We start from the raw sequence: 69,896 nt of genomic DNA on the forward strand, positions 1-69,896 counted from the left end.
ACTGCATACTCTTCTATAGTACAAACAATTATGTCTAATACAGCTGAAGATCTCTTGTTTTTTTTTGAATAAATCTTGTGATATCTATTTATTTGATATTTAAAATCTATATCTTAAAACAATTACAGGAGTACATAAATCATAAATGAGAGTGAAAACAACAAAGAGTAATTTCCACAATTGCCAACTAAGAAAGTAATCACTTACAACTGTTGAGCAGAAAATAAATTACAAGGTATATATTAATGAGCTAAGAGATTTTTTTTAATTAAAATTTTGCATTTAATTTATACTAATAAAAAACTATAATATATTAAAATTTCTTGACAAAATCATAATCTAATTTATTTCCATTTTTTTTCTTTCTGCTTCAATGCTTCAATGTTCATTTATTTCAATCTATGTCAAAAGATTAGTTAGTTAACAACTATGAGCAATGAAGAAGATATTGAGATTTTTCTTTCGTATTTTAAATTTTTACTTTTGGTGTTCACAAGAGGTATTGCAAAGATTTTGATGTAGTTAACACTAATGATTTTGTGAATTAAATAACGAATTCATGACGAAGAGGTAACAAAAAGACAAAAAAATAGTAATAAATGCAAACTTGGGTGGAGAAAATGAAAATTAATGTTATCCAATGAGAAATTAAGTAATCTTTCTATTTAATTCATTGGTTATTTATTTATTTTTCCTTACAAATTTGGATTTTAGAAAATTAATGTACTTAGTCGTCATTTTACACTTTAGTAATATAGTCTTTCAATAATTCAAATGTTTGTAGGGTGAACTAAGAAAATGGTAGGGTGGCAATAGACGCACCCTATTATGAGTGTACTCTTTTCTAGTTATGAGTTTTGTCCCACTAAGTTTTCTCTATTTAAAGTTATAATGAGGATATAATCTCTTATAACCCTTTTTATCCAAAAAAAAAAAAAGCAACAGACCAGCAAACATTGTTTTATTGAACCAAGTTGTCCATGTCATTCCTCTAATTAGAAGCTAGTTGTGAGTTACCATTAATTTAGGATTCTAGGGTTTAACAGCTAATTTCTTTTTTTAGGGGAATGATTAAATTTCTTCATTCAAGTTAGGTCAATGTCCGATAATAATACAGACGCTTACGTAATTATATCAGCTAAGCCACATATGACCTGGCTTGGAGAATCTCTAATAATTAGTAATATGTAAAAGTAAAATGAGAATTGGAATTGGTCTACTCATTTCATTTCATAGTCTCTTTATATAGAGAGAGAATTACAACGGAAATATCAATTACAATGATGACATTAAATACTGATTGATCCGTAATCCTTGCTGATTGATGGTAATCGCTAATTCCTTGATTTCCTCTCCGTCAGTCACTTTGACGAAGGCATATAATGTGTTTTTCCTTTAACACTCCCCCTTGTGCCAAGTCAAAGACTAAATGGTGCATGAGTTGTTGCCTCACTAAAAACCTTGCCAAGTAACAATAAAAACCATGTGGGACAAAAAAATACACCTTGGTCGAAGGAAAAGAGCACAACACACCTTTTACATTTGAGGATGACATGTGTGTGTTAGACTCCCCCTGACGTCTACACCTCCCCCTGATCCTTACATTAATCAAGGGAGCTTGGAAAGTCTTCGCATTCCTATGTTTTTCACATGTTTCTCAAATATGGCCTTAGGCAATGATTTGGTGAACAAATTTGCCACATTCTCCTCAAACCTTACTTGATTCACTTGAATCTTGAGGAGGGCCTGTTGTTGTTGATTGTAGAAAAATTTTGGCGATATGTGTTTTGTATTATCACGCTTGATATATCCTAGCTTCATCTGTTCGATGCAACCTGCATTATCTTCATAAATGCAAGTAGGCTCTTCAGTGGTAGAACTCAAACCACTAGTCCCTCGAATATGTGTAATGATAGCTCTTAACCATACACACTCATGAACCGCCTCATGTAGAGCAATGATCTCTGAGTGGTTCGAGGAGGTAGCCACAAGGGTTTTCTTGGTTGATCTCCAAGATATCGCCTTGTTCCTAATAGTAAATACATAACCAGTTTGGGAACGACCTTTATGTAGGTCAGAGAGGTACCCAACATCAGCAAAACCAACCAAAACGTCATTTGGCGTTTCGGTGTAGTGAGTGGCACTTTCGCCATCAACATTTCCTTTAGGGATTGCAGTTCCATTTGCGGTCCCTCTTGTTTCTCTGTAGGGAATGAACAATCTCAAGTCAATGGTTCTTTTTAGGTATTGAAAAATGTTCTTAATACCATTCCAGTGACGCTGCGTTGGCGCTGAGATAAATCTAGCTAAAAAGTTCACTGAAAATGCAATGTCTGGTCGAGTACATTGGGCAAAGTATAATAATGCGCCTATTATACTTAGAAAGGGAATTTCAGCTCCTAACACCTCTTCGTCATCTTCTTTTGGACGAAATAGATCTTTCCTTGCATCCAAACTTCGACCGATCATGGGAATGCTAGCAGGATGCGCTTTGTCCATGTTAAATCGCCTAAGCATCTTTTGGACATACACAGACTGGTGGATTAGTATTCTACAAACTCAGTGTTCTAGTTCAAGGTCTAGACAGAATCGAGTTTTCCCAAGATCCTTCATCTCAAATTCGGATTTCAAGTAGCTCACGGTTTCTCTTATTTCATCAAGAGTACCTATTATGTTCATATCATCGACATATACTGCTACAATTGCAAATCCTGAACTTGTTTTCTTTATGAATACGCAGGGGCATAATTCATCGTTCTTATATCCCTTCCCAATCAAGTAGTCACTTAGACGGGTATATCACATCCACCCAGATTGTTTCAATCAGTAAAGTGAGCGTTTCAACCTAATTGCAAACGCACTCCGTGGTTTAGAGTCACTTGACTTGGGTAATGTAAGGTCATCAGGCACTTTCATATATATCTCTGAATCAAGATCCCCATAGAGATATGCAGTAACCACATACATCAGCTACATTTCCAGTCATTCGGAAACTACCAAGCTAACTAAGTAGCGGAACGCTATAACGTTCATTACGGGAGAGTATGTCTCCTCGTAGTCAATTCCAGGGCGTTGTGAGAAATCTTGCGCAACAAGGCGAGTCTTGTACCTCAGGTCTTCATTCTTCTCATCATGCTTTCTGACAAAGACTCATTTATGTCCTACAGGCTTTACACTTGGTGGGGTTAGCACTACCGGACCAAATACCTGTCTCTTTTCCAGAGAATCTAGTTCTGCCTGGATTGCTTCTTTCCATTTAGGCAAATCTACTCTTTGTTGACATTCTGCAACAGAGCGTGGTTCGATATCATCGTGCTCTATGATTTCTTGAGCAACAGTGTATGCAAATACATCATCAATGTGTATGGAAGATCTTTCTATCAACTCATACGCACTCTCATAATCCATTGAGATTTCTTTGTTCTCTGAAATCATTTCAAACATCGAAGCGTCCTCCAGTATTGATTCATGGACATAACTATAATCAGAGACAATCTCATGAGAGGGATTCTCTACATTGATGATTAATGGATTGTTTTGTGCCTTACTCGCCCTCTTCTTCCTTGGGTGAGTGTCAATCGAACCAAGTGGTATCCCCCTCTTCCTTTGGGGATCCACGGCCTCAACCACACCTCCACTAAGTGAATTTACAGTGCCTCTATCTGCGACACCTTGCCCCTTGTTGCGGACTTCTAACATTGCAGGCACATTTGCAACTGGTATATATGATCTCGTCACTTTTGCGATATTAGTAAACGCATCAGGCATCGAATCTGCTACGTTATGAAGATCGATTATTCTTTTCACTTCACTTTCACATTGTGAAGTGCGGGGATCAAAATGAGACAGAGTAGGGACAAACCACGACAATTCCTGTCGTTTTCTTGGAAAATATTTTTTCCTATCTCCCCCTAATGACGGGAAGACTGTCTCATCAAAGTGACAATCCGCAAATCTAACGGTAAAGAGATCGCCTGTCAAGGGTTCCAAATAGAGGATAATTATTGGGGATTCGTATCCAACATAAATACTTAATCGTCTCTGAGGACTCATTTTGGTGCGCTGTGGGGGCGCAATAGGCATATATATTGCGCAACCAAATATGCGTAAGTGTGAAATGTTAGGCTCATATCCAGTTACTAAGATAGAGAGTCTATAAAAAATGCTCTAAAGGAATTTATCAATAATTAATGCAAGAAAATGATGGAAAGTGAGTAATAACTGCAACGACATAATGGAGGAAAGTGAAAACTATGGAATGAGGAAAATAGTTAATTAGTCAATAATTAAACAGTCACCCTTACTCCTCTGATAGAGAGAGACTTGTTTTGGTTTTGATTTTTCTTTTCTTTTTTAACCCCCTACATGGTCCCTACCATATTCAAGTGATATTATTGGTTGTGACCACCACATGGCAGTGCCACATGGTACTCCAGGACCACATAATAATTGCCCGATTATATATAAACCTACTTCTAAAAATCATGATGAGTTGATGACCTACTTTTAAAAGGGTAAAACATTAATTCTATGTTTAGCAGTGAGAGATTATATGCTTTGCTCGTTGCTCACGTCGGCATCGAGTTTGGTCACTATCTTTGACATCTCAGAAAGATGATATTTCTGTTGTGCTTTGTTTTGGATAGAAACGCGAAGTGGTGGGAAACTTCTAGCCTTCCCTTTCGGTAAAAGCAAACTGTCGATCGGAAACTACCTGACTTCACATGAGACTTTCTTCTTTCTAGCTTTTGTCACTTTCAGTTACGACTTACAACTGGAGTCTCGTGGGCTTAATTAGTGACATGTATACGGGTAAAATAATACATTCTCATGATATCATATTTGATGAAATTGATACCGAGAATATTACAAATAAGTCTAAAATATCCATAATATCATTCTCCATCAATCTATCGAAATTACATGTATCATCTTTTTGAAATCTAAATTAGTGTTTTTAGTTATTTAAACATATCCTACAGTTTCCTTCAATAAATATATATTTGTCAATATTTTCGTAGCTATAAACTCTTGATGTTTTCATGATATTTGAAAATTTGGTAATTTAACTACAACTTATTCGTTTGTCAAATTGAAAACCGGAAGCAAGTACATTTCCACTTTTTTTTTTTGGGTACAAGTACATTTCCTCTTTAGCTTCAAATTTTAAGGCCAAGTACAAAGATAATTGAAACCCGCCAAAGCATGAACAAAAAAAATGTTTTGCTTCCCTACATATATGAGTAAAAGATATTTGCTCACAAATTGTTGCAATTCTGTTTTCTGACAAGAACAAACCTCGTGGCAGAGTACGCAGTTGTTTCCATTACCATGATGACATGCATGAGCTTATTAGTGTTCCGATTGAGGTTTATCATTTCGTATTGATATCTTGTATGACCTAATAGTAAGGACCTATGTTGACTAATCATGATAGATTACTTGGATGATAACTGGTTGAATTGTTTGTAGACGTAAAAGAGCCAAAGTTACTTGGGCAGATTCTATGAGTCTAACTCTAGATGCGTGCCGCCGCTATGTTATGGAAGCTCACCGCGTAAACTTGGTTATGACTTTGCATGTGATTGACTTAAAACTACATCTAATCCTACACGGATCTGAACCTTTTGTTCCATTTTCACGATTATTAGGTGTAAATGTTATGTGAATCCGTGACCAACAAGGGTCAAATTCAGTTTGTTGTGTAGCATATTGATCATTTTTGAATCCCAATCGCAACTATACGTTTACACTTTGATAAACTTATCTACCATTCGGGGACCATTTCATCATTTGGATCTTGTCTTGTTGTGGTACTTTATGCCTTCTTTTGTATTATAATTATTAAAATAATAAAAATTACGGGGAGGGACGTCTTTACGGAGAGGCTTCCAGGTGTAGTGGTTGTTCTCAGGATAGGGAGGGAGAGGGAGAGAGAGAGAGAGAGAGAGAGAGAGAGAGAGAGAGAGTTTGCTGCAGTTAGTACAATTAACTGGAGTACATTCCTTAAAACGTACTTATCACATGCATTAGTCTCTATATAAGTATAATTAACTGGAGTATATAGAAATCTGGAAAAGAGAACTTAAAAAGATGTTTAAAACTGTTCTTGTGGTTGCACTCTTATTATATATTTGCATTTAGGTTTCAGAGTTCAGAGAGGCTTTGAATTATTTCCAGAAAAAGGACCTGTGTGTGTGTGTGAGAGAGAGAGAGAGAGAGAGAGAGAGAGAGAGAGAGAGAGAGAGAGAGAGAGAGAGAGAGAGAGAGAGAGAGAGAGAGAGAGAGAGTTAGTTTAGCGATTAGGAGGGGAAGAAGAGGAAAAAGAAAAGAGTTATTGCCAAAGAAAAAAGCAAATGAAAAGATGAAATTACCCATGAAATAGCTTACGTGGCAATAGAGTTGACGCCGTTATAGACGGTAAGTACTAAAAGTGGTTCAAGTTTTAATGTTGGATAGTTTTTGAAATTGATGTACCAAAGTGATGAATGACTTGTATTTAGGGTACCATTTGTAAAATTTTCTCTTGCGATAAAGTTCAATCTTTCTCGTACGAGAAAAGGAAAATCACATATAGTTGCATAAGAAATATTATAGTGTATCGTATTGTAAATTACTTAAAAAATACTGAATCGGAAAATGCATGATTTGACCTGATCAAAAAACATATAATAATAGTTTACATTTTCATGATCAACAAATTAGGCATCAAACTATTTTAACAAGAGAATTTAATATAATATTTCGTGTGTTTCATCCTTTGTCCCCTTGGAGAAGCAAAAACTTCCCCACAAATTCACAAATTAATTGAATTGGTTAGCTTTTGTATGGTATAGATCTGTCATATATGAGGATTATCTCTTTTATGGGCATCCAATGCAGAGAACTAGCTAGAGAAAGTATATATTCTCCATCTCCAAGAAACAAAACATAAAAACATTATGAATCTGATTATTGATATTGTCCTCGTCAGGCGCCATTAGGGAGACTTAATAATTATAGAACAAACAAGTTGATAATCATCCCTAATCAAATCAAATAATTAACTAGAGCGAGCAAGTTGATAATCATCCTCGATCAAATAGTCATCATTCGCCTTTTTCTTAATTTGTTGCTTTCATAGGGGCTAATGGCTCAAATATTCTTATGTTTGGTGTTCTTTAATTTATCTTACAATCAAATGTCAGAAAAATACTGAAAATATTATTTAAATTAGTGTGGTATTATTGGTTTTCTTCTAAATTAATGTGGCATATCATTCATCTATTGTTAGTTGAGCTAGAAGACATGGATTCGAGCATTATAAAATTACTGAAAACGTAATTAAAATTGTTGTGTTCCATGCGATCAGAAAAATAGTAATAAACTAATTATTTTTCGTGCTCAAATCCTATGGAATATCAAGATATATATATTCGTTTCGAAATCCTTAAGAAGATCTAAATATTCGTTTTCAGAAGATCTAAATATTCGTTTTCAAACACAAGCCAAGGGCATGTGCTGTTTTGTCACTCTCACTCGTACGTGTAATGTAATATTGTATTCTTCTCTCCATAATTAGCTTCCATATTTCTGGATAAACCTTGAATTTCCTCATGCATTTCTCGAAACCATGAAATTTTATAATCATCCTTGACTTCAGAATGGAGCTGTGCTTAATTCAGATGATCAATTATCGATTCAAGCATTTGAAAACCGTGGGATTATGTATATTGTTTTTTTTTTTAAATTACGGCTGCACATGATTTTTGTGTTCATGTGATAACCTGTGTGTTTTAAAAAATTTAAACCCTAAATTCACATATGTTCACTTCCTTGAAGGTTGACAGTCAAATGTTTAAGTGTGTATAGATGCCTGGTTCTTCTTCTTTCATGCTATAGCTAGTATCAAATATTATTATTATTTGTTTTGCATGCTAGTCAGCAGAGGAGCTACCAAAATTAGAAGTAGTGATCGAATAATGATCGATCGATGTACGACCATTTTCTTCCATTATAGGTAATCAAAAATTTGGTCTCAGTTAGCGTGCTTCGTTCTGTTACATAATAATCTGCTACCAGTTGTTGTCTATGAGTTGGAATTAGTTAATATTTCGTTGAAGTTGTAAGCCATGCATGGAGTTGCAAAATTAATCTCAGCTTGTCAACTAGTCAAGTTTCTTCTTTACCAGCTTAGCATCTACGTTGTCTTCACTGTCCTCAGGATGTAAAACCCGACGTACCAGCTGATCGATCCTTCTTATATTACTTGGTGAGTGATCACCAGCCTTTACATTCACACTTGAAAATCTGATGGAACCAAAATATTACGCGTCTTAATTTATATGAGATAGAAACAAAAACTGGACATTTTGTGCAAATTACGCACAACAAAGAGCATATATCGTATACTTAGGGTAGTACTGAACTACTGATACCGATAGATCTTGTAATTTTTCTGCACTCGCATGATGAAGTGCATATACCGGCCTACTATTCTATATTTACATGCTCCTTATTTTTCTTTGTCAAAATGACCGGCTAAGGACGTAAGATTATAACAATGAGCAGAACATCGATGAAGAGTACTGAAGAGACCCGGCTGCATGCAAGAACATATATATCTACGAATGCAATGACCATTTCCAAGCGACAATCGAATTGGCCGTTTTTGCTGTTTGTATTTTTTCGCTTGGTTTTACTGTTCGGCTCTACGTACGTCCCCAAGATTAGTGGATGTTCTTATGTCAATTACGTACGTTCCTGGTGGCTCAACTAGTTAGATTATTAGTTAATCATCAAGATTTATTCATACTCCTTCAACCCTTAATTTGTTGTCGTTCTTTTGTGTTCTGTAGCTAGCTCACTCCTTAATTAATGCTCAGATCAATGATTATTTACTCTTTAGATGGCCAGTTGAATAAATCATGGTGAGTTTGAAAAGGTCGTAAATCCATTCCATATTGCGCAAATGAATGACAATTTGGCTTTTGCTGTGTTCACCTTGTGCGGGAGGGTGAAAACGCAATCAAATATTTAAAATCTTGGCTCTCTTCTTTGCCCTTAAACTGTGATAAGTATGTCATGGGTGATGTGGTGGATTATGTATCCCACAATTTCCCATGCTAATCAATGACGTTTCATAGTCTTTGACGAAGTTATATTTCTGTTGGTTACTGACTTGAGACACATAGTAGGGACACGTTGATTTTTTTGAGAGTGACTAATAGTTTTATGCAAAACCGGCCACTACTTTTGACTATCGGACAGTTTTGTGTCTGATTTCTATGAGACTGTCTAGCGTTCTATTGTGTGCTGCTCCGCGTTGGTTCTGTGTCCTTATTTCCACTTCCATTGGTTTAGTTTGACAACTTTTTTGTTAGGTTACACGAATCAACCCTAGCCTCAAGGATCAATATAGCGTTTGCGGCGTAAGTTCATCTTTTGGGGCTCCCGGTGTTTGAGGATGGATTTCCTTTAGTGAGTTTTATTATTGCGCGATGAATTTATGTTGACCTACTACGTCTATTTTCATACTCTATAGGACAGCCTTTTTCATTTTCAAAAAGAAACAAAGATTATAGAAATAAAAAGGGGAGTGATCGATCATTAATAACAAAACCTAGCACATTCCTTTTCCTCCAAAAGGGGAAAAAAAGTCATTTTCATACGAATAAATTTCCCGTCTCTAGCTAGCTACTATCATTCATTTATTCCTACAATTACGCACCATAGCAGGTTCCTATTCTAAACTGTGGGTGCCATATTATTATGTTATTGGAGGCTCACCGCGTGAAGTTTGTTAAGTGGAAGGTCCAATCGACCACTCATAAATGAGTAGATCCTAAACCAAATGCATGTGAACCCCTGTGGGAAAGGCAAACAAGCAACGAAACTAGGCACGTCCCTAGGGCCAATGTTATTTATGTATGTAGCATCTATTTGAAGCCCAGTTTCAACTGTTTACACTATTGATAATGGGTGAATTCTTGGGATACTTTGAGTGTGTATACACTATAGACTTATAGTTTACTGTTGTAGTTAGTGGGTCAACTAAGATTATGCAATATCTATATCTTCAGTAGTATTAATAAGGATGCCTTTCAAGCTAATGGTCAATACTGTTGTAGCTACTATGTATACACGACTAGTAAGACTTTAGCATCAATATGTTCATACAAGACCGCATAGCGCAGTGGATTAGCGCGTTTGACTTCGGATCAAAAGGTCGTGGGTTCGACTCCCACTGTGGTCGCTTGATTTTTTTTTTCTTTTCTGTTACAAAAATATCCATACCAAAAGGCAGATAACATCTGAGGCAAAAAACCAATGTTCCTGCCCGGGATCGAACCGGAGACCTTTTGCGTGTAAAGCAAACGTGATAACCACTACACCACAGAAACTTGCTCAACAACTAATGACAAAAAAATATATAAGTTAGTAAGATATATAAACAAGTTATAACAACTGAAAAAAGAATGTTCCTGCCCGGGATCGAACCGGAGACCTTTTGCGTGTAAAGCAAACGTGATAACCACTACACCACAGAAACTTGCTTAACAACTAATGACAAACAAATTTATAAGTTAGTAAGATATATAAACAAGCTACAACAACTGAAAAAAGATGTTCCTGCCCGGGATCGAACCGGAGACCTTTTGCGTGTAAAGCAAACGTGATAACCACTACACCACAGAAACACACGTGAACAAAGTGGACAGATAAACTTACATAATAGATTTGGCTCGTAAAATAAACAGAGCCAACACCTCGATCGCTACTTCTCCAGTATACTTTTCATGAGCAAGTCGTTTACAATCACGAGATAGTTTGAGCTTAACTTGACACATCAAAGATTGGCACGTATATAGCTAGATTTTAGTTTTAATTTTTTTAATTTTCTTATTTACTTATTTTTTTCATCACAAAATTAATAACATAAGGTATTGTAAAATTTATTCAAGCATGAGCAAAGAAAAATTGCTAACAAAATACTGACATTGTAGACTTCGACTAACCTAGATATGACAAATTATTGCACCAAGGTTAAGGTTGAGCTCGTCAAGAAAACAAGCCAAAACCAAATCAATCTCAAACTTCGGAAGAAATTGCAAGCCAAACTAAACACAACCACTTTGCCAAAAAAAAAAAAAAACTTAAAGGCTCGACGGAAAACAAGCCAATCTGTTTTCTAATACTGAGTTTGGCTCGGCTCGTTTATCGCTCATACTGCTAAGCAGAACGATCAGATAGAATTCTCAAACATCAAAGGGAGATCAGGGATGAAGCACCAAGCATGGGTTAGAAAGAACTGGTCAGAAGCTTGGAATCATATTGCCGACACGTTCTGGGTATGGTTCCTTTCTTAGCAATTTAAGAACTTTCAGCACCACCAGCAATCCATCACCGCAGCATGCCCGTTGGGCATAAAAGGAGTAACACAAAGCCACAAACACACAGGTGATAGCAACTGGACGTAAATGCAAACCGGTAATCATTTAGCTTGTTCTTCCTTTATTGTGAGGATGCAGTGGTTTGGTTAGGGAATCGGTTCGAATAGTTAAAACCGAAACTCTAGCGAGAAAATCTTTGGATGCAACTGATGCTATAGAATAATCAGTTGCTAAAAGATACGACAACTGAATAAAAAAAATCCGATTGCAAATCATTAAGCACAAAATGGAAACACAATCAGCATTACAATTCTGGACCAGTGAAGTCATATTGGGGGTACTGCCTACGCCGATACAATTACGAAAATGGCTAAAAACTTTAAATTCATGTCCTGGGAAAATCATATAGTAGGTAAAAGTCCTGATGTCCTTCATAAGTGGATCCAACATTATGCCTTGATTGCGTACTTCCTTAGTGGGAAGTACATCTCTCTCTTCTTCTCCCTCTCTGTCTTTAAAGATGCCTATCAAAAACAATTTAACAATCGAGTTAGGATAAAAAGAAATTGCCCAAAGCGAAAAACGGACTAGTGCCATAACACTGTAAAGCAGCTTAAAGGCTAACAACATGAGCGTAGTATGCTACAGTTCATCTGGCAAACCAGCAGGGGGCAGGGTGGGGGTGGGGGTGGGGGTGGGGGTGGGTGTGTGTGTGCGTTGAGTGAGATTGATAAGCAGGGAACAAATGATCAGAGAATGTCTGCAATTAGCCTTGAAAGTAAAAATAAAAATAAAAAAACCAGGTGACCCCAAAACAAAGATGGATTTAGACACAACCATCTTGACAACACAAAACCTCACCCTAATTTAACAATCAAATTAAATTCAATGTAGATAAAACATAACAAACACACTCCATAAGGCAAATTTCCCTTTTAGCCAAAACATAATCTTACAATAAATGAATGGTTTATACAGAAAAACCATGAAGTCACATACCGTACTCGGTTAAACCAAACAACTTCAAGCAGAGTGCTAGAAGTTACAACACAGCTTCCATTAGGGAAGAAAACAAAACTGATTCTATATACTAATACTTAATTGAAAACCCAATTAAAGAGAAAAGTCATTTCTAGTATACTAATCACCCTACATCATAGTTTACATTCATCCTTCAACAAATCCAGCTAATACAGTCTAAGGTTCTCATACTTCTTTTCTCCATTTAGTAACGTTCACGAATATTTAATCACAATAGCTAGTGTAACACTGACACAAACAAAAAGTGAATTCAACGAAGCAAACCTAAAATTCCTTGAGCATTACAAAACTAGTGTTTCAATTTTTCATTCCTCAAGTATTAGCAACTACTACCCAAATGTCTAAGCAGTTTATGTCAACCAAAAATGAAACCGGGTCAGCCGGGAGTGAGGATCAGTAAATACCTGGTGCTTAGTCAGACGTCTCCTGATAGCCCTGGTCTTCTTTGGACGCAAATCAAGAGGAAGAAGCTTCTTGTTCTTGTAAACTTCCCTAAGAGCCGCCTTTTGCTTCTGGGAAATCACTGTCAGCACCTGAGCTATTGAAAGCCTCACCACCTTGCTGCAACCACAAACCCACACACAGAAAAATGTGAACAACAGTTCAAAATTGAATAACAAACAAAATGAAATGAAAACAGGGGAGAGAGGGAGGAACTACATTTTGGAGAGCTTGTTGGGGGCTCCACCAGTGACCTTGGCGACTCGGAGAAGAGCGAGCTCCGCCTTCAGATCCTTGAGCTGACCCAAAAGATCTGCCTTGGACTTGTTCCTGAGCTCGTGGACCTTGATCCTCGCTTTTACAATGAAACCAAATTAGAACGAACCCAATTCAATTACGGAAGAAACATTGGAGAAAACAATTTCGTGGAACCTACCCATGGCTGTGGTGTCTGTTTCTCTTGAAAGATGAAGGGGATGAAGGAGAGAGTGAACCCTAACCCGCGGCTGCGGTTTTAATATCTTGAATGGCTTCTAAAACCCTAATCTGGGATTGGGGTTGTGATTCACACGTGTCTAGTCTTGGGCTGATGTGGGCTTGGGGATATGGACATGATCCATTTGGGCTCGTCCTTGTTTTAAGGACACGACTAACTGTTGTTTCATGAAATTCACACTAATTAGGCTGCTGCATATTAATCGTGAACAAGTCTTGCAATGCATGTACATCAAACTGTTTGGATTCTGCTTAGAGCAAGTTCACCCGTTGGGTCACCAGGTCACCAAGGCAGGAAACTATTCACTACCACTGGATCTTTGCTTTCACCCATTGGGTCAGGGTCACCAGTCAGTTACTGTTCATCGAATATTTTATAATTTTTTTTTGGAAAATGAGAAATGTATGATGTAAATAAATAGTATTGATAAACAATTTGAAAATGCAACCAAAGAAAATTTTATTGGTAGACAAATTATATGTCCACCGACACTCTGTTTTTTTTTTTTTTTTTTTTTTTTAACTCCATCGACAGTTTTATCATATATACACTACCGACAAAGTTTTTGAAAAGTGTGAAAATATTTAAAACTCCACCGACACTTTTATCATGTACACCAAAGTGTGAAAATAATTTTAACTCCACCGACACTTTTATCACATGCACACCACCGACAAGTTTTTTGAAAAGTGTGAACAAAGTTTAAAATCCACCGACACTTTTATCACATGCACACCACCGACAAGTTTTTTGAAAAGTGTGAACAAAGTTTAAAATCCACCGACACTTTTATCACATGCACACCACCGACAAGTTTTTTGAAAAGTGTGAACAAATTTTAAATTCCACTGACACTTTTATCACATGCACACCACCGACAAGTTTTTTGAAATGAGTGAGTGATAACCCACCTACACTTTTATGTGTGGAAAATTTCAATAAATAGACATGATGTTTTCACTACATACACACACCATCCGAGCTTAACAAAACTTCACCCTTTTCATATCTCTAGCATTACATATTTCCTAAATTCCCCTCGTTGCAATGAACAATTTGTGGGATCAAATTCGACGGTCTCAGGATGAGGATGATGAAGAGATGATGGCCACCAACGCCATTGTCATGGCTGCAGTAGCTCAAGAATCTGGAAACCAACACCAAGGGCGCGGTTCTCATCCGGGTCGTGCACCAAATGAGGAACGATTTAGAGAAGAGAGGGGCAAAGGTATGTTGGCCGATTACTTTGTCGACCGGCCAGTGTTCAAAGATGCGGAGTTCCGAACACGTTATAGGATGAGTCTCAATCTCTTCCAGCGTATATCTACTGACCTTTGTCAGTATGATCGTTACTTTGTTCAAAGGTCAGATGCTACTGGCAAAGTCGGACTGCTCCCGGAGCAGAAGATGACAGCTGCCTTGCGAATGCTTGCGTACGGTGCAGGGGCAGATCAATGTGCTGAGTATTGTAGGATGGCGAAATCCACCTCCGTTGCAGCCCTTCAGCACTTCACACGAGGAATTGTTAATCTTTACTCAACACAATACCTCCGCGCTCCAACTGCAGCCGACCTCAGACGACTTCTTACCAAAGCTGAGAGGAGAGGTTTTCCAGGAATGATTGGGAGCATCGACTGTATGCATTGGCAATGGAAGAATTGTCCGACAGGTTAGGCTGGAGAATATAGTGGTAGGAAACAGATCCCCACTATCATCCTGGAAGCAGTCGCATCTTACGATACCTGGATTTGGCACGCATTCTTTGGAATGCCTGGGGCATGCAACGACCTGAACGTCTTGGTAAAGTCTCCATTGTTTGATGAGCTTACCGCCGGTACAGCACCTCTTGTCCAATTCCAAGTTAACAACAGAGCTCACAATCTAGGGTACTATCTCGCCGACGGTATTTATCCTCGATGAGCGACTTTCTTGAAAACTGTTCGAAATCCTACACGTCCCAAGGAAATCGAGTTTGCAAAGGCTCAAGAGGGGTATAGGAAGGATGTAGAAAGATGTTTTGGTATATTACAGTCACGGTTTGGTATTGTTCGAGGAGCTGCTCGTGGGTGGCATAAAGAGGACCTTCGATACATTATGTTGACGTGTATTATATTACACAACATGATTGTCGAAAATCAACGACCTGAAGATAGCGATGATGAGTTGGAGTCCGATGATGAGGAGGATAATAATATGAGGCCCAGGATTGCTGAGGTATGGGAGGGACCAACCGGTAGAGACTTTGATCCTGTTGGTAGAGATGCTCATCATATGAACAGATTCATGGACCGCTACCAACAAATTAGATCTGAGCACAGTCACTCCAACCTTCAGGAAGACCTCATTCAACACTTTTGGGAATTTCAAGGCAATAGGCGTATCTAGATCTGCTATTTGTGTGTGTTTTCTATTAGTTTTTATGTTTTTAATTATGTTTGTGTGGTTTCTACTTTAGTTTTAATGTTTTTAATTATGTTTGTGTGGTTTCATTTAGCTTTTCATTTGTAAGGGTATTATTCAAATAAATTTTAATTTCATCAATCTAATATTACATAAGTCAAAAACCAAGCATTGGAATCATAACAATACAATTATTTAAAATATATAACTCCCTCATTTTCCTAATCCTCATCTTCATTAGGAATCCAATTTGTGTTTGTGGGGTCATCCATATGGTTGGGGTTGGTGGATTCACCCGAAGAGAAAGGTGGGGAAGGGACACCACCGGTGAATGGTGATTGTGGGCCACCGGGGAAAGGAGATTGTGGATAATACCCACCGGGGAATGGTGGTTGTGGATAGCCACCAGGGAAAGGAGGTTGTGGATAGCCACCAGGGAAAGGAGGTTATGGATAGCCACCAGAGAAAGGAGATTGTGGATAATACCCACCGGGGAATGGTGGTTGTGGGAAGCCACTGGTTGCATCTTCAGCTTCTTTCTCTGCAATTTTTTTTTGTTTTCTTTGCCAGTAATTCTTTTTGGTTGGCGTCATCTTACTTGTGTCCATCTCCATAATTCGCTCTTCCCTCTCTTGAATTTTGAATGCCTCGTTTCGCATATCCATTTGCAAGCTTATATAATCTCGTTGTTGTTGGTCACGGAGATGTCGAGCATATTCCTCATCACGTTTCTCCTTGGCAGACATCATTGATGTTTGGTTCGTTGCTATAGTCTCCACAGCGGATGTCAAAGGACTGGAATCATTAGATGCTTTCTTTCCTTTCCGAAGAGCTTCTTTGGCAGCCTTCTTTCCTTGAGGCCTCACAGAAGGATTGGGAGTTGCATCGGCGTTTACCTCATCTACATCTATGTCCAACTGGATATGAGAATCAGGAACGGATTGTTGTGTGTGCATCCGTTGAGTTCCTCCCCTGGAGGTTCCTCCAGCCGAAGATGAATGGTTTGGAATGTCATCAAATTGTTGAAACCCCTTAACAATCTCGTAACATTCTAAACTAATGAAATCACCTTTTTTTTCTTTTCCTTTCGATTTGGTCATCGCAGCTCTCCACAAATCTTGTGCTTGACGTCGCTATTTAATTTAAACAAAAAAGTATAAATCTATTAGTACAAATATAAACGAGGTACAATGTATCAACTATTTAAGTATAAATTGGTATAATGTATAATTTAAATAAAATGAAGTATAAAGTTTGATTATAAAGTACTAATTTGAAGTATAATTATCAACTAAATTTTAATATATGAACTAATAATTTAAAGTATAATTATCAACAAAATATTTCAACTAATAATTTAAAGTAAGATGTATCAACTAATTAAATTTTAATATACACTAAAAGAATCATAAAAATTAAAATTCGTGTTACACTACAAATTCATACCTCATCAATCATATTCGCACCACTCTTGTACCAAATTTTCGCTTGCCTTAATGCACAATGCCAAGCATAAAGTTCGACTTTCAAGGTTTTCCACCTCCCTTGAAAAGCTTGCAATGATCGGACATATCCATCCCAATGTTCGGCATAGTGTTGGCGTACCTCTATCCATAGATCATCTTTTCTTCGTTCCGTACCCTTTGCCAGATCTTTGCTAACATCCTTCCAAGACTTGCACAATTGAATGTCTTCACTAGTTTGCCAACGTGTCCCGTCAATACTTGGATCTCCTACGGGTTGGACAATCGTATTGCCTCGTACACTCATATTGGAATCAAAAAATTGTAGAGTATGAAAACTATGAGGAGAAGGAAAAAAAAATTTTGAGGAAGAAAGATGATTTTTTTGGTGTGAGAAGTAAAATAGGAGGTGAGGTATTTATAGTAAATTGTGGTTAATTTTTTTTTGTTACCGTTGTAATCTAATGGTTAGTTTTTTTTTTTTTTTAAAAACCTCTTGTACCAGCCGTTAGATCCCTTCAAGGCTCAAAATCAACGGTCCAGATCTGTGGACCGTTGCATTCAAATTGCAAAGTAGCCCAACGGCTACACGCCATGTCGCACCTGACTGCACCCCCACGCCACTAGACGACAAAAGCGTGGCGCCCAAGCGCCTGCTGTCCTGTCGCCGCTAGAAGACAAGCGGTTGGGCTTCACGTCTTCGGCTACGCGTGTCTCCCCTGTCGTCTTCTTCTTCGGCCAGCCTGGCAGCCTGGGTCACCGGCTCAGTCACCATGGTGCCCGAGATGGTGCCTTCGGCCTCCCCCTGTAGTCTTGCCCCAGATCCGGTGGAAGGATGAACAGTGCCAAATTCCTCCCCCCCGGCCTCCTTTTGACGTGGTGCCCGAGCAAGAACAAGCCCGGTGAACTTGCTCTTATAACACCTACAGGAAGAAGAACCGCTATCATCGGTGATAGGTTCGTAAAAACTTGGGGATTTCCTGCTCTCTAAAACTATAGAGGTCTTAATTTCAAAAAAAAAAAAAAAAAAACTACGGAGTTTTTAGTTTTGCATGAAACTCAGACATTAGGGGATATATTGAAATTTTGGAGGAAATTAATTGCAGATTAGTATGCAACCAGCTATTAGCTATGTGTAGATAAATAGCATGTAGTGGTAGGGTCGACTCTGAGTCTTTCAAGTTTTCGGGTGAGATTATCTTTGGGCTTCTTATTTTATATGGGAAAATCGTCCAAATAGTACATGAACTTTCGCTACTACAAAAAATGAATCAGACAACGGCGAATGACCGTTGTACCAAGAGAAAAGTTTCATCGTCTATCTCGGCATTGTGTGATCACAACACTCCAACAACGGTGATTCATGGTTGTGTATCGATCGATCATAGAGTCGACGCAAAAGCTAGAACCGTTGTCCCAAATCTGCGCATGCCAATGCGAGAAATTGGATGCGCAGTATGCGTCACATCCAATTTGTTGTTTGAATAACTGCTCACACAACAAAGCTAAGTTCCCAGCTGACGTTGGCTACCTAAGTACTTAGACAACAAAAATTAATAAACTGTTGTTGGATCATCTTTACCACTACGGATATTTGTTACTAACTGTAGTGTGATAGTGATAATCATATTTATGAGCAACCAATGACTGTTGTTTGTGAGTGATTAAGGTTGAATTTTGCAACAGTGCTTGCCTCAAAATCGTCTCGACCGAAATGAGGGCTGAGGGACTTGTGGTTGAATCGTCCTTCTAAAATTGCGCAGGCGTGCCAACTCGCGGCCGAATGGCCGAGCGAGGTTTAGATCTAATTTGCGCTTGTATCTGACTACTTTTCAAGTGATTGTAGGCCGAGGAAGGAACCCTCTAGGCCGTTAGGTTCTAATGTCTCTGTTTCAAGGACTTCGGTTAAGCGTCAATCCTGACTGAGATGTTCTATCACGTTCACTTCTTGGGTAAACTCAAACGTTTGGGTGACAAGCGAGAGATTTATCGGGTGAAGGTACTCGCAAATCACGGTGAAGACGAAGGTGAAGTGGACTCGGTTGTCAAAGCGTTGTGAGATTATGTGTATGTGAATAGTGAATCACATCGATCTAACCATACTGGCCGAAAGAGATCAATAGATGATAATTCTACATTACGAACTACTCCTAAATGCGAAAAGTAAAGTGCATATAAAGAAAATGAACAAGAAAGTAAAGTGCTTTAACGTAAAGTATTGAATTGAAACTGAGATACTAGAAATGAAAAACAAGTTGTAAAAGTTGAATCAAAGGCAAAGTACCTAAGACATAGTAAGAGACAAGTTTGTGAGTAAAAGTTGTATATTAATTTGTTTGTGTGGTGCAGGACCCTTTACAATGAGTTTAAAGCTCCTATATGTACAGATCAAAATCTAGGCTAACTTGCTCTCTAAGACATGGAATTCAAGTAGGATTCATCTTCCTTTTTTGGGTTGATTCATCCATAAATGTTATGATTCGGCTAATATTTGGAATCTTCACAATTGAAATCCTTAATTGATTTGAACTCTTTCCTTGTGAGGATTCCTTCCTTGAACGGACTCCTTGGCCGATGTTTGTCAGTTGGGCTTGGCCGAGCATATCTAAGCTCCTTCTCGGCCCATCTGCGTAGTCACTCATTTGAACTTGGATTTTCCAACCATGTAACCGTGTGATCCACTTTCATCATCTTTTGGGTTGTTTGACCCAAAATCTCAAACCTCGGCCGAGTTATTAAACAATGTCTTTATCTCAGACTCAAAACTCTAATTTCAGTCAAGTGACCGAACAACGTCTAGTCATATGACTCAAAACTATAATCTCGATTGAGTGACCGAGAAACTCTGATTTCGGTCAACACCTCCATTTCATCCGTATGACCTAAATTTCATATTCTCGGTCGACCTAATGCTTATTTGACTAATTTCCTCATCTCAGCTGAATGGCCAATTAATTTCATTCTCGGCCGAATGATCGAGTGACTTCATTCTTGGCCCTTACATAATCTCAGCCAAAATTCTCTCTCATCCAACAGCGAGTGCTTAGTAGGTCGACGTGCAAAAAACAGGTGCAAACAAGCAGTTGTACAATAGATTTTGTTAATATCTAAGATTGAGCGGTAGTCCAAATCTCGGTTAACACTGGTCCGGTGGGCGGATTGCTACTTGTGGTATTCTCAGAGTTTCCGCTATCTGTCAAGTAAAATACAAAGCGCATCAGAGGGAGACTGCGTTGGGCGGTCTTCTCTTCTCCGATGCCTAAGTTAGTCAATGTATTTATGTTGACAGAATAACAATAGGTAAGTAGTAAATGCATAATTAATGAGGAGAGAGGAGTTGACCTTTTATAGGTGGGGAAGAGACTGGTCTCTTCCTTGTTTTCGATGTGGGACTGATATGCTTTAGTTCCCAGCTTCTGATGCTTCAGCGAGGCTACCTTAGCACGGCGCCTGGGGGTGATCTAGGGCTCAGGTGATAGCCTGCTTGGCTGTGTTTCCGTGGTCACACCGTTGGTGGTTATTGGTACCGCTGGCGGTGGTATGAGCGTGGCTCATTATAGCTAATTATGCTTGGCAAATGCTTATGTAAGTACAAGTCCCTCAAGTCCCTAGTCAAGGAGGGCAATCTTGGTTGGGGAGTTACCTAGCGGTTTTGAAGAGTTACTTCTGCTAGACTTGCGAAAGCATAATTAACGTCAGTGCATTGCCAACCATGGATATACTATGAGAAAACGCTTTATACCATTTCGGGTAGGTCCTTGCTAGGCCCTCCAGGGAGTCCCCCACTCCCCGGCTAAGATAGGCCTCCGTTTGGCAGCGTATTGTTTGTTGAGAGGGAGCTGCGCAGAGCAGAGGGTGTTAGGTAGCGAGCCCAATCTTTGATACCAGAGTGTCAGGGTCAATGTGCCTGATCAGGGTAGTCGTAGACTGTGTTGATGTGTCCTCTTACTTGTCCGGGAGGAACATGGCTTGACTGCAACTCCGCGTGGCGGTCGTTGTCATTATCAGGCGTTACCTCGGGAGTCGCCATTGGCGGAAATCCCTCCGCTGATGATCAGCGGTGAGAAGTGCCGCGGGGACCTTCTTGCTTGCAAGATGGAGAAGTTCCGAGAGCGGCGTTGCGTTCAGCGGAGACCGGGTTACTTTACAAGATGATGGAGAAGTCCCGCTAGCGGTATTGTGCTTAGCGAACAGACTATCTCGCTTGCAAGGTGAGGGAGAAGTCCTGCTAGCGGTGTTGTGCTTAGCAGAGACTGTCTCGCTTGCAAGATGAGGAGAGGTCCCGCTAGCGGTGTTGCGCTTAGAGGAGACTGTCTTGCTTGCAAGGTGAAAGAGAAGTCCCGCTAGCGGTGTTGCGTTTAGCGGAGACTATCTCGACGATTAGTATGCCTTCTTTTTTATGGTTACTTCGGATAGATGCTTCGTCTGAGAGCTCCCGACACGTGGCTGTCATATATTGGGTTGGCGTGCAGGTGTACGCCTTCCTAACACGGCCCTCTCTTTGTCATTAATGTGAGTAATTATCGCTTTTGTAACAGAGGCGACGCCTCGGTTAATCCGGAGAGTAACTGCGATCATGGGGCATATGTACGACTGTCGTGTGATATCGTTTTTTAGCGGATGGCCTGGATCTAGTTGATGTTGACATAAAAGAGAGGGAAACCAAGTGGTTTAACACTTTCTGCACTTTGAACCAATATCGTCGTCTTCAAGCTTTTGCTCTGAGTATTGAGGAGAGGGTTCTGCAAATAGTGTGAGGTTGTTAATCTTGGAGGACAGAGACCTCTCGAAGCGAAGACAAGCATCCCAAAGTGCATCAGGGTTCCCATACTTCAGGTTGGTAATTTGAGCCCCGTGTTTACTTTGTTGCTTCTTATTTCTGTCAGTTGATGCTTTTGTTGTGCGAAGCAATTGCTGCTATTCTATGATGTATCTGAGGGTCTAGAAGGGTTTTGGGTGTTTGTGGTAGAGAGTTGATATTTGTGTATTTGCTAGATGGTCGAATATGGGTTTTGGGTATGCATATGTTATTTTCTTGTTTTGGTTGTTTCTGGGTTTTCTGGGTAACTATTCTTGGTGTTCTTGGATGAAAACTGACATAGGGTTAGTTTAGATCCTAATGGAACTGACTAACTTGGGGTTTAGGGTGTTTCTGATGGCTAGGGTCATAGAGATTTCGAGTAGTGAGGATTCCGGGTCTAACATGTCGCTCAGCGGTTCAGATAGGATGTTTATTGACTTGTTGCATTCGTCTGCCCCTGCAGGAACCTCATTGCCGAAACTGCTAGATATTGAACCCTTACAAACCATACCTTGGAAAGTGGCTATGGCTGGCGGTGGGCGTCCGAAAAGTTCGACGGCAAGAGAAGAACCTACCGCCCGTAAGTGGCATGAGGAGAGGCTAGCCAGCAATAGTGCGGTTAGCGGTTCCGCTTGTGGGAAGATGCTGGTGGTGAAGAGATAGAATCAGCCTGGGTTCTTCGTAATGGTACGCCGATCGACGAGGCGGGCAGTCCAATGACTGCGTCGGCTGTTAACTGTCTGAAGAGGGTGTTTCGTCTCCCTGGAGTGGTGAAGTTATGACTGCCGACGAGGGACGAGAAGGCGTCAATTCTGCCGGTGGGGTACACCATCGTTCAAGAGGCCATCTTTTGCCAGGGAGTAACGCTTCCGCTACTGCCGAACCTCCAGATTTTGATTTGCAAGTTCGACCTTGCCTTTGGGCAAATTTGCCCTAATATGTGGTGATTATTGATGGCGCTCAACTCACTCTGGCAGCTTTTTGGCTGTGTTAATGTTTAAAGTTCAGCGGTAGCTAAACCTTTGTTAACGCTAGTCCGATAGGCTTACAACGACCTATGATACTCTCAGAACTCCCGCTACCTGTCAAGTGAAATATAGAGGGTGTCAAAGGGAGATCGCGCTGGGCGGTCTTCTCTTCTCCGATACCTAAGTTAGTCAATGTATTTATGTTGACAAAGTAACAGTAGATAAGTATTAAAATGCGTAATTAATTAGGAGAGAGGAGAGACCCTTTTATAGGTGGGGAAGAGGCTGACCTCTTCCTTGTTTTAGATGTGGGACTGATATGCTTCAGTCCCCAGCTTCTGGAGCTTCTGATGCTGTCTTGGCACGGCGCGTGGCGGCGCGTCAGTGGTGATCTGGGAGCAAGCCGGCACTCAGGCGGTAGCCTACTTGGCTGTGTTCCCGTAGCACTCCTTTGGCAGGAGTCGGTACCACTGGGGGTAGCATGAGCGTGGCTCATTATAGCTAATTATGCTTGCAAATGCGTATGTAAGTACAAGTCCCCAAGTCCCCAGTCAAGGAGGGCATTCTTGGTTGGGGAGTTACCTAGCGGTTCGAAGCGTTGCTTCCGCCAGTCTTGCAAAAGCATAATTAGCGTCAGTGCGTTGTCAACCATGGACTTACTGAACAAACGCTTTATACCTTTTCGGGTGGGCCCCTGCTAGGCCCCCTAGGGAGTCCCCCACTCCCCGGCTAAGATAGACCTCTGTTTGGCCGGTGTATTGTTTGTTGAGGGGAGCTACGATAAGTAGAGGGTGTTGGGTAGCGAACCCATTCTTTGATACCCAAGTGGCGGAGGTCAACATGCCTGATTACAGCCGTCGAAGACTGTGTTGACATGTCCCCCTACCTGTCCCTGAGGACCATGTTTTGACTGCAACACGGCGTTGTAGTCGTTGTGAAAGTGAGGCGTTGCCTTGGGAATCGCAGTTGGCGGGAGTCCCTCCACTGACTATAAGTGGCTGGCAATGTTGCTAGGACCTGCCTGGCGGCAGCCCGGTGAATGGCGTTGCGGTCAGCGGTCTTTCTTCCAAGGTGCCGAGGGAGAAGTCTCGCTAGCGGCATTGCGCTTAGCGGAGACTAGCAGAGAAGTTCCGCTAGCGGAGTTGCACTTAGCGGAGACTATCTGGCTTGCAAGATGGAAATGGAGAAGTTCCGCTAGCGGAGTTGCGCTTAGCGGAGACTATCTCGCTTGTAAGATGGAAAGGGAGAAGTTCCTCTAGCGGAGACTATCTCACTTGCAAGATGGAAAGAGAGAAGTTCCGCTAGAGGAGTTGCGCTTAGCGGAGACTACCTCACTTGCAAGATGGAAAGAGAGATGTTCCACTAGCGTAGTTGCGCTTAGCGGATACTACCTCGCTTGCAAGATGGAAAGAGAGAAGTTCCGCTAGCGTAGTTGTGCTTAGCGGAGACTCCGTCGATTCATAGTCTTCCTCGTTAGTGGTTACTTCGGGTAGATGCTTCGTTTGACAATGTCCGACACATGGCCGTCACAGATTGGGTTAGCGTGTGTGATAACGTCTTTTCAGCACGCCCGTCCCTTCGCCATTAATGCGAGTAGTTATTGATTTTGTAACCGAGGCGTTGCCTCGGTTAATCTGGAGAGTAAGTGCGTTTGTGGGGCACGTGTACGGTTGTGGTGCGATGTCGTTTTTTAGCGGATGACCTAGATTAGTTTGATGTTACATAAAAGAGAAGGAAACTTGGAGGTTTGACACTTCTTACTTTTGACCTAGTGTCGTAGTCTTCAAGCTTCGCCCTGCGTTCCGAGAAGAAGATTGCTACGATTCCATGAAGTTATCGATTTTTGAAGCGTGAAAATCTCCTGCAGTGAAGAGAAGCGCCTTCGATCGCACCAAAGCCTTCACCTTTGAGGTTGGTACTCTGAATCTCATCCCTGTTCTATTGGATTTCTGTGTGTTTGCTTCTGTCAGTTTCTGGGTTTTCGATTTGGGGTGTTATGTTCTTCCCCGGTGTGTGCTGAGGGTGTAGATTAAGTGAGTTTTGGGGATGGGTTTTGGTGTTTGCTAGAGAGTTGGGGTCTAGGAATTTGCTAGATGGTCAAATCTGGGTTGAGTATATGGGTGCGTTTTGTTCTTGTTTTGGCATTTTCTAGGTAACTGTTCTTGATGTTCTTGGATGCAACTGATAAAGGGATGGCCTAGATCTTGTGCAAACTTACTAGTTTGGGTTTTAGGGTTGTGGGATGGCTAGCGTCATAGATATCTCGAGAGGTGAGGATTCCGGGTCTGACGAGTCACTCAACATGGCGGATAGGGTGTTTTTTGACTTGTTGCATCCGTCTGCCCCTGTAGGAACCTCACCGTCCGAACTGCTAGACATTGTGCCGCTACAAACCATACCCTGGGAGGTTGCATTGGGTCGTGCTGATCGTCTTGAGAGTTCTAGGGCAAGAGAGGAAGTTGTCGATAGCAAAAGGCGGGAGGAGCGGCTAGCGAGCAATAGTGCCGCTAGCGGTTTTGCTGGCGTGGTGAGAGAGGCTGGCGGGGAGGAGGTTGAATTAGCCTGGGTTCTGCCCGACGGCACTGCAGTTGATGAGGCGGGATGACCGATGCTGGCGGCTGCCGTCAACAACGTGAAGCGGGTCTTTGGTCTGCCCGGCGTGGTGAAATTGCGGCCGCCAAACGTAGATGATAAGGCCTCAATTTTTCCAGTGGGACATGCCGCCGTTCACGAGGCCATCTTCTGCTAGGGTGTGACCTTCCCATTACTTCCCAATCTTCAAATCTTGGTATGCGAGTTTGGTCTCGCCTCTGGGCAGGTCTGCCCTAACATATGGCGGTTGCTATTGGAGTTGAACTCGTTGTGGCTCCTATCGGGGTGTGAAGGGCCGACCGTGGTGGAGGTACTTCATTTCTACGAGCTTACCTATGTGTGGCGGCAAGGGTGCAGCGGGCAGGTGAACCTCTCCCACCTCCAGGGGGCACCCAAGTTGATAGAGAATCTGAAAGATTCGATGTCTCCCTGGCGGGCAACCTATTGTGTGGCGGTCTCGGGGTGGGAGTATGACGCCAGTGCGAATTAAGCGGCATCGACGTGTAGGATTAAGTCAGAGTTCTAGCCAATCCAAGGTTGTTGATAGTCATTGGTGATTGAAGTTTGGCGGATACCGTCCGTATGATGTGCTTGTATTATGTTGTGTTTTTTTTTTGTAACCCTTGCTTCATTTCTTGTGTAGCGGGTCTTCGTTACAATTTGACGCGTGAGGAACAGTGTCGCCTTGCGAGGATAAGAGGCTGTTGGCAGAATCGTAACCTGCTCGACCTCCGTTTGCTCACCGGGTGGGAATTGTTGGTTGATCTGAAACTGACACGCGCCGTTGGTTAGCAGTTCCTACCGACCTGTTCCCTGTCAACTTTTTTTTTTTTTTTTGACTTGCGCGATGGTTGCAGAATCACCGCCGGGAAACAAGGCAAGTTGCGAGGCGTTTGAGAAGGCCATGGATCGTGCAGAGATCAACAATTTCTTGGAGTCTATCTACGCCGCTGGGTTGGAGGCCCAGCAAACCACCGTTGATCCTGGTACACTAGCGATGAGCCCATCCAATGTGCCAGTGGTGCTGTCGATGCAGCACCATTCTCATCTTGGCGCTGATGGTTCGCCCATGGTTCAGCCGGGAACTGGCATTGATCAGGGGGCAATTGGCGGAAGTAGAGTCCCTGTTGTGCCTGTGCAATCGAAAGAGAGGGTGGTGCCCTCAAAAGAGGCGGTAACTATCGTGGGGTGGATTGGCCAGAAAACTCATCAAAAGCTCCGGGAGTCCGAAACTTCACATCGATCTAATCCTTTCCTCACGTTGAATCGATGCAAGAGGCTTGGGGGATGTTGATCCCCAGTTAAAGAGCTTGAAAGCCCAAGTGGTTTCATAGTCAACAGTGGCAGGCCGAGAACTATATTGGTCGAAGAAACGGGTTTGCCGCACCCGAAACTCTTCGATTCTTTTTCATCGACATGAGTCAAGGTAAACTAAGAGAAGGGGATGAGGTGGCGTGGAATGGCAGTCCAAAATCGACCGGTGTAATGGTTTGGGGTGGCCAGACTATAAAGAACCCGTTGGACCCCAGGTTCGGGTTGGGTTAGCCAGCCGGGTTGAGAAGAGAGAGTTACTCGACTTGGGTTTCAGATAGACTCCCCCCCGATAGTCCTTCTTTAAACACTCCTCAAGAGAAATGTCAATATTGTCCCCATGAAAGTCACTGAAAACTCCAAATAGAAATTCAACTTCCGTAGATCATATAACTTACTCAAATCTGTTCCAATTATGTAACCAAAAAAAAGTGTTCCAATTTTAGAGTGATGCATGTCTATGGAGTCGGTTTAACGTGCCTACATTTTTCATGAAGGAAATTTCTTTAAAAAACGAACCGAATAAAAAGTTAACTTTAAAGCCTCTAAAAGTTGAAATGAAAGTAAAGTAAAGACTTTCGTCGATTACCTCTAGATGACCGGTAAACCAGTAACTTTAGGTATGGGGCGTGACAAGAATAGTTCAATCTCTTGGTTTTATTACTGGATTCAAGTCATCCAACAAATAGAGGACTTTGGCCGAAACTTCAGAAAACATGGGATATATTAACCCTCACTTTAGTAATTAACCAGGCATTTAATGTGAAGGTGCGTGCTTAGTTAGCTTTCTAAACAAAATAATCAAAAGGTTGTAAAGAGCTCGTAATTAGTTAAATCATGATGCAATTCGACTCCCTCGTAATCAATCACAATGGGGTTTTCAACTTTCATTATCCACGAAAGGAGGTTGAAAATTTAATTGGATTAAACTTTGTTCTAATAAATTATCATTGTTTGACCCACTGCCACCCTTTTTCGTTGGAGAATTTAGCACTGCAGCCGACCATATTACTGACTAATTGACTATTGCTTTGTCGATTCTAATTTGTATCCCTGGAATTTGGGTAACTTCTTTTGAACAATTTTGAAGTCCTTATTCGATTTCGTATGGAGCGGACAATAAAGCTGCAAGTTTTGTTAATCTTTCGTTTGTCTCCATATAAGAAAGTTCTAAACTTCCAGATTGATGCAAAAAAGCTATGCTAATGTTAATTGCATTAAGTATAACTTGATTCACTATTAATACTAGTTTAGCATTCCTGCATTCCTCAAGGTCAGAATTTATGTCTTTCAATAGCTCTACAATTTATTTATCTCAATAGAGAGATTACGAGTGTTCTTAAAAACCAACAAACATTTTTGCTCGAAGTTAAGAGTAGTTGCCCTGGTGTATAGCAATTGTCAGCGAATAACTAATCTTACTTAATTCACTAACTATTCAGTAACTACATGATAAAAAGATAACTAAAATGTCCAGTACCATCTGGTTTAATAATAAAGTCCTCCATTTTTAAGTGGAAGATCGTGAGTTGAGCCAAGTTGTTGTAATTCTCAATTATAAATATAAGAAAATAAATAAAGTAAAAAATAAGTAAAATATAGAGAAATGGCTGGAAATATAATTTAAAATTGACCAGTTACAATAGTTTTTTTTAAAAAAAATTTTAACCTGTTTAGCTACACAAGTTTTCAGACAAAAAAAAAAAAACTTTGAGTTTTGTTTTCTTACACACTATCTTATGCAGTGAATTAGACCTGAACTGTGTAACTCGATGAATCATTACCATGTATACTTACTCGAAGAAATAATTGAGCCAAATTGATAGCATTAAATTCCCATAAATGCCACTGGTCACATAATCTGTCCCAGATAAAGACAATGTCAGTCGACGTTTATATATCATACGCAAGTTAGCTCACACCCAGAAAACTCCATGGCCAAGAGTCAAATATTTAGAGCAATTAGTCTTGCAAAATAAAATTAAAAAGTGAAAACCAAACAATGATGCAACAATAATAGAAGTAGCTGAGCTCTTTAGTCTCATAGAATGCTAGCTTCACAATACTAGTAGTGGTTGTAATAATCTCACATAAAGATTAGCATAACTTTAATTAACCCCACACCTCTTAATTAAATGGTAAACAATGAATTAAGGCAGCAGATTAACAATTTGAAACATGTGTGTAACCTTTGTTGTAGGACCCGAGTCCTTCATCTTTTTTCTCTTTGTCGATATATCACTCTTATTATCTCATTTCCGGCCACCAACTTTAAATAGGAAGATATATCTTCCTTTATATATATCTGCTAGCCATTACTTCCTTCTTACAAGTTTTTAAGCAAGAAAGGAATGGATCGTTTCTTCTGTGCATCTTCTGCTTCCACAGCCATCATGGATCAAAGAGCCATAGTCCGCCGAGCCCACAGAGTCCCCATTAGCGACCATGTTTATGTTCATGGTCGAAGAAAAAACCAACCCCATCTTCCTATGATCCCTTGTTCATTTGACCAGTTACCAATTGATCCGAAACCACTGTACGAAAGATGCAGAAGGAGTTTTTCTTCTGCGCAGTGTAGCGATAGAGATCAGCTACGTCGGAAAAGCTCTGCTGACATCCATGATCAAAGAAGAAAGAGTACTTCCTCCACTTCTCGGTATCGGATTAGTGACGGTTCCACAGTACCCTTCATCGACTGGTTATCGGAAACTGACGCAACGTTGGTTCCTTCTGATCATCATAAAGAAGCAGCATCTAACCCTAGACTGCGCCTGATCATGAGATCGAATGATGAATATCGTCGTCCATCCCCAGCTCCATTAAGGTCGTCTTCCACTCGCTCTCGTAACCAGGTAATTAGTTAGGTTATTAACATCAGATTCTTTTAATTTTTATCTCTATTAAATTTTATCGGCTGAAGTAAGCCATGTGCAGGCTCGGGTCCAGCGTCATATTGTTGTTTTAATTTTGAATTTCTGGTACGAGAATTACAAGCAACCCACACACACACACACACATATATATATATAAGAAGGTGTTCCAAAGAGGACGTCCGCACTTTCGCTAAAGTGTGGATGTCGACGTTGCGGCTTGGTTCAGGGCTTGACGGAGGCCAGGGGTCGAAAGGACCGGTCTGCAAGCGGTGGAGTCGTCGGCAACGTGGTTGCAGTGCTGCCCAGAAACCTGCAGTTGCAGGTGAGGTCGTTGCCCAGAAACCTCCAACCTCGATCGCTGCCCAGGAAGGCCTGGGATGCCTCCGGCCAGTGGCGGAGCCAGAAATTGATCTCTACTGGGGCACTCGAAAGTTTTATAAAAAAAAAAAAAAAAAAAATTTAACTTAGAATATATTAAAATTTTAATAAAAATATAAAATTAGAAAGATCAATATATATATATATATATATATATTTTTTTTTTTAATTACATATTTTCTTAATCAAACATTCAACTACTCGAAATCCTGTTTTTGTGTTGAGAAGCTAGAATGGCACTAATGTTATAAAAAGGAAGAAATAAAAAACAGGTTGACATATTGTGGCTGGTACCAACACTCGAACCTGGAACAAGGCTTAAGTTCTTGAATACCTCCACCACTGCATCACAAAAGTTGTTCATGTAACTATGACACCAGAAACATATATAAAGAAGATTTGACTGGGGCACGGGACCCACCGTGTCCCAACGTGGCTCAGCCTCTGCCTCCGACCTCCGTCCGGCAAGCCCCGAGCCGCCGTCACAGCCTGAAATGCCGCAGAATCGTCGATGTCCTCTTCAGATCCTTCCTATATATATATATATATAATTATAAAGTTGATGACTCATTAATTAATTATTGCAGGTTGTGGTTCTGAGGGTGTCAGTGCATTGCAAGGGATGTGAAGAAAAACTGAGAAAGCATCTCTCTAAAATGGAAGGTATAGTGGTGTGTGTTATTAGTAGCTAGCTAAGCTAGATAGAGAATTCATTTATGGATTAAGTACTACTTGAACATATTCCTTTACCTATATAGTAATGAGACTCGTATGTTTTCATCTTCTGGTTTTCAGTGCTTCAATTCCAAGCAAATTAGTTTATAGTTTTGTTGTCGGTTATGATCATCACCAATAAAAGCTAGTGATGATGTGCGCATATATTATAAACTTCTCTTGCCAAGGTTAACATGCTATAACTAGTATTATCCACTTCTCGAGTTATTGATTTTCTAATTCTAGTTTGATAGTTTGATGACCTAACATGTCAAAACATATAAATTAATAACAAGTTAGATGATTAACCTGCAATAATTAACCGACTCATAAATCTGTGCAGGAGTTGCATCATTTAGTATAGATTTACCAACAAAGAAAGTCACAGTCATCGGAGACGTGACACCATTAGGTGTGCTCGCGAGTGTATCCAAGGTGAAGAAAGCTCAGCTCTGGTCGTCTCCAACATCTTCATCACCTTCACCATCTTCTCGATGGTCAGCATGATAGATTGCCTACAATCTGTACTAATTAAATTTGATATTCGATCCGTTCAGTAGCAGCAGCAGAAACTATGGTGCGAGCGTGTTTGTATGATTAGTTGTCTAATTCATTAATTAATCATGGTTAAGTTAATAATCGTTTCTGTATTGTAAATTAATCTATGCAAACTCTCTTTTTTTTCGATGGAACTGGAATCATCAAGTCCTTGGTTTGTTTATGTAAAAGATCGAGATGCAGCTAGCTAGTTTGGTGACTAGTGATCATCTTGTGCTTTCCGGTGTCATGTCCTTCTGAATGTACGTACCCTTTTACTTTTCTTTACTAATGCTCAGGCTGTAAATTATGAACAATTAAGTATAGCTACTTTCCGTGCATGTCAATTATCTGACACAGCATGAACATGGTTGTGCGCATGCCATGATTCACTTGCAATGGTACCTTGGATCGATCATGTGAAGAAAACACCACTACTTCACAGCCCCACATCGTGCACTGCGTTTTACCTTTTCAGTTTTCGATCAGTCTCTATTGGAAGCAACTAAAAATGAAGTATGAAACGTGTTCTTGCATGATCGCAGTACATACATATATCCTTGTTCTTATTTCTCGGCTCTTTGGACCATCTCTTTTGAAGCTTTTCTACGAATATGTTGCCTCTATAACATTCATGTTACCAAAACGTTCAATCGAAATCAGCTGTCCTTCATCACTGGCCAAAAAGAACCCCATGTATGCCATCATCAAAATCACATCATCCATCAAGTTGTTCGACTTGACTTGCCCACTGGAACTTGCTATACCTCATAGTTCCTCACCCAACATGGAACTTGCTGTACATAAGACTTTTCTACTGAAGAATATCTTTGTTAAGAATCTCACCTTCATCTTTTTGAGTAAGAGTATAAGGTATCAAGGAGAAGCAAGGTTATATCATTTTGATGAAGAAAATCCTGAAATTCATGGTTCATGGTTACATGATTCATGTTAAAGCTCTGAGGCGGCAGACATATACAACTGGTCATCTTGGACCACTGAGGGTTTGAGGCAGTGTGGTAGGTTGTTTCTTAATGCTGCCTCGCAAGATGGTGTACTGTATCTATAGCATATCCCATATATATATAAGAATAATAGGAAAAATATATAGCTGGAAATGGTATACGTAATGATAATGTCCATGAAAAGGAAATTGCATGCGGTGGCAATTAATGGTCGGGCACTCAACTTCTCAAGCTCGTAAATACAATAATGGACAGCTTTTGTATTTATTTGGGACAACACCCCACTTTGATCACTTTTTCGATCGTTCTTTTATCTTCCAAAATTGTACATTTTCAGTTTTAGACCGTGTATGTGGTGAATGATTTTTTTTTTTTTTTTTGGCGATAAGAAGATTTTTATTCAAACAAGAACTACAATATTACAAGTAAAATATCCAAAATGGGCCCAAAGAAAAAAACCAACAACACAAAAATAAACAGGCCCAAACAGCCTTACAGGCTTCAACCACAGTACAAATCTAACAGAAGAGAGATGATGTAGTGACGACGACGCCGCCACCAACCAACCCCAAAGGTGACACAGAAACGTCACCAGATCGGCCAGCGAAAACTTGGAGTCCAACCAAAACAATCTCGTGCAAGAACAGCAGCATAGACCTAATCGAGATATCTCCATAACCCAAATCTCTAAACCATACAAAACATCCTCAGAAACAAACATAGTAACCAAAACAGAAGAAAAAAAAGAAGAAAAGAAGAGGAGAAGCAGACCGATCCGCAGAGGGATCAAAGGGACAGACAGCCAAAGACGGTGCAGACCCTTGTTGCACTACCGTAATCAACGAGTTTACGCACGGTAACGGGAAAATTTTGTTTAAACAGACAATCCAAGCAACGTCGACGATAGAGCTCTGATGGACCATGGAGCAATCGGTGAAGTGGAGTCCGGTGGGTGAGGAGGATGTGCATCTTAACCATGAAGAATCAGAGATTTGAGACAAAGAGAAGGAAAGAAAAAGTAAAGAGAGAAATGATGGGAAGGACATGAGAAGGAAGAGGGATGGTGTGGAGGGTGAAGAAGATAGAAGAACAGGGGGATGGTAGAGATGGGTATGCTGAAAATGAAAGATTAGAAAGGGTTCACTACTACAAATATGACATTTAATGACAATATTTAGATGACATTTGCTCAAAAACGTCATTAAATACCCTTTCTATGACGTTTTCTAATGAAAACGTCATGGATCAAAATTTCGTCTCAAATTTATGACGTTTTCGAAATGTCATTGTAAGTCTTACTATTTAATGACGTTTTTAAACCGTCATCACTCTTATGATGTTTTTCAAACGTCATTAAAAATGTTTTCATGACGTTTGGTAAGTGTCATGAATGAGAATAGGCCATGGCATTCTAAAAATGTCATAAAAATTTTTTCATGACGTTTGGTAAGTGTCATGAATGAGAATATGTCATGGCATTCTGAAAAAGTCATTAAAAATGTTTTCATGACGTTTGGTAAGTGTCATGAATGAGAATAGGCCATGGCATTCTAAAAACGTCATTAAAATTTTTTCATGACGTTTGGTAAGTGTCATGAATGAGAATAGGTCATGGCATTCTGAAAACGTCATTAAAAATGTTTTCATGACGTTTGGTAAGTGTCATGAATGAGAATAGGCCATGGCATTCTAAAAACGTCATTAAAATTTTTTCATGACGTTTGGTAAGTGTCATGAATGAGAATAGGCCATGGCGTTCTAAAAACGTCATTAAAATGTTTTCATGACGTTTGGTAAGTGTCATGAATGAGAATTGGCCATGGCGTTCTGAAAACGTCATGGAAAATGTTTTCATGACATTTGGTAAGTGTCATGAATGAGAATAGGCCATGGCATTCTGAAAACGTCATTGAAAATGTTTTCATTACGTTTGGTAAGTGAAAAAATATATGTAAAATTTGATTTAAAAAATAGAAAAAAACTCAGTAATTCTCTAGATATAAATCTGTGTGAAGAGAGATCTCCTCAAGGGAAATCTGTGTGAGGACAAATCCCCTCAAGGAGAATCCAGGTGAGGCGAAATATCTTCAAGATGATGCTGTGTGAGAATTAATTCTCTAAATGCAAATCTGTGTAAGGAGAGATCTCCTCAAAACGAATATGGGTGATGAAAAATCTCCTCAAAGCGAATTTGGGTAAAGAGTATTCCCTTCATCTTTCAAAAAGTAACTTATTCACTTCATCTTTCTCATAAATAATGAAACTAACGTATAGTCTGTGACTCTGGATAGTGTGACTCTACATTTACCTATAAGGGTAATTTTGATCATATCACCCAAGATATCCATTAGTTGTCTTAGGCATTCTCATATTTCACAATTCTCACTAAAATTCAACCTTTTCCAGCACTATAAGAGAAAGTGAATCAGACGACACATAACAAACGACATATTGAATTTATATGTCGTCTGAGTACGTCAGACGACACACGGGTTAAACTGGTCGTCTCTCTTTCCCTCAGCCAACACAGGCTCAAAACTAAAATTTACAAAATTTGGGACAACATATACAATGACATATGTTGTCTCAAAAATCCAAAAAAAAAAAAAAAATCAATTAATTTTGGTGGGTTGAAAATCCTCGAAACCCTGATCTAAAGTATTCCCTCCCTTGGCTTAAAAACAAGCCCTTTCCCTTGGCTAAAAAAACAAACCCTAGATCTGAAAAACAAATCCCCCGCGGTCGGTACTCCCATTCTCCCAATCACTCTCAACCTCGCTCACTTTCATGAACCTCGATCCCTCAATCCACCCTTAATCCCTCTCACCCTTCCAAGCTCCCCCTCGCTCTCATCCTCTCTCTTTGTGTCATTGAAGTTTTCCGAAAGCTGTGGGCAAGTTCAGGAGCGGTTCCGGCGAAGTATAGCTGTCTCCAAGCATCGTCAATCTCTCAGGCCACCACAGGTTCTCTTCCGTCGGTCGCAACTCTTCACTTTTCAACTCGTCTCCCCCCCCCCCCCCCCCCTCCCTCTCTCCTTGTAAGTTCCTCTTCTCCTTCAGATTCAGAGAACTTCTTTGTTTTTAATTTCATCAGGTCTTGATTGGGTTTTCTAATATGACTGGGTTTTTGTGTATGAGCTATCAACTTCTTCATCGTCTTCATCAGAGAGAACAATACCCATCAGGGTTGAAGAATTTCACGAACACATTGTTCCTCTGTCTCGGATTTGATGGCAAGCAAATTGGGTTTTGCAAAATTAAAGGAAAATCTTCCAATCAAGGTACCTAATTTCTTATGATTTTAGATTTGGAATTATATACACCAAGCTTGTGATGAGTTGCACCCCAGAAATTTGGATTGTCTTGATGATATTGCATAACTCTGTGATTGAATCAACTTGTTGATGCTTCTGGGACAAATTCTCTCATTTGCTTTTGGTTAGTTCCTATATATGTTTCCTTAACGCTTTTGTCGTATAAGACTTGAGGGAGTTGTATGATAAAATGCTGGAATCTGTGAATGATAAATGATTGATGTCCCATAATGTATGGTTGTGGTCCATGATCGGTTGAGAATTGCAAAAATGAGGATGATATTAAGCTTTTATTTGACATCATGTAGAACCTCTGAAAATCTGTTGATTCTAATCCTTCAACTTTTTGATTGGATGAAGTTTACCGTTTTTCTGTCGACAATTGGATGCTTTGGTTTTAATTGTAGATATTGTCCAACCTATGAATTCATTCAAATTTTAATTGCAATCTCTGCCGAGAGGTTACTAAGCCCTGTGGGGCCTCTACTTTGGTAAGTTATACTGATATGCACTGGGGGTCTCTTTTGAGTAGTTAATCAGCAAAGTAGACTGATTAGTTCTTTAATTCTTCAGCTTGCAATGCATTTATATATGTATGCTCTGTACACTGCAATTAAATTTATCACCACTGGAAACTTTTCTTCCAAATCTGATCAAAAGAAAAGGACATCGTAAGAGTAAAGCTTTGATGCTACTTATACATGCATACCCAACAGTTAAAAACAAAACCAAAAAAAAAAAAATGCAGAAAAGCAACTAAGTTAAAAGTGATGCAAGAATGCCAGGAAATATCTAACCAATGTTGTAAAAGTTTTGTTCTTTCTTCTTCCACAAAAATTTTCAGATTCTAGTTTCTCTCTTGTAAAGCTCGCAAACTTGATTTCTTCAGAACTCCTATGTAGTAATTCTTCTTAATGTTTGGCTGCAGATGTGTTGGATGAGGAATTTATATTCGGTTTGGCTCCATCTCCCTGTTTTTTTTTCTTCTTTCAATAGTAGCTAGTTCTTTTTAGTGTGTACTAGTGCATTTATGGATATGAATCTTGTTTTGGTTTTGTGGTTTGCAGATTGATGAGAATGTTCAGAGGGAAACCAGATTGATGGGTAGTGGAAGCATATTCTGTTAGTATAAAGGGGGAGATTGTTAGTATGGGAATTGTATGTTGGCATTCCCCTTATACAAAACTTGAGTGTTCTAGCTAAAAGTGTGTGAGTGTTTTGATCTAAGCATTTGGATCAGTAACACAAGACAAGGACCACTGACTCATACGAAATTTGGGTAAGTATCATTCATCACTGTGTGCAGAAGTAAGTGTCAGGATTGTTAGCTGTCTTCAATCCTGAGGTCGTTAAACTTCTTGAAAACATTTGTTAGTGCTCTGCATAAAAATGGAAAGATGTTCTGCACGCTAGAAAAGTGGTTTGTTTAATATTATGATTAAGTCATAGTGCTATGCTTTCTTTGTGTCTACATGATGCGTCCACTTGCGTTCTTTTTCTTTTTATCTTACAGGCTGGTGTCCCCTCACATGGACTTGCAAGTTGAGCCTTTAAACAAAGTTCTTTTAAGAAGTCTGGGTGTATAAAAAGAATGCTTTGGTTCCATAAGTTTGATCGGTTTTTGTGAGCAGTGTCTAAGTTAAATGTTCAAGAGAATAAGTGAGTCATGAGTGTATTCTATTCTTAGAATTCTCTTGTATTAAATACCGATGAGTTCAGTTGAGAAAATCAACTATGTTTGAGATTTCAAGGCCGATGTTTTCAAGACAAGTGAAGCACATTTAGAAGCTGTAGACAAAGTCTTGAGAGGTAGTTCAACTGGCTAAAAAGAGTTTAGCTAGAGATAACCGAGTTCAGAGTTATCCGAGAGGTTGTAAGTGTACCTTGTATTTGGTTTACTATCTTATAATGTGTGCTTAAGCACTTGGCCTGAGGCCCGCAGTTGTTTACCTCATTTTGAGGGTTTTACTTTCTAAACATGTTCCTGTGTCCCTTATTTTCTGTTATTTTTTCTTATGCTTGCATATGGTAGTTTCTTTATACTGTTGGTTAGGGATAGATAGCTTTCTCCAATCCCTCAGCAACGTTCAGAAAATTGGATACAAATAAAAGTTAATTGCCTATTCACCCCCCCCCTCTAGGCCATTCTAGTACTTTCATATTCTATTATGTGGTTTCAATTTGAAGCAGCTGATTCTTATTATTATTATTAATATATTTTTACTTTATTGCATAGGCTTGGAGTTAAGATTAAGTCATCAAACACGGTAACTTCACTAACCATGATTTTTATTTTCGGTTTAGTATACAGTAAGAAGTTGATTAGTATATATGAGTAGAAGAGGTGGTCAATGTGTACTCATTTTGCATGTTGGTTCTTTGGCAGGTATTGGAAACAAGGAGAGGGTTGGCCTTTTGCACAGTTTGTCCAAATTTTCATTTTAATTTTGATACTCTTTGGATGTAGTTGATATGAATAATAACATTTACTGAATATATTGAGGTTGTAGTGAAAATATTGATTCTCAATTAGCTTGTTATTCAATCTTACATATCAGTATTGTTTCTATGGTGGTATGAATCTATAACAAGAAAAAAAAATTCTAATTTTAATTCAGATTTTTTTTTTTGAAATTATTAAAAAATTTAATGGCGTTTGATAAACGTCATAAAAAAAGTTGCATGACGTTTTGTAAACGTCATTGAATATATTTCCATGACGTTTTGCAAATGCCATAAAAATGTTTACCATGACGATTTCAAAATGTCATTAGAAGAAGGTCTATGACGTTTTAGCAAACTTTCTATGACATTTTCGAATTGTCATGAAAAACTTTCTATGACATTTTCTAACTGTCATTGAAATACTTTCTATGACGTTTTTTAACAGTCATGGAAATACTTTCTATGACGTTTTCTAACCGTCATTGAAATATTTTCTATGACGTTTTCTAACTGTCATTGAAATACTTTCTATGACGTTTTCTAACTGTCATCGATTCATGCCACATAAGACGGCACCAGTAGAGACGACGTTCTGCATGACGTTTGAAAAACGTCATGAAAACCATTTTATGACGTTTTTCAAACGTCATTGAATGTTTTTGTGTAGTAGTGGTTGGAAGAGGGGATATGGGAAGGAAAGGAAAGCAAAAGCAAAAGGGAAATCGTACTTGTCACCGCCGGGGCAGTGGAGATCCACCACGAGAAGGGTAGGGAAAAGCCTCACGAAGAGGAAAAATATCTCCCCCCACTTTCAAACCAAAGATCTAGATCGGAGTGATCTAGATCTAGCAAGAAGGGAGGGGGGAGGGAGGGGAAAGCTGAGGTTTTTAGAGAGAAGACAGAGTTTCTCTCACTAGAAAAGTGCTAGAAATATATATCAATGGTTAAGATGCGCATCCTCCTCACCCACCGAACTCCACTTCACTGATCGCTCCATGGTCCATCGAGCTCCTTCATCGGTGTCGCTTGGATTGTCTGTTTAAACGGAATTTTCCCGTTACCGCGTGTAAACCCGTTGATTACGGTTTGTGGTGAATGATTATTCATCTGCTTTAACATAAGAGTGCTGCTACATATATGTCTTTCCTGCAACAGTAACAAACTATAAGCTAGTAAATGACAACAGCAAACTACGCTTTCGGTTTCGAAATCTCTTTTTTTTTTTTTGGTATTCCTTTTTCTTTCTTGTTTTGCTGCTTTTGAAACTATCATATCTCGAATGTAATAGATAATTTAGAAAAAGCATCCTGATCAAAAAGAAGAAACAAGCATAATTATTAAGTTATTATTTTGGATTCCTCTTCTTCTTCTTCTATTTTCCTTCTTCAATCCTGAAGTTTCGCGACTTTGGTTTGTTTGACTAAAAGACTTGACGGCTGGAAAGGAGAACCATAAAGCAGGAAGATGATCCACTAATCAATCAAAGGCATTCCCGTAAAGCATAAAATATGTGTTTTTTTTTTTTAAAGGAAGCATAAAATATGTTTGCCGTAGAGTTATCTGGTTTGGTCGGCGCAATTTTTATGGTGATTAGTAATTTAGTAGCATAGGAAATTTGGTCCTCCTTTTTCATCGGAGAAAATAACAACTATTTGGATTTACGGTGCATATCTCTATCAGTCTATTGCTACAAATTTGTCTGTAATATGAAAATTTGTTATACTTCAATATAATGATATTATTAAATACCAACATTTTTTTTCACAATTCTGGGCAGTAAACAGTTGTAAGATTTAGGTACTAAGGCCTAGTTTAGGATTGATTCGCTTTTACAAAAATTAGCTTTTTTGTAGTTTTAGGCTGATGTTTGATAAACTAAAAAAAAGGAGGCTTTAATTAAAAAATAAATCAGCTTTAATTAAAAAAATATGAGTAATTGACAGCAGCTTTTAGAAGTAACCCAAAGGTTGTGCTTCTAAAAGTTGTTGTCAGTCCCAGCAGAAGTAATTTTTTTTTTTTTAAAGTCAGACATTCCAAACTAACCCTAAATCTTTGTTAGGGTTCATGGTGGTAAAAAGTTTGCAGAGTAGACGTACTAACATAATTAGGGTTCATGGGGTAAATGCTTTGCCCAGAAAATTATTGTTGCATTCATCTCCGTTTTGAGACATGAAGCCCATCAATGACGGAATCAGGGTACTTCTTGGGTGGGCTAGAAAGCTCCATGATATGTAAACATATAAGAAACTTATAGGATTTGTACACAATCTATATAACAGTATCATAATGTCACTTGGGCTATACTATAGCACAGGGTAACCACCTTCGGCTCCGCCCTTGAAGCCCATATGTTTTTTACGTGTAAAAGCAAATGTAATCACTATTCTATTTTTTCTTTGAAAATTTGACTGGTCGTTGTCGTACTTGTGCGTTGATCTTGTTGAGAATATATACATCCCACATGGAAAAAATGAGACATTGTCTATGAGTTTATAAGGGTTTGGGCTACTCCATCCATTGTCAATTGGTTTTGGATGTGAACCCCAGATTACTTTATCATAGTATCAGAGCGGGTTACCCACGTGTGCATGCCTAACGGCCACACGGGCTCCACGTCATCCAAAAGGTGTCCACGTGTATGACTTGAAAATTTTCCACACGTGCGGGGGCGTGTTGAGATTATATACATCTCACATGGGAAAAATGAGACCTTGCCTATGAGTTTACAAGGGTTTGGGCTATTCCATCCATTGCCAATTGGTCTTGGATGTGAACCCCAGATTACTTTATCAGATCTATCATGAAACTGGAGTGTGTACTGCTAATGCTTCGACGCCATTGAAGACTACAGATAGGGCTAGGTCCTCGACATTAAATTTTGCTGAAGGGCGTTTTCAACTGTGGAATGCAACCTTTAAGTTCCATTCGAATGTCCCAACGCCTGTGGTGTGTTGTTTGTTCTCTGAGGTGCAGTTTGGGAAGCTGAGGAAGGAGAAGAGGGCCATAGTGTTGAGGAATATGGAGAATAGGTAAGAGGGTAATGATAGCCTGGCAGTGGTTTCGGCGGAGGAGAACCTGCTGAGGAAGAGGGACAGGCCTGCGTCCCCAAATGTCTCTCCAAAAAAGCCTACGCAAAGTTTGCCTGAGTTGCTGGATGATAGACGAGGCTTATTTTTGCCTCCTAAGAAACTGAAGATGCCGGAATTCACTACTAAGTTCTCTGCAAAATCTTTGGGTTTGGTGGAGACTCCGGAAGGCACTTTAGTGCCAAAGACTATGGTCGATAAGGACAACAAGGAAGGGAAGAAGAAGCGGGGGAGACCTTTAGGATCAAGGAATAAGAATCCTCCCAAGAATAAGAAGACTGCTGCTACCTTGGAACCGCTCAGGTTGACTTACCATACTGTTTCTCTGTGCCCTACTTCTTCTAAGGGCAAGGAGAAAAGTTAAATTCAGTTTTTATTTCTGTTTTAGTTTGCACTGCTATGGTTTCTTGTTACACCAAGTTAATGAATCTCCTGGAGTACCACAATTAAGTGCATTGACGAAGGGAGATTTGAGGTAGTTTTCTTTGTGTAATATGAGAGTTGTAGTAGTGTAGGCTCTTGAATAAGTGAGCGACAATGTACTAGTGGATGGTACACATTTTCCCTTACCTGCTTGACCACTGATGTAGGGTATAAGTATACGGAGTCTATTTGTAGGTGCCGTTCTGGCTTTGGGATTAAATGAAATCTCTTTTACTGGGTCAAAAAAAAAAATCACTATTCTCTTAAGTTAGTTTAGTCTTTTTCATTTTTCTTTTTTGGGCAAGCAACATAAACTTCAATTAAGGAAAAATCAGTATAAGAAGAAGGACCCAACTAGACCTTCAAGAGCAAATAAGGACAACAAAAACCCAGAATATTGTGCAAACAAAACAAAAGAAAGAAAACAAAGTAGGACGACCCAAACCAGGCAAGCCCACAATCTTGGTCACCCAAGCAACATTCCATCAACGAGGAAGAAACAGTAAAATCGTCCGAGTGCCATGAAGAAAAGTGCAACCAACAACATGATCCAACCAGTTCGGATGATCTTTGGAGGCATTGATGGCGCTTTCAATCAAAAAGCACCCAATCGACAAAGTTCTAGATACAAAATTATTAAATTCAGGTTATTAAAATTTTTTCTCAAAATAAGAAATCAGGTTAATAATGAAAACCGGTGAATCTCTTCTCCACTAATGATCAAAGTTCACTTTGATTGGTGTGACGTCTATTTTATGAGGAGAAAATTAGAAGAAAAAAAAAACTCAAAAAATGAAGCTCCTATTAGGAAAAACTCATTCCTATATTTTATTTTAATCTAGACCCATTCACATAATTTTTTTTTTGGAAATAAAATGTCAAATATATTAATCAATGAAGAAGATTACAATCAGGTACTAAAGCATCTTGAGTAAATAAGGGAGGAATAGTATCCCAACATAGCTGTTGCCCTGAATGCAAGGTAACCTTAGCTAAAGAATGCGCAACAACATTCCCATCTCTAGAAATATGCCCAAGCATGGCTCATGGTATAGATGATAGCCCTTCATTAATATCCTCATAGAGTCTTCCATAAGTAGAAGTAATTGAACCTAATCTTTGGTTTACAAAACAAGCTAAGTTTAAAGAATCCGTCTTAAAGGATATAGGTGCTAGGTTTTTTTTATTGTATCATATGCATAGCTATCCTCCCTGGCTTCCTGCTACTGCCCATTCACATAATTAAACCTTCCTTATAAGTTTTAAGTCTATAATTATTATTTTTCACTTTTTTTTTTTTAGTTTGGCTATTTTACCCTTCTGATTGAATAAGTAAAATATTCCTCAAATATAGCTGTTGCCTTTTAGTAAATATTTATTTCACCTCATTTACAGGAAATGAAATAGAATAATCCAACACAACCCTTGTCATTAACTTTCACTTGCTAATTTTGATATTTCTAGATGAACCATAGGTATAATTGTATAATTTTTCCTATCGTACAGGTATTAAATATCATGTGAGTTTTAATATAAGCAAATGATTTAGGTACCTATCATTTAGGAGTTTACAATTTGTACCTATCAATCAGGGAATAACTTAGATAGAATGAACCATAGGTAAAATTGCATAATTTTGCCTATCGTTCAGGTGTTAAACATCATGTGGGTTTTAACATAAACAAATGATTTAGGTATCTATCATTGAGGGAGTTCACAATTTGTACTTAAATCATTCAGAGAATGACTTAGGCACCTATAATTCCAGCTTTTGAATGTGGAGATTATATAACCTCCAACCCAGGTATTGATTTAGATTAGGCTTTTGAATGTGGAGATTACATAACCTCCAACCCAGGTATTGATTTTAATTGTTGGAATCAAGAGTTGATTAATTCTGGGCAATGTCTTTGTGCAACTGTTTCAAGACTTGCATTTGCAGAAAGTTTGGGGATGGTGGCAGCTTTAGTAATTCTTAACAATAATGAGTTTTAATATTTATCCTATTTAATGGGTTTTTTTTAAGATAAACCTAATTAATAGGTTTGGGTGTATATTAAAACAATCTTATAGATGAGTTTAATCTAAAAGGTTGTGTGAATTTGGGTGTAGAATCAAATTCCCCATTTTATGAGAGCTCTATTTCATTAAACTTAAAGTTCTAGGGGATTATTGTAAATTTTCTTTTGTGATGAAAAGTTAGGTACAAATGAAAGCAAAAATGTGGGATGAAATATGTTTCACTCAAATTTTTATGCTCAATAATCTATCTTGAGCAAGTTATTTTGTAACGACGTAAATTAAAACCTAGATGTTTTAGTTTCTACCATAAAAAAAAAGATGTGCGATGTTCAAAGAAGGAAGCTAGCGATTTTGTTTATGTGAGATTTAGAGGAACTTTGCTAACTCGCATTATTTTGACGTGTATGCATGGTTTCCGAGCATTGTTCTTATCTACAGTTTGTACTTTGTAATTAAGCAATGTTAGTATGATCGATGTATATGTAGCATCTGGATAGGAAAAAAAAAATCAGAACTTTCTTTCAAATGTATATCAAATATGGAAGAGTTGTGAAAATATGACACCTCTTTCAGTATCAGTTATGATCCTATCCACCAACTTCAAAAGCCACAAAACAAGGAAGCTAGATAGATCCTTTTATCACTTTGCTACCCTTCTTCTTAGGGCTGGGCTCGGTGCAGTTCGGGCCTGAAACCGCAACCACACCGCATTATTCTGTAGGCCCATTTTATGAACCGCAACCGCTTTAAAATTGTTTGGACTGCATTTTCAGTTGCGCCGTTTTACCGGTCCGATGCGGCGGTTTGCACCCAAACCGCATACTAAAAGATGGAACCAAAACTTGGAAATTTGAAAACCTGCAGACTTGAAAATAATAGAAAAATCAACTAAAACCTGAAACTGAAACTTCTACTTTCAGCAGACCAAATTCCCAACAACTAATCAATCAAATATGAAATAAACATACAGACCAACTAATCAACTAAAACCTGAAACAATTCAAACATACATACCAAGTAATACCAACTACAGAACTACTAATACCAAGGTCTGAATAGATTCAAATTACACTAATACAAAGCATTTGTTAAAGTTCAAATTAACCAAATGCAGAAAGTCAGAAACTGCGAATGGGAGTTCATAATGGTGCCAAATTATAGACCAAAATAAAATGGTAGTCCAACAAGCAAACAAATGCCAAAGTGCCAAACTCAGAGCTGCCGAGTGCCGACTTCAAGCTTCCTTCAAGCAATCCAGCTCCTTCACTTCATTCCTCAGTGTCACTAACAGCAGATTCCCCTCCATCTATCCATCAAATTCCCAACAAGTGCAAAACAGAAAAACAAATAAACCCATCCAAATCAGAAAGCTATCTTACAAATCCAAAGAAACTACAGATTCATATCCTCATAAATGATCGCAGAATTAACAATGCAAAACACAGCTATTTTACAAATCAGGAAGTTCAAAAAAAAAAATTAAAATGGTGAAACCCTTACCAATTTCCAGCTTTTCCAACTCCTTATACATCTGCAGCTCATCTTTGGTTGGTTCCTTATACACATCAAATCCCGCTCGCCTTAGCCAATCACTCAAGCAAACTAATCCCTCAACCATCTTAGGGGTAAGGGAAGCTCTAAAAGGGTCCACCACCCTTTTTCCAAGGCTGAATGCAGCTTCGGACGCCATGGTTGAAGCAGGTACAACAAACACATCTTTGGCGATTTGGGACAGAATGGGATATCTTTGAGCATTCTCCTTCCACCAAGCCAAAATTTCAAACTTGGGGTTCGAAGGGTCTTCTGAAGCTTCCAATAGATACTTGTCCAGCTCATTCTTGATCACCACAACGTCCTTCTCTTGCCGCAAAAGCTTGAATTGATGCAGATTTGCTGCATGACTATCCTCATCAACTTGCTGATGCATAGACTCGATCCTTGGCATTGTCACGTTCCTTGAAGCTGCTGCAGCAGCTGGATCTTCATTTACAATTGAAGGAAAAGTTGAGAAATTAGTGTATCTATATTTTGTAAACTATCAAAATCAAAAATGTGAGAACAGAAAAAACAAATAAAGAGTAACCTGCATAAAAATCAAACAACAAGCTCAAGGTTGTCTTCACTTCATCGATCATCACTTCCACACATCCTTGGTCTGCTTGCAGCTTTGGGAAGAAGAATTCAAGATACAATAGTTTGTATCTTGGATCTAAAACCACAGCAATAAGCAAAATTTTGTTAAGATCTTCAAGCTGCAGCCAATACTTGTCAAACTTTTTTTTCATTGAGGTGCCAATGCTAACAAGAAGAGGATCCTCACTAGCTATGCATTTATCAAGCTCACCAACAATTGTGCACAACCAAAGAAGAGGCTCATTAGCAGTTACACGCTTAGTGGCACTAAACATCAAGGTTGCTTCATAGAAGATCTTGAGAAATTTGACGAGCCTTGCTGCCTTTTCCCAATCTGCAGCTCTAGGAGGTCCTTGTCTCTTGCTTGCACCCACTCTCTCTTGAAAGTAATTCTCAAATTGCTGATCTTCATCCTCAAGCCTCATAAAAGCTTTCTTATACTTGCATGCAAGATCCAACATGAAGTATGTTGAATTCCATCGTGTGCAAACATCTAAAGGTACAATTCCTCCCTTGTGCTCAACCTTTTCTTGAGCTGCACACTTCCTAAACTTCTCTAATCTTGCAGGTGGTGATCTAATGTACTTGACAGAATTCCGAATGCCATCAATGGAGGAGTCTAGCTCCTCCATTCCATCCCTCACAATGAAGTTCAGAATGTGGCAGCAGCATCTCAAATGCAGAAAGCTACCTCCCAACACCAACTGATTCCAATTTCCTATCTTCTCCTTCATGTAATCTAGGGCCACCTGATTTGGACTTGCATTATCTACAACAATGCTAAAAACCTTATCGATCCCCCACTTAATCAAACAAGATTCAAACAGCTTGCCTATTGTTTTACCCTTGTGATTTGGAATCACACAAAAGTTTAAAATCCTCGTGTAGCTTCCAACTAGAGTCTATGAAGTGAGCGGTCAACACCATGTAGTTAATGTTTTGGATACTTGTCTAAGTATCCATTGTGAGTGAAACCCTTTGCTGACTAGAAGCTAAAAACCCCCTAATTCTCTCCCTCTCAGCCTCGTAAAGCTTCCAAATGTCTCTAGCTATTGTTCTCCTAGAAGGTGGCTTAAATTGAGGCTGAGTCACCTTCATGAATTCTCTAAACCCTTCATTCTCAACAAAAGAAAATGGCAATTCATCACGAACCACCATTTTTGCACAAGCTAGCTTAGAAGTTGTCTTATCATAAGCAACAGAAATTAATTTACCTCCAGAATCTGCCGAATCAAATAGCAAGTTCTTTTGCCTCTTATTCGGGGCATAAATTGGTGATTTCCTGCACTGGAACATTACGTGTGTCCTCATTGCTGTTGTGCCATTGCTTCTGGAGTCGTCTTATCATAAGCAACAGAAATTAATTTACCTCCAGAATCTACCGAATCAAATGGCAAGTACTTTTGCCTCTTATTCGGGGCATAAATTGGTGATTTCTTGCACTGGAACATCACGTGTGTCCTCATTGCTGTTGTGCCATTGCTTCTGGAGTCGCTTGCATAGGTTTGGGGGCAGTACTTGCACTTTGAACGCCCTGGCTTCATGAAACTCCCATCTGGATTCTTGCATTTCTCGAAATGTTGCCACACAATTGAGCTATTCTTCCGCTTGCTTGTTCCGTCTTGTTGTTCACTTTGTGGGGGAAGCGGTGGACGTGGTGGTACTGGAGCATCACTTTGAACAACTGCAGCACTTGGACTCGGTGCGGGGGTCGTCCCGATGCTAGAGTATACAGTTCCAGCTGGGGTAGATGTCAGAGTTGAGGAAATCCCTTCCATTATCTGCAAGTAGCCATGAAAAACAATGAAACTCAATCAACTCTGCAGCAAATCCAAAACAAGAAATGCATCAAAGTCGCAGTCTTCTTTAAAGTTTAAAGTTTAAACATAATTTCAAAACATGAACAGAGAACACAAGACCAGACTAACAGAGAACATGCACAAACTAGTCACATCTTTAAACTACTCTCATAGTCTCATCAAAGTATCAACTGGTTTTGAACACAAGAATTGGAAAAAGAAAAAAATCGAGAGAGACAGAGAAGTGAGAGAATTGACTCATCGTTGAACTATCACACAAACTAGTCACATCAGTCATCACACTCTCATAATCTCATCAAAGTATCAACTGGTTTTGAACACTAGAACTAGAAAAAGAAAAAAATCAACAGAGACAGAGAAGTGAGAGAACTAACTCATCATTGAACTATGACACAAACTAGTCACATCAGTCATCACACTCTCATAATCTCATCAAAGTATCAACTGGTTTTGAACACAAGAACTGGAAAAAGAAAAAAATCGAGAGAGACAGAGAAGTGAGAGAACTGAGAAGAGAAGGGAACTCGATCCTTACCGGCGATGGGGTTCTAGCCATGAGAGAAGCTGAGATACTCGAGAGAGAGAGGAGCCGAGAGAAGCTGAGACACGCGAGAGAGGCGTCGACGGCGGTGATAGTTGTGTGAGAGATGATGGAGAGATCGAGAGATGAGGGAAAAAATGAAAAATGAAGGAAACGGCCCGATCTGAGTCTCAAAGCTAGGGTTAGTTGATAACTTGATATATCATATATATATATAAAAATTATTAAAAATAATTATATATATATATATAATAATAATTCGGTCTGGTGCGGTTCAATGCGGGCGGTTCGAAGCCATGAACCGAACCCGCACCGCAGTGAAGCGGTTCGGTGCGGTTCTCTTCCAAAACGACGTCGTTTTGCTCACAATTCGGTTACCGAACCAGTTTTACCGGTTCGGTTCGGTCGGTTAGGTCGGAAAAACCGGTTTATGCCCAGTCCTACTTCTTCTCTCCACCGACTGCTCAATATATTCAATAGAGGCAACATTTCTTCCAAGCTATTATTCCATCTCTTGGTAATCAAGAATGAAAAGAATGGATAATCTTCTTTGTTCATTTCCTGCTTCCACAGCCATTATGGATCAAAGGTCCATTGTCCGCCGAGGCCATAGACTACTCATTGAAGATATTGACACCATTAATCCTCCTCCTCATTGTATTCGTGATAACGATGGTCGAGGAAAAAACCAACCCCTTTGTCACATCCCTTGTTCCTCTGATCAGTTACCAATTCACCCTAAATCATTTTATGAGAAATGCAGAAGGAGTTTTTCTAGGCAAAGTAGTAGTAGTGATCACCATCAGCTAAGTAGGAAAAGCAGTGCTGACATACATGAGGTAAGAAAGAGCACTTCATCTCGCTATCTCTTAAGGGAAGACTAATCATTCCCCTTCATCGACAAGATATCTGAAGAGGTTGATCTTCATTTTCAGGATGTTGCCTCGGTTCCAGCAACTGAACCCTCTAAGTCTAGACGCCCGATGATCTCTGATATAGGTCGTTGTAATTCCCCTACTACTTTAAGGTCTAAATCCACTCGATCTCATCATCAAGTATATTTTTCATATACAATTTTCATATCTCTTTCAATTGTAATGATTTTTTGGTATTTATTTATTTTGCTCCGTATCACTTGCAACAAAATTAATAAACGTGAAGACACACACACACACACACACAACCTTGCTCAGGTGCGGATATCCGCACCTAAGCAAAACGTACGAATTTCCCATTTTTACCCACTTTTTGATCATATTTTCACATCTTAACCGTTCAGTTTTTAGATCCTAATGTATAGATAATCTTTACAAAATTTCAGCCAATTTGATGATCGTTAAGGCATCCAAAACTGCAATTTACATGAAGAACTGAATCTGTTGAACAGGAACCGTTCATGTTTATAATGGTAAATTGCAGTTTTGGATGCCTTAACGATCATCTAATTGGCTGAAAATTTGCAGAAGTGATCTATACATTAAGATCTAAAAACTGAACGGTTAAAATGTGAAAATATGATCGGAAAGTAAGGAAAAACTGAAAATCCGCACCTTTTGCTTAGGGGCAGATGTCCGCAGCCAAGAAGGGCTGTATATATATATAACCTTGCTCAGGTGCGGATATCCACACCTAAGTAAAATGTACGGATTTCCCATTTTTACCCACTTTCCGATCATATTTTCACATCTTAACCGTTCAGTTTTTAGATCCTAATGTATAGATCATCTCTACAAAATTTCAGCCAATTTGATGATCGTTAAGACATCTAAAACTGCAATTTACACGAACGAACCGAATCTGTCGAACCGGAACCGGTTGTGTTTATAATGGTAAATTGCTGTTTTGGATGCCTTAACGATCACCAAATTGGCTGAAAATTTGCAGAAGTGATCTATATATTAGGACCTAAAAACTGAACGGTTAAGATGTGAAAATATGATTGGAAAGTGGGGAAAAACTGGAAATCCGCACCTTTTGCTTAGGTGCGGATATCCGCAGCCAAAAAGGGCTGTATATATATAATTTTTTTTTTCTGGGACAATTGAATTACGATTACAGGTTGTAGTCTTGACAGTGTTACTGCATTGCAAGGGCTGTGAACGAAAACTGAGGAAACACCTCTCTAAAATGGAAGGTATGTGCTGTTATTATTAGATAGAGAATTGATACATTATAAAATGGTCACTACAAAAATTCGATCTTCGAGTCAACACTCACAATTTTTATTTATTTATTAATTTTTTTTTTGAGTAAAGGGCTGGTGCAGCTGCCCTCAAGGCTTGATTAATGAAACTGCCGAATTCAAAGGGGGGACATTGAGCCTAAACCCATGATTACAATAAGCACCTAGAGTACATCTTGAAATGATATCAAGAGTCCCTACCAAATATATGTATTCAAACAAGCACCAATTAGTGAAGAGTGTATCATTGGCTACTCCATTTGCTTTAACATAGCGGTGACATACCAGAAAGATAACTCTATTACAACGAAGTATAATTACCAAAATCACAAATTTCTTACTATGTTGCCACCGGATATGAAACCCGACGACACTGAGTTTCATCCTGCCACTAGGAGGTTGTGACCACTTAATCAGAATGGATCGTCGCCTCACTAGGCCAGATAAGGCACTTCGAGTGCACACACAGGCAGTTAGCCCGACTAGCCTTACAGAATAGTTGCAGGTTCTTATTACACGCCAAAAGCGAGACAATACTAACCAACTAACATAAGCAAGAATAAAACAGAAAATAAAAATCTAGGCCAAGTTGGGCCTTCAGCGACGGCCCAAACCCAAGCCCACTCCGCCACACAGGAACTGGGAGAAACCAGCCGCCATCCAAGCTACAACACTCACAATTTTTGTAAAAGACAGTTTGTCACTATTGCCATATTAGAATGCATTGGTAACAAATAGTTATCTAAATAAAGCCTCTGTAATTATGAGTTGTACATCTTTTGCAGCTATATATATAACTACAATTGAAAAGAGATGATATACATTAGCAAAACATTGTCTTGCCAAAATAGATTCTATAACATTATTGTTGAATTTTTAATACGACTAATTATAAAATGAACGGTTAGTTTTATGTATTGTTGTGTAGAAAAATACAGCTCTAAAACATAACAAATTAGAATATCTACTAATATAGCAATTAAAGTTGCTTATTAGTGGATTTATTAAATTCAATTAAATGATGCAGTTTCTTGTTTAAAAACACATACGTATTCAATTGGTCATAGTTATGTAGGGTTGGGAGATTTGGCTATGTAAGCCAGCCATAGAAATTCTTCCGCAGTCATAGTTATTAGTGGGTTCTCAATTTTCCAGAACCAAGGATTGGGTACCCGATTGCTCGGTATTCAAAACAAATGGAGATCCAAGATTTTTGGGCTTTGGGAGGAGTCTGACTCAAGCTTTAGTTGTTTAGGTCGGGGGCGGCTGGGGCTACAGTACGTCGTCATAATGGATCATCGCCGAGAACACCATGACCAAGACCAACAAAGGCCGCAATCCTTATATCTATGTGAAGAGGTAGGAGAAGTCGGTGAAAAGAATGAAATGTGGGGGACGAAGATGTCTTGGAGCTAAGCGGCTGGAGCCGCTATGATCCTCGCCGCCACACAGAGGCATCGCTAGAATTAGTGCAAAAATGCACGCCGTTGGAGAGAGAATAAAGTTTCTCATTTTGTATATGAAATCTGTCCAATAATATCATTTTTTAATAAAACCCAGCAAAATCTATATGGACCAAAATTTCTTTGCGAACCCCACAAACCCAAACTTTCTTCGCAATGACCTTTAACGGCGCCTAAATTTTTTTCCCTCTAACATTAAAGAAATCTTTCTTCTTGACAAAGTAGTTATTATTAGGTTTAGATATTCCTTTTCGTTGTCTTTCAAAAGATGCTTTCATCCAAAAAAAGTCCATGTTCAAGGGGTATTGACGTCTAAATTCCACCCACTCTCTCTCTCTCTCTCTCTCTCTCTCTCTCTCTCTCTCTCTCTCTCTCTCTCTCATCCTTGAACCCTAGCCGACTTCCAGCCTCTAATCCTTGCTCGTCCGGCAGTGGTCGGCATCTCTTGGTTGCGCTGCTGCCGGATGGGCGGTGGGATTCTAAAGTCTATCCTTGGGGTGACTCGATATAATGGCTTCGATAGTGTTGCTTGGTGTCTTGTCCTAATTGATGCTTCAGCGTGGCTGGAGTGGCTATATCATCGATAGAGGTGTGGTGGTAGTGGACATCATCGATGGGAGTGCTGTGACGTGTCTTGGTGGTTAGGGCAACGCGGTGACGTACGGCGGGTGGTTACCAGATGTGGCAGTGATGCGTGCAACAGGACGCACAGGAAGAGTAGATTGGAATGATGCCAGGTCTGTTGTTGGGCCTTGGATTTTAGCTTCCTTTGCGCCCTGGGCCTTCTATTTAGTCTTTTGTTTTTGTCTAATAATTCCCTACTATTCTAGGGACCTATGCTCTTTAGTTCTTACTTAGCTCTATTGAGTATAGTTTTACTTGGCCTATTCGCTACCTTAGCTTATAGGCTCGCTTTTATTAAGTGAGCACTAATTATACATTGAGTGGTCTATACTTATGCATCACTGTAGTACCCCCACAACCTTTTGTCTGTCTAGCCATTGGCAGTGGAGGGATATATAATAGCTATTCTTGCTTGAGTTTTAATTTTTAAATGACAATCATTGATGGATTGATTAAATAAAAAAAAATAAAAAAAAGCTGCTTTCGTCACTTTCATTTCTACCCTTATATATCTACACCTAAGAAAAGAAAAGAAAAAAAATCTATACCTACACATTTCTGCACATTATTAAATTATTTTTCTTTTATACGAAAAGTAAAATTACAAACTAGTTATTAAATTAAACTTTCATTCTTTATGATATGATGTAAAACATTAACTCGCTCGCTTCTATTCATTCAAGGCCACACTAAACAATCGTTCACTCTTCTGCAAGCTTTCTGCACAGCCTCTACACCTTGTTGTACAAACCATGCAGTAAAAAGTTTATTTTTGGGTCCTCTTTTACAAAACTATGCAAGAGCGCACTGATGAATATGATTGATATAGAAGATTTTGGTTTTGTTTGATGAGATGATGATACTAGCTAGTTGGTATATAATTATATAAGTATATTACTATGAAATTAATTATTTTAAGAACTTCCTTTTAAAATCATTATAACATGGAACATATGTCTGCATTTCTAGAATTCTAGCATTGGAGTGGTGCTTTCATTTCTAGTCTCGTATCTTTTAAATTTATACCTTAGTTTTGTTTTACGACTTCCGATTGATTCATGACCAACTTTTTTCTCTTTTTTCATATTTATTTTCATCGGTTGATTCCACAAACAGACAAACTACAAACTTTAGAAACTTGTCTTCATGTTTCCACATTTGACCCTATACTTCTAAAATTCACAACTCAAAGTAATGAACCTTTCTTTAAATTGCAGGTTTGGACCCACTTGTATCTTTGGTTGGTCTTTCACACATTGGACCACACAGAGATGTCTACGTACTGAATATTATCGCTATCAGATTCTGAATCAGAAGAGATATTACACGGAAATGGTATTTCTTTTCTTTGGGGTTTTCTAAAGCTGAGTTAACTTCTACCCATATTGAACCACCCATTTCTTCATTGACATTTAACTCTTTCTACGCATTCAAGGCCAAGCCGAGTTCAAATCAATGCTTTTTATTCATTTGAAATATTAAAGATTTTATTTCAGCCAGCTTTTTGTACACTGAGGATTTTTCCTCAGCCTTTACACCTTGTAGTACAAAGAATGCAGAAGGCCAATAAATGTATTGAAGTACAAAGAATGCAGGAGGCCAATAAATGTATTGAAGATTTCTTTGTAAACGATCTGTATGAAGGTCGCTCTCTCTCTCACTCTCTCTCGAAATTGTTGTTTCTCCTCCCAAACAAAAAGCCCCATCGTTTTCATTGTTGTAGGACTTGTGATGGCTTCTTCGAGCAGGAGAAAGAGCAGTGCTAAAGGAGTTGCCTCTCCAAGCTTCTTCAAGGTTGTTGTGGATGAGGCTCTTGAAGATGGGATGCTTGTACGTTTAAACCTTCGCTTAGTCTTTCTCATAATCTGCTTTTTGTATTAGTTGAAAACCTTTGCTGGGTCTCTCATCTTGTTTCAACTTCAAAGTTTGGAAGCTCTTTATGTATGTTCTTGCCTTATGCTCTTTTTATTAGATTTCCTATTGTAATATACTAATATCATAGTTTGTTAAATCTGTTTGTTTTAGATTTGTTATCTTGTTGGTCTAGATGTCTAGAATAGTTACAATCTTTAGCTTCAATTTCTTTAATTCTTTTTTTCTTTGAAGAATTATAAGGATTGAGGTTTAATTTTAAATTGTTATAATGTGACTGTACTTAAATTTACTTAATTACTTAGGAAGAAATGCCTTTTACCCTCTAGGGAAAAAAACTGGTTGATTAAACGTGACTGGTTTTGATGTACTTGTCCACCGTGTTTTGTTTAACTCCATGCCTTTCCCCTTCAAATCTTTGAAGAGTACTTGTGCTTAGCTTGCCTGATTGAGTAAAACAGTTAATTAAACCAATGCGCATCGGAAGCATGTTCGATAATTACCACAGCCCATGTGTATTTGTGTGTTTAAAACTAAAATGTAGGTTTTGATTAGGGGTAATTTAAATGATTGTCTCGTTTTTGTTAGATGCACATATGTGTTTGTATATTCTACATCTGAATTTGAGGAAGTTCGTTATAGGAAATTGAAGGTTATGTTGCGAGGAACTATGAAGATTTCCTGGGATGCTCAGTAGTCCTCACTGATCCGAAAGGTTCTATGTGGCCAATGGAACTCAAAAGGAGCAATGGCAGCGTTTGGTTGAAAAAGGGTTGGCTAGAATTTGCCAACTTTTATTCCCTAAAACAAGGATGCTTCATATTTTTTACCCACAAAGGCTTCGATTCAGGTTTCCAAGTACGTATTTTCAATAAGAGGTGGTTGGAGATAGATTATCCATTCAAATCAAGCCATCAAGAGGATTGCAAGTTTCGTAGAGGTATTTATATATGAAAAATAAAAAAGAACTTTGAAGTTTGTGTAAGTGATCATTCAGATGTTTTCTTGAGGTTTAATCTATTTTCTATTTGGGGCTTACCCCATGGAGTTGAATCCTGGAAATTGGACAGGAGGTGATGAAGCCTTTACAAGAGCTAAGAGGTTCAAATCCAACCATCCATGTCTTGCTGTCAGAATGCAACCCTCCTACCTGTTAAGGGGTTTGGTAAGCTCTTTGTTAACAACCCCCCGTCCTTAAAGTAAGAGAAGATGCAGATATGGCTTCCTTTATTTACATTTTTTCTTCTTCTGTTGTGTGCAGAAATTGAATGCAACCTTTGTGAATGAAAATATCTGTGCAACAGGCGCCACTCGCAAAATCAAGCTACAGATTCCAAATGGGAAAACCTGGTCTGCTAAGTGCTCTGTCTACTTATGCATGAACAAAGACTATGCAAAAATCTGCAGTGGTTGGACAAAGTTTGCGGCAGAAAATAAGCTGCAAGTAGGGGATGCTTGTGCGTTGGAGCTGATAAAGGAGTGCCCTAAACTTACATTCTTGGTTCACATATTCCGAGCTAACTAAGAGATGCATGTGGGCTGATAGTAGAAAGACTGTAGTTTGTTATGCTTCTACCTCCTTTTCATCTGTTATTTCGCAGAACATGATGAATTAGCAAAAAAATCTATAATTCCAGCATTTCCATTTCCTTTCAATACATGGTACTTTTTATTGAAAACAAAATTTGATACAGAGGTAAGAATGTAAGATATGCATGTTCTGTAGGTATAGACAAAGGTTAAACATTTGCTTCAGCTAGTTAGCTCTGATTTAACGCCGGCTTTAATCAACGATGAAGTTATTAACAAATTGTAACAAAGCTTTCCTCTCTTTCCTCGAATCCACCAGTAGATACTAGATACAAATGACTTCAGTTTTGCATGCCCATCAAATTTATTTGCACCACAAGCATTGCTAGAGCCAATTAGGAACTAGACTTCACATCAACAATGTAACTCCTCAACAAAACCTCCTCTACTCCCAGAAGCCTTCCAGTTGGGTGTAGAGCTGTAGAGTAGCTTAGCTTGAATGCTCACTTAACCACTTTTAGAACCACAAGTACCACTAGAAGAGTTTCCTGAGACTGACATGGAGATCAGAGTAAAAAATCCATGACATTGGTGACATGTTTTAGCTCTTTAACAAAGCCTTTTCAGTTCCTCTTTCCCCTGAACCATACCAGTAGGCATAGCTCAGTTCACAAGAGCGTCTATCACCTGACTCCACAAAAAGAACAAATCTTATCTTCTCCTTCCTATTACCTGAAAAGGCACTACTTTTGCTCTAACCTAAGGGCCAAGCAGCAATATGTTTCTCTGGTGGATGAAGTTTAGTTTACTATTGCGAAGCCCAATAAATGTTAAAACTGCTCATTTCACTGAAACAAAGATCTCGCCGCCAGTCATTTATGTGTGAATAGTACCATCCCTGAAACAGAAACCAAATTGACGACAAAATGGCTGTGATCGTCTCTTTCTTGACAATTATTAGTCGGCAGATATGACTTCAGTCATTTTCTCACCTGCAACAATGTCCTTACCACAAGCATCAACAACTGGTGCTTCCCAAGCTTCGCAACATAATTGCATATTTCTGTTTTCCATCTCCTCCAAGACAAAACAAGTACCATCAACATTCCCACACTTCAATAGTCCTGTAACCAAGCACTCAAATGTTTTCAACCGAGGACAGTGTTTACTTTTCAACATGGCAATCAAAACCTTCAGCCCTCCCTCAAAATCTTTAATCTGACAAAACCCATCAACCATCATCCTGTATGTGGCCGCATTAGGCTCGAAACCTCCAACTTGCATTTCAATCAAGACTTTATAAGCCTCTATAGCCCTACCTTCCTTGCACAGAAAATTAATCAATATGTTATAAATCACAACATCTGGCTTAAACCGCCTTTTCTTCATTTCCTGCAGTAAATATTTTGCCGCCTCAATCTTCCCTCTTCTTCCAAGATCACTTATCAAAACACCATAATTCACAAGCCGTGGTTTACAACCCCGATACTCCATATCAAACATCATCTTCTTTGCTTCCTCATACTTTCCTACTATGCACAAACCTTCCATCAATAATGCATATGTTACAGCGTTCGGGTACTTCCCTTTCTGTCTCATATCCTCGAGCAAACCAGTAGCTTCCTCCAACTCACCCTTTCTACCGAAAAACCCTATCAGACTGTTATACGTCACCACACTAGGCTGCACTTTTCTCTCAAGCATTTCATCGAACACCTTGCGTGCTTCATCCAATTCACCTTTCTTGAGCCACCCCTTTATCATTATGTTATACGAAATCGAATTCGGCCGAAAACCCATTTGATTACACCGACCGAAAATCTCATCGGCATCGGCAAACCTATCACTATCAACAAGCACATTAAGCAGTGAATTGAAAGACTGCAATGTACGGACGCAATTAAAAGAATTGATTTGGTGGAAAAGCTCAATGGCTTTCTCTACCAACTTGGCCTTCCCATAATGTTGAATTAGAGCAATGAAAAGGGTATCTTTGCAGTGAATGTTTCTGTCTCGTACATGGCCAAGAATGGTCTCAACGGCTTCGAAGTTTCGATTACGAGCCAGCTTATAGATGAGAGCAGAGTAAGAGGGGTAGTCGTGTTTGAAGCCCATTTCGTGGTACTCTCGGAAGAGAGACAAGGCATCTTCTGGGCCCTGAACTTCTTTGACATCGGAGACGAATGGTATGGGCTTGCGAGGCTTTGCGGCGTCTCTGTGAGGCCGTTCGCGGCGAGGCTTGGTCTTCGGTTTGTTGGGTCGACGGAGAGTGTGGTATGGTTGGAGTTTTGTGCGATTGCTCCAATGGAGGAGAAGGTTTGATTGTGCTTGATTTAAAGCTTTGGCTCTTGAATGGAACATGGAGGCGGGAAGGAAAGAATTTTGATTTCCAGGTAGAGAAGGATGGAATGAAATGGCAGCGGTGTTATACCCATTTTGCCATTTTCCAGTTGAGGTCAAACTTTTCACTTTAGTAGAATTGTAAATTAATGAATTTCAAAAAACAAAAAATTGTAGATTAATGAGATATACATTATTGGACCTTTTGAATAACAGTCAAGAAGAATACTGTAGAAAAAAGACCGAGTCGCCTTCCTCTTCCGCTAGGGTTAGGGTTTTTGCATTGTTTCTGTGCAATTTTCAATGATGACATCTGTTGATGCCATGGTTGCTCGGCTTGCATCTTCTCTTGCAATTGCGGAGGGGAGGAAGCAGGTCGATTTGCGACCTACACAAGGGAAGGGTCTGCGTCAGTCAAATGTGTTTTTGGTGGGCAAACTTCTCACTGCTCGGGAATACAAGGTTCGTTCGTTCCTGGGGATGTTTCGCAATGCATGGATAGTGAATGGATCGCTACAGGTTGAAGAAGCAGAAGGGCAGAGAGTTCTCTTCACTCTGTCTGATGCAACTGATAGAGATCGAATCTGGAAGGAAGCCCCATGGGGTTATAACCATACACCGGTTGCCCTAGCCTATTATGATGGCATTGCTCCCATTGAATATGTCTCCTTTGCGACGTCGTCGTACTGGATAACACTGCAGGGCATCCCTCCTGCCTTCCAATCTGAGAGGGTGATGACTATGATTGGATTCACTCTTGGTGATTTCAAGGAGATTGATAAACAAGCCAAGAAAGTAGGCAATATGCGTATCAGGGTGGAAATACCTTTCAATAGACCACTGTCCTTCAAACGCTGGTATTGGGTGGAGGATGAGGTTGAGTTTCTCTGCAAGTTCAGGCATGATAAACTCTTTGGTAGATGCTCGGTTTGTGGTTTTGTTACCCATGTAGGAATACCATGTTCCGGGCCTCCTTTGGAGGAAGATGATGAAGCCAAGCGCACAGTGTTGGGTGCGGCACCGGTGGCTAATCCAACTGCACTAGAGATGCAGCTTATTGGGGTCAATAATTTGGCCTCTAGTTCGGCATCAACTAGTAGGGTGAATGCAAGCACTCGAGCTAGGGTTTCTATGGCAGGTCTGGAGGTTGTATTCTTTGTTGTGGTCCCTAATCAAATGCCTGAACGTTTGCTCCACAATCCTGCAATGATGTTACAATGTCCCCGGCGTCAGGCAAATATCCGGGAGCTGCCAGAGATGATGACTGTCTCTGAGAGAATAACAGGGAAGAGGAGAAGTAGGGAGGAGGATCTTATCACTATCTCTCCCAAGAAATTGAAATTGAGCCTAGCTGTTGGCAAAAGAAACTTGAATTTGGAACCAGATAATTTATAATTGGTGCCTATGTTGCAGTCTGAGGAGCAGCCCATTCAGATGAAGAGAAAGAGGGGTAGACTTGCAGGTAGTAGAAACAAGCTACCATATGGTGAAAAGAAGAAAGCAAATCAGGGTGATGAGGTTAGGGAAACCAAGAGAAAACTATTACCAAAGCTTGACAAGGCAAATGTCGTTTTAGGCTCCAACTCGAAAGGGAAGGAGTTGGCTCTTTACTAATTCATTTGTTTTCCTTCTTCAAGCCTATGTGAGGGTGGTGAAGCTTCTATATGTCTTCTATAACATTTCTAATCAGTGTTTGGACCACAATTGCGTGCCTGGCATGCAAGGGTTAGTTGAATATTTCTTCCGTAGAAGGCGAGGTTTAATCACTTTTATATAGGCTTGCTATTCAGCAAGCGTACCAGAGACTTTAGTAGTTTGCTATGGCTTGGATAGGGTAGTCCTTTATTTTGGCTTTCTTATGTAAGCTTTGTAGACTATAGTCATTTGGCTATTGATCTAATGAATTTCAACTTCTATTAAAAAAAAAAAAAACAATCAAGAAGATCTTATAAAAATGAAACATTTGGGCATAGAAGTTGTAAAACATATATTGAGTAGGTTTTGTGGGAATTTATTTTGTTTATTATTTTAATAAAAATATAATTTGTAATTATGATTTTATTAATTCTCAAAGTTTTTTAATATTTTAGGGTCATTTCTGTCAAATTTTTTTATTTTGGCTAACAAAACCTCTTCTCTTAATAATAGTATACATAATGAATTCTCTAGCAATATATCCATCTAGTTACTAGCAATGTCTGCCTAGGTCTTCAATTTCTGGTATCTAAATTTGTGCGTAACCTCACATGCACCATGTGCCTATTACATAATGTAGGACAGATGACCAGAAAGATTGACGAATAGATTGGGCATAGAAAAGGCAAATCTAGTACTATTCAAATTCGGCGTTCGGTGTCTGATTGCTGATTATTATATCTTTCCAAAAAGGGAACGACATTAGCGATACTCATTGCTTTGCTATGATGTATGGGTTTTTTTTTTGTTTTTTGCCGAATTTTAGACTTTTAATTATTTTTGGCTTTATTTTTAATTTAATCTTTGGGATTATTAGGTTGGTTGTTAGTAGGGCTGGGTTCGGTACGGTACCGGACCTTCAAGTCCAATACCACCTACCGTACCAGAACTTATTGGTACACAAAATGTAGTACCACTACCGGCCACAAAAGTCGGTATACCGACTTCTCGGTACCGGTTGGTATCGGTTGGTATCGGTTGGTTGGGCCTCCAACCGAGTTTAAGATTGGGCCAGCTTTCAGCTTTGGCCCAAATGGAAATTTTAAATCCCTAACTTGTCAACAAGTGAAAAACTGAAAGCACATAAAAAACAATCAATTAACTTCTATGAATTTAAACTTATAACTCTCATACACAAATGTAAATCAATCAAAAAACTTATAACACAAATCCCAAACCATACACAAATGTAAATCAATCAAAAAACTTATAACTCTCAGTCTCTCATTCTCTCACATCTACTTCAGTTCATCACTTACACTCATCAGTTCATCACTTCATAATTCATATCATCACTTACAGTTCATCTCATCATCACCTCATATCATCATTTACAGTTCACACAAATGAATAAATCATACAATAACAAAGTGGACAATAGTTTAAAACAAAGTTTTCAAAGACTCAAATTTCATCTCATCGTCACTTCATATTTGCTTGTTGTGCTCCCTGCCTCACTCAAAGACTCAAACTTTCTGCAAATCAATTTTAGTTGAAAAGAATTAGAATGCTGGCAGTTCTGCAGATTCAATCAATGAAGAAGAATTTAGGAAGTTTTTGCAATTTCTAACGTTGAACAAGAAAGCTCACGATGTTGGCTACTGCCTGCTATGCATCAGCTTGTGTAGAGCTGAGACTGGTCAATGATGACTCTATTCCTTGATTAAAAGCATTTTCTGCAAAATAACAAAGACAAGGTTAAAAATAATATCATGGTTCATAAAATAAGAAACAAACAATATAAGTAGCTTACCCCTCTCAAGTTCCTCCAAAGTGTGATACATTTCAAAATAGGGTCTTCTGCAATGATAGCCTTGTCAATCTCAGTTTGCAATGATCCAAATAAACTTGAAAAAAGAATCAAACAAAACAGACAAGCATCAAACATTTTAATAATTGCAGAAAAAAGAAACAAACATCAAACATTGTGATATTAATACAAACATCAAACATATATATAATATATAACATTTTCATCATTTAACTTTACAAGAAGTGCATCATTTAACATTTTCATCATTTAACTTTACAAGGAATAACCTTCTGTCCGATCAAAACACATATAACTTTGCAAGAAGTGCATGATTGCTTATTAAACACATATACCAACAATTCAATAGTTTGTCTAAAACAAACTCGAAAACATATTCAGCCGAGTTTAGATGGTTTCTCTTGCAAACCCTTCACTTTTCTCAGTAACCTATCAAGTATCAATTGCTAAGAAAACAAATTTGCAGGTTAATGAGAATATGGCAAAGCAACCCAACACAAAGCATTGGATGATGTATTCATATTGTTCATTATATGCTTAAATATCATGGCCCATCGAGATCAGTTAGCATTAAACACATTGGAAAATAAAGATGTGCAAAGTGATAACAATTCATCTATGATAACTTGATAAGTCAGAATCTCTCGAATCATCTCTAGTCAAAACCCAGAAAACATATAATCACAACAACCCAGTAAAGATTTTTTACATATCAGATTATAAGAAAACATGTCAAGAACATTGCAAAAAAAGATACACCATATATTCAAATTGATAATATATGACAAATTGGGTAGATCGAAGTCTCGAACCTCAACAATCCAAAACAATTGAAGCACCGAGCTCCTACTCACCAGCAGTACTGCAACAATTGATCGACTGATGTGAATCGAATCGCTTTGATGTGAAATGAAATCGAATGGGTCGAGGGATTCGATTCTTCGAACTGAGGCTCGAGTTTGAGAGAGAGAGAGAGACTGAGGGAATGGTCGAGAGATGGACTGAGTCACTGAGGGATTAGGGATCGGATTAGGAGTTTGGATTTGGACCAAGAGTTTGAGAGGCAGAGGCTCAGGTCCATTTTCGATCGGGTTCGAGAGAGAGAGAGAGTGAGAGACGAGGTGAGTCTCCAGACTGGAGAGAGGCGGAGACTGAGAGAGTCAGAGAGTGAGAGAGGGATCGATGTATTTGGGATTAGGGTTTTCCAGGTTTAATCTAACGGTTGTTGGAATAAAACAGAAAAAAATCAACGGCTATGATTGATTGTAGAATAAATATTTAAATTAATTAAATATTATATTAAATATACGGTACGGTATGGTATACCGTGGTTTATTAAAACTCAATACCGATACCGTACCAAGTATAGTATATCGGTACGGTTGTACCGTACCACAATGTCGGTAACCGAAGTGGCTGGTAACCGAATCCCTTGGTTCGGGACGGACACGGTTGGCTGGTTTGGATCGGTTGGATTTGCCAGCCCTAGTTGTTAGAGTCCTAGAGTATTTAAGCAACCTTAAACTGTTGCAGTAGACCACCATCTTTCATAACATTATATATATATATATATATATATATATATATATATATATATAAAACATAGAGTTTTTCTTAAATTCTCTTGTAGACTCCAAACTATATTTTTAGAGTTTATCGCTTGTAAACTCAGGTCATTCCGACATGCTATTATAACCTGAGCATCAAAGTTCAAAATTAATACACAAACAGAAGGTTGTATTTATTCAATACAAAGACTACATATAAACGGACATAGTAAACTTGAGACCAGCATTTCAAATCTCATTTTATGGATGGATGAAGAATACTAAGGGGGTTGAAGCGGGCTACTAAAACACAAACAAGGCTAGATCATATTTCCTCAGAGTCGTGAATGCCGGTTTTTCATCCATTTCAAGAACGTTATTCTCATTATGCATCTTCTTGCAATGTGTCCCAACAACTTTCCAATCAAAGCATTGAATTATAGCTGCAAGTATCCCAGGTAGCATTTTCATGGTTAGGGTTATACCAGGACGTACATATCCTCCTTCCGGATTCGAATGGAATAAATTGAAACTATTGTCCTCTAACATCTATTGCATTTGCCTTGTTGTCCCCATCAAGTTGTAAGAATCTTTCAGGACAAAACTCTAATGGCTTTTCCCAATTCTTAGGATCTCTTCCGATGACCCAAATGTCTTTGGCAATGACTTGTTTGCCAACCTTATATTGTTCTACACATTTTCTTGCGACTAAAGTCAATAGTGGGTGTAGCCTAAATGATTCTTTTATGATGGCTTGGATGTAGGAAAGATTGGGAACATCCAATTCTCCGACTAATCGTCCATTTTCAACGACTCGATCTATCTCATCCCTTGCTTTTGTAAGCATCTCTGGGTGATTGATAAGCTCTGCCAGCGCCCATTCCATTGAAATGGAGGTTGTGTCTATGCTAGCCGCGAACAAATCCTGCCAAAAAAAACTTTTGTCACCTTTCTAAAATAAATAACAGTTGATTATGATGAAGAGAGGAGAAAATTCATATACAAATGGAATTTAAGTTCCAGAACTATTAAATAATTTTTTTCAGAAAAATCACGTACACTTGTTAATATATACACATATATGTTCACGTTCTCTCACCAATTTGTACATTCAAGTATCAAACTCATGAGACGAGAATTCTATAAAATGCAAGGATAACACATACACTATATATAAGACCATTCTACGAAAGATTAGGATCAGGGTTAGGGTTAGGATTAGGTTTAGAAGAAATATAGGGGTGAATTATACCGTGATTAGACCCTTAACATGATTTCTTGAAAATTCAACCTCCAAATTCTCACTACCCTCACCCTCCAAAATATCAAGAAAGCTCTTGACATCCTTTTCTTCTGCAGTGTTGCCTTTCTTCTGCATCTTCCTCAACTCTTCACGTTCAGCGATCACCTTCTCCACCAATTCATCGAACTTCTTATGTATGGTCTTGGTTCTCTTCCGAAATCCTTGCAAATCCAATTTCTTCCAAATTCAATTAAACTCACTGAAAATCTTGGCCGCCTCCCAGACCACAAACATCGTCTCTTCCGCCAACGAAGCACTAGAATATTTTCCCAGCATCATCTTCCCGATGATGTTATAGCCAACCCTCGACACTCCTCACTGAGGTTGACTGATTCGCAAGTCTCAACTTTCTTGGCTAACAGCCTCAGAAGCCTCACGTACTCTTGGTTTTGGATGGCTGAAAAGTTGTCCACGCTACGGCCGCCTAGGAGCTCATTCGTGATCAACTTCTTGGTGAACTTCCAGTGATGTGCATAAGGTGAATATGCAAAGGAAGCATTGTATGTCATGGTTTTGACAGCGATTCATCTCAAACTCGGATTTTAAATGTTCGGCTATTTCCCTAAACTCATTAAGGGTTCTAATGATGTTCATACGCTCAACATAAACTGTGTTGACACCTAAATTTCCACAAGTTCAAATGAAACGAGTGACAGGCAAAGGGGACGAGTCATCTACCTCGCAACCTAATTGGGCCTTCAAGCAAGCCCACTTCACGTCAAAAGGAAGCTCTCAACGGGAAGCCCAAATGCTCAAATGATTGACATGCATTTTCAAAGATGCCAACACGCTTATTTATCATGCAATACGCATAGACCCAAGCTACGTTTGGGGCTTATATGGAAGGGTGTGGTGTGGAAGGTAACAGATTCTGTGAGGCCTATTGTTAAGATAAGGCCCGTCGACAATTTTGGGCTTGGGGACCAAAATTCATGCTTGAGGGGCTAAAATCTTAACAAGGGCTAATAGAGAGATGAAAGCAGGCCCAGCAAAACCTAAAGCCCACTAGACTTATTTCTTTACCTGAAGTCCATTACCCAAAGTCCATTACAGTAGCTTCTAGCCCAAAGGCTGTTAAAGCCTTCTTCTTCCCAAACCAGAATGTCGTTTCTATCAAGATTGCTGCTGGAATTGGTACTTCACCATTTTGGCAAGAACCCAGAATCCATGGAGAGGCTTTCTGATTCATATGCCCAGCAATCCCCTTTCAATTTCCAATAGCCCTCAAACTTTGTGATTACAATTTACAATAGAAGAAAATAAGGGATTAGAATCCCTCAAAGATCATAGCAGCACAAAATCTGGGATCCCCATCACCGTCCTATACCTGTACCACCAATCCTCACCCTCATAGCCAGAGCAAGCTTTCACTCGTTTGGTTTCATGGGGAAAACAAAAGCTGAAAGCTTTAGAATGATCCCTCCAAAACTGAGAATACCCTTTCAAAGCCTCTGGTTCTTGGCACAAATCTTCCCCGTCTATCTCCGCTATAGAAAGCGAGTTCATTGCGGTTGGCAACCAAGCCACAACAACCCAGAAACATCAAGCAAAAGATCAAGCTCTATCTCTGAATCCCTAGCCATCAATTCCTCCAAATCAACCTTAACCCAAAAACCCAGAAATCATGCCATTGCCAGAACTCTCTCTCTCTCTGCTAAACTCCCAGTCATCTAGCTCCCACACCACATCTACCTATAAGTTCTGTTCTCGTGAAATCTAATCCAATTGCTGTTGTTATTATCTAAATCGTTGCTGTTATCATCCAATCCAATCGTTGCTGTTATTATCTAGTGCAATCACTGCCATTATCATCTAGCTGGTCACAACGAGGTTGTTCTCAGGTCCGACCTTTGATCAACTTTGGGCCTAGTCTCGCTTAATCAAGAGGGCCCTGCTGCAAAAGATCCAAAATACAAAATTGCCCTCACAAATTGCGAAAATTGCAAATTCGGAACTTGTCTCCTTAATAACAAAGCACAGGCATAGTTCATTGTTGACATATCATTTCCCAATCAAGTAGTCACTTAGACGATTATACCACATTCGTCAGTATTGTTTCAATCCATATAGTGAGCATTTCAACCTTAGTGCAAATGCGCTCTGTGATCTAGAGCCACTTGACTTGGGTAACTGAAGTTCATCAGGAACCTTTATGTATATTTCCATATCTAGATCCCCATAAAGATACGTTGTGACCACATCTATAAGCTGCAAGTTCAGTTTTTCGGAAACTACCAAACTGACAAGGTAATGGAACATAATGACGTCCATTACGGAAGAATATATCTCCTCGTAGTCGATTCCAGGGCGTTGAGAGAAACCTTGTGCCACGAGGCGAGTCTACAATATCATTTTTCTCATCACACTTTCTAATGAAGACCCATTTATGACAATAGATTTTATATTAGGTCGGATTGGCACTATGTAATACCTTAAAAATTCGTTATTAATTTCTAATGATTTTTTTGGAAAATTTTAAGTTGATTGTTAGGACTATTTCGTGGTTTGAGGATGCAGTGGAAGTGTTTCGGATGAATAATTACTCGAAATTTTTTATTTTCTAGGGGTTAAGGAGTTGACTTTCGATGCGAGTTCATGGACATGCGGCACACGTAAATCGGAGGTCGTATGAGAAAGTTATGGTTAGCAGAAATATATGCTATTTTGAGGAATTGGTATAAATAGAAATTTCTGAAATTTGAAGATCAAAATTAATATTTTTGGAAAGTTTCCCTTTTTGGAAACCCATTCTCTCTGTTCTCTCTCTTAAGAAACCCTAGGATTCGGCAGTTTTCCGTTAGACCCGACCTAAAGGTAATTCCTGATTTCAGTGCTCGCCAACCATGGCACCGACCCAGATCGCTTCCTCTCCTCATTCCGGTCCTCCCTACAGTGATCACTAGTGGCGAGGACCGAGCACGGCTAATTCAAGTCATGAAGTTAAACGTCGACTAGCCTGGCGAGATTTTCCTATTCCGGCGATGACTAGACTTGAATCCAGTCACGTTGTGTTGCTGGTAGTATGCTTGTTCGGTCCTTGGAGGTTTGGTTGATTGATTTTCAGTGTGGAACTTCAATTCTTGATAAACAGTGTATTTTGGCTTGCGGCAGCGATCTAGGCTGAATTGGCTTAAGTCTCAAGTATTAAAGTTAATCCTTGTGTTTTGCTCTCCATGTTGAACAGTTGGATTGAGCTGGTGTTGAGTTTGGCACGGTGGCATGTGGGGCTCACGCGCACCCTCCTGCGTGTGGCTGGGGTTGAGGAAGTTTCTTTCACCATTATCATCTACCTGTCGATACGAGCATTTTGATATATGGTTTGTAATATTTGGAGATTGTTTGATTATGTTAGGTTTTTAGTGGTTTAGATTATGTCGGTTTTCTATCCGTGAGGATCCGAACGTTGGAACGACTTGTCATTTTGACATATTGATCATAGGAGTGTTCCGGAGACTTTGGGTGGTCTTGGATGAAGTTCTGTCTCGATTGGCGTCACTTTTGGGTTTTAGTTCCAATGGGGGTTTCGAACTTTAATCACATTGTGTTTCGTATACTGAGTTGAGACTGTATTTTCCTTAGATGCTTGACAGAGTGTGCTCTGTAAGTTATCTAGTTGTGTGAAGACGCAGTGGGAATTTCAAGGTGAGTAGTTTTACAATGTTTATTTACGAACGAATTTACTTTATAATTTTGGGGGTTATTTATTTAATTACAAACTATAGTTAGTATTAGTGGCATTCCTAAGTGAATGACTATGTGTGTGTGTGTGTACATGACTTATCAGAAGCAGAATTTTGCAACCCAGAAAAAGTGCGGACATCGCTCCTCCAACCTCGATCAGTTGTCGACGGTGGCGTTTCTGTTGTCTGACGAAGGTTGTGGACATCCCAGACGGCATAGCCATCAACACGAAGGCGAAGGCGATCGAATTCTCAGTGATGCGCGGAAAGCTCTCCTGAAACCATGGAAGTACCATCAAGGTCTCAAGGTCAACTTTGAACCCTTGATCGACGAGTACAATAACAGGAAGAGGGTCGACATCGTAGCCTGGTTCAGTTCGGCACAAGTAACGCTGCCTTTCTGCCCCTGATGCAGCCTGGAGGAGCGACATCTGCACTTTTTCTGGGTTGCGGGTATAATTTATCCAGAGCGAAGCTTCGCTTTGAAATTGAAGTGCGCATTTAGAGTTTAGGGTCACTTTTCGATCGCATATGCACATCTTGACCGTTCAGTTTTTAGGTACTAATGTAGAGATCATCTCTGCAAATTTTCAGCCAAATTGATGATCGTTAAGGTATCTAAGTCGCTTAAACCAATGGACAAACTGAATCTATCTAACCTAAATCGTACTAGCTTTAAGGCAGTTATCAATCCCTTAACGATCATCAATTTGGCTAAAAATTCGCAAAGATGATCTATACATTTGTACTAAAAACTGAATGGTTGAGATGTAGATATGCTACTGAAAAATGACCCTAAACTCTAAACGCACACTTTAATTTCAAAGTGAAGCTTCACTCTGAATAGGATCTGTATATCTATATATATATATTTATTTATTTATTTACGTGAAATATATATATATATGTATTGGTGGATTTGTTGTGATACAAGTAGTATTCGTGAATGAGTTCATATTATTGTTTTGGGGTGTGACATTTCAAGGAATCTTTTATTAGATTTGGGTAACATTTTGGGTCCAGTGCGACTCGCTTAATGTTTGAGTCTTTGTACTGAGGAGAGTCACAGGTGGTGATCGGGATTTGGGTAACATTTTAGGTCAAGTGCGACTCGCTTAATGTTTTGGTCTTTATACTAAGGGGGGTCACAGATGGTGATTAGGATTGGTGTAACATTTTGAGTCCAGCGAGACTCCTTGAAATGTTTTGGTCTTGTATCGGGGGTCTGAAGACTCTGAGTCTAAAGATCGGGGATTTGAAGACTAAGAGTCTAAAGATCGTTTGGGGGGGGGGGGGGGGTCACAAATGGTGACCAAGGCATATTTATCAGGAACCAAGCCATGGTCGGGTGATTGGTTACAATCAGTTAGAGCTCTATTCTGTTTGTTAGAGTATCATATGGGGGTAATAGTGAGGTTACTTGGGACTCATGAATATGGGTTCTTAAAAGAGAGTCTTGAAAGTGTTCTTTCTTTTATTGTCCATGAAGGACGTGGATTTTCATATTTAATTGTCGGGGTTTCATTAATATGATTTTGTCACAGTGTGACACATGTTTTCCTTATGAGTAAAAGATGGGAAGTTTTGAAAGAAATCAAGCGTGAGTTGATTCCTTAAATGGAATGGGCGGTTTTTCGTGATTTGTGTGAGTTGCTTCCTTAATTGGAATGGGTGGGTTTTCTTGTGATCAGTGTGAGTTGTTTAAATTGTTGTATTTGAGTTTACTCATACAAGCTTTCATAAACTTACCGAAT

At 39.3% G+C, this 69,896-nt stretch overlaps 7 protein-coding genes, 1 long non-coding RNA gene and 4 other non-coding genes across 14 annotated transcripts; 5 read left to right on the plus strand and 7 right to left on the minus strand.

Annotated features, from left to right (window-relative positions):
• Positions 1–10,160: 10,160 nt before the first annotated feature.
• TRNAR-UCG lies at positions 10,161–10,234 on the plus strand. Its single transcript has one exon. It is a non-coding gene; the product is annotated as a tRNA-Arg (tRNA).
• Positions 10,235–10,309: 75 nt separating this feature from the next.
• On the minus strand, positions 10,310–10,382 carry TRNAV-UAC. Its single transcript has one exon. It is a non-coding gene; the product is annotated as a tRNA-Val (tRNA).
• A 76-nt stretch (positions 10,383–10,458) lies between these two features.
• On the minus strand, positions 10,459–10,531 carry TRNAV-UAC. Its single transcript has one exon. It is a non-coding gene; the product is annotated as a tRNA-Val (tRNA).
• Positions 10,532–10,606: 75 nt separating this feature from the next.
• TRNAV-UAC lies at positions 10,607–10,679 on the minus strand. The gene has a single exon. It is a non-coding gene; the product is annotated as a tRNA-Val (tRNA).
• Positions 10,680–11,619: 940 nt separating this feature from the next.
• LOC112166103 (60S ribosomal protein L35-2) lies at positions 11,620–13,434 on the minus strand. Its single transcript, XM_024302871.2, has 4 exons — positions 13,291–13,434; positions 13,074–13,209; positions 12,818–12,974; positions 11,620–11,896 (listed from the first exon to the last, which is right to left on the minus strand). Exons 1-4 carry the CDS (start codon positions 13,292–13,294, stop codon positions 11,822–11,824), a joined length of 372 nt encoding a protein of 123 aa, XP_024158639.1. The 5' UTR covers positions 13,295–13,434; the 3' UTR covers positions 11,620–11,821.
• Positions 13,435–14,397: 963 nt separating this feature from the next.
• Positions 14,398–15,024, plus strand: LOC112163904. Its single transcript, XM_024300167.1, has one exon. The coding sequence runs from the start codon at positions 14,398–14,400 to the stop codon at positions 15,022–15,024; it is 627 nt and encodes a 208-aa protein (XP_024155935.1).
• A 14,124-nt stretch (positions 15,025–29,148) lies between these two features.
• Positions 29,149–31,671, plus strand: LOC112165805 (protein SODIUM POTASSIUM ROOT DEFECTIVE 3). The gene is made up of 3 exons (XM_024302471.2): positions 29,149–29,737; positions 30,724–30,799; positions 31,194–31,671. Exons 1-3 carry the CDS (start codon positions 29,237–29,239, stop codon positions 31,355–31,357), a joined length of 741 nt encoding a protein of 246 aa, XP_024158239.1. The 5' UTR covers positions 29,149–29,236; the 3' UTR covers positions 31,358–31,671.
• Positions 31,672–35,078: 3,407 nt separating this feature from the next.
• On the plus strand, positions 35,079–38,278 carry LOC112166894. 3 transcript variants are annotated; one of them, XR_005800125.1, is made up of 5 exons: positions 35,079–35,632; positions 36,594–36,620; positions 36,733–36,944; positions 37,179–37,932; positions 38,052–38,278. It is a non-coding gene; the product is annotated as an uncharacterized LOC112166894 (long non-coding RNA). The 3 variants fall into 3 exon arrangements; XR_002923477.2 differs by having other exon boundaries at positions 37,179–38,278; XR_005800126.1 differs by lacking the exon at positions 36,594–36,620 and having other exon boundaries at positions 37,179–38,278.
• A 15,459-nt stretch (positions 38,279–53,737) lies between these two features.
• LOC112202143 (B3 domain-containing protein REM9) lies at positions 53,738–55,932 on the plus strand. The gene is made up of 5 exons (XM_024343062.2): positions 53,738–54,048; positions 54,128–54,234; positions 54,919–55,216; positions 55,347–55,441; positions 55,538–55,932. Exons 1-5 carry the CDS (start codon positions 53,958–53,960, stop codon positions 55,799–55,801), a joined length of 855 nt encoding a protein of 284 aa, XP_024198830.1. The 5' UTR covers positions 53,738–53,957; the 3' UTR covers positions 55,802–55,932.
• A 137-nt stretch (positions 55,933–56,069) lies between these two features.
• Positions 56,070–58,237, minus strand: LOC112202142 (pentatricopeptide repeat-containing protein At1g07740, mitochondrial). The gene has a single exon (XM_024343061.2). It carries the CDS (start codon positions 58,165–58,167, stop codon positions 56,764–56,766), a length of 1,404 nt encoding a protein of 467 aa, XP_024198829.1. The 5' UTR covers positions 58,168–58,237; the 3' UTR covers positions 56,070–56,763.
• Positions 58,238–61,429: 3,192 nt separating this feature from the next.
• On the minus strand, positions 61,430–63,630 carry LOC121049260. Its single transcript, XM_040505942.1, has 4 exons — positions 63,476–63,630; positions 62,467–62,589; positions 61,595–61,688; positions 61,430–61,517 (listed from the first exon to the last, which is right to left on the minus strand). Exons 1-4 carry the CDS (start codon positions 63,628–63,630, stop codon positions 61,494–61,496), a joined length of 396 nt encoding a protein of 131 aa, XP_040361876.1. The 3' UTR covers positions 61,430–61,493.
• A 61-nt stretch (positions 63,631–63,691) lies between these two features.
• On the minus strand, positions 63,692–64,971 carry LOC112163905 (licodione synthase). The gene is made up of 3 exons (XM_024300168.1): positions 64,782–64,971; positions 64,412–64,623; positions 63,692–64,084 (listed from the first exon to the last, which is right to left on the minus strand). Exons 1-3 carry the CDS (start codon positions 64,969–64,971, stop codon positions 63,692–63,694), a joined length of 795 nt encoding a protein of 264 aa, XP_024155936.1.
• Between the last annotated feature and the right edge of the window lie 4,925 nt (positions 64,972–69,896).

This window comes from Rosa chinensis, chromosome 5 (genome assembly GCF_002994745.2).
Source record: "Rosa chinensis cultivar Old Blush chromosome 5, RchiOBHm-V2, whole genome shotgun sequence".
In the NCBI taxonomy this organism is placed as follows: Eukaryota; Viridiplantae; Streptophyta; class Magnoliopsida; order Rosales; family Rosaceae; genus Rosa; species Rosa chinensis.

What these genes read in the sequence shown, in the direction of transcription:
- LOC112202142 (XM_024343061.2), bottom strand. Translation starts at nt 58,167, where the DNA reads ATGTTCCATTCAAGAGCCAAAGCTTTAAATCAAGCACAATCAAACCTT.
- LOC112202143 (XM_024343062.2), top strand. Translation starts at nt 53,958, where the DNA reads ATGCAGAAGGCCAATAAATGTATTGAAGTACAAAGAATGCAGGAGGCC. An exon ending in TGTAAACGATCTGTATGAAG is followed by an intron (nt 54,049 to 54,127) that starts GTCGCTCTCTCT and finishes TCATTGTTGTAG; the next exon opens with GACTTGTGATGGCTTCTTCG. An exon ending in CTCTTGAAGATGGGATGCTT is followed by an intron (nt 54,235 to 54,918) that starts GTACGTTTAAAC and finishes AGTTCGTTATAG; the next exon opens with GAAATTGAAGGTTATGTTGC.
- LOC112166103 (XM_024302871.2), bottom strand. An exon ending in CCCAACAAGCTCTCCAAAAT is followed by an intron (nt 12,975 to 13,073) that starts GTAGTTCCTCCC and finishes TTGTGGTTGCAG; the next exon opens with CAAGGTGGTGAGGCTTTCAA. An exon ending in GACGTCTGACTAAGCACCAG is followed by an intron (nt 11,897 to 12,817) that starts GTATTTACTGAT and finishes TGTTTTTGATAG; the next exon opens with GCATCTTTAAAGACAGAGAG.
- LOC112165805 (XM_024302471.2), top strand. Translation starts at nt 29,237, where the DNA reads ATGGATCGTTTCTTCTGTGCATCTTCTGCTTCCACAGCCATCATGGAT. An exon ending in CCACTCGCTCTCGTAACCAG is followed by an intron (nt 29,738 to 30,723) that starts GTAATTAGTTAG and finishes TAATTATTGCAG; the next exon opens with GTTGTGGTTCTGAGGGTGTC. An exon ending in GCATCTCTCTAAAATGGAAG is followed by an intron (nt 30,800 to 31,193) that starts GTATAGTGGTGT and finishes AAATCTGTGCAG; the next exon opens with GAGTTGCATCATTTAGTATA.
- LOC112163905 (XM_024300168.1), bottom strand. Translation starts at nt 64,971, where the DNA reads ATGACATACAATGCTTCCTTTGCATATTCACCTTATGCACATCACTGG. An exon ending in TTGCGAATCAGTCAACCTCA is followed by an intron (nt 64,624 to 64,781) that starts GTGAGGAGTGTC and finishes TGGATTTGCAAG; the next exon opens with GATTTCGGAAGAGAACCAAG. An exon ending in ATGTTAAGGGTCTAATCACG is followed by an intron (nt 64,085 to 64,411) that starts GTATAATTCACC and finishes TTTTTTTGGCAG; the next exon opens with GATTTGTTCGCGGCTAGCAT.
- LOC112163904 (XM_024300167.1), top strand. Translation starts at nt 14,398, where the DNA reads ATGAACAATTTGTGGGATCAAATTCGACGGTCTCAGGATGAGGATGAT.
- LOC121049260 (XM_040505942.1), bottom strand. Translation starts at nt 63,630, where the DNA reads ATGAAAATGCTACCTGGGATACTTGCAGCTATAATTCAATGCTTTGAT. An exon ending in AGGAAATATGATCTAGCCTT is followed by an intron (nt 62,590 to 63,475) that starts GTTTGTGTTTTA and finishes CCATTCCCTCAG; the next exon opens with TCTCTCTCTCTCTCTCAAAC. An exon ending in CAATTGTTGCAGTACTGCTG is followed by an intron (nt 61,689 to 62,466) that starts GTGAGTAGGAGC and finishes TCTTTTTTCAAG; the next exon opens with TTTATTTGGATCATTGCAAA.